Source organism: Leucoraja erinacea, chromosome 1 (assembly GCF_028641065.1).
Source record: "Leucoraja erinacea ecotype New England chromosome 1, Leri_hhj_1, whole genome shotgun sequence".
Classification (NCBI taxonomy): domain Eukaryota; kingdom Metazoa; phylum Chordata; class Chondrichthyes; order Rajiformes; family Rajidae; genus Leucoraja; species Leucoraja erinaceus.
Genome location: NC_073377.1, coordinates 16,402,808 through 16,474,896, shown reverse-complemented (window position 1 = coordinate 16,474,896; position 72,089 = coordinate 16,402,808).

The following is a 72,089-nucleotide window of genomic DNA, read 5'->3' as shown; positions in this document are numbered from 1 at the left end:
CCTCATCTCTTGCATCCGCTGCTCTAGATGTCAGCTGATCTTCATTGCTGAGACCATGTGGAGGCTGGGCGATCGCTTCGCCGAACACCTCTGCTCGGTCCGCAATAACCAACCTGACCTCCCGGCGGCTCAGCACTTCAACTCCCCCTCCCACTCCCCATCCGTCCTCTCTGTCCTGGGTCTCCTCCATGGCCGGAGCGAGCACCACCGGAAATTGGAGGTAAACAGCACCTCATATTTCGCTTGGGAAGCCTGCCTGCGGACATGAACATTGAATTCTCCCAATTTTGTTAGCCCTTGCTGTCTCCTCCCCTCCCTCAGCCCTCGGGCTGTCTCCTCCCATCCCTCAGCCCCCGGGCTCTTCCTCCTCCATTTCCTTTCTTCTCCCCACCACCCCCCATCAGTCTGAAGAAGGGTTTCGGCCCGAATCGTTGCCTATTTCCTTCGCTCCATAGATGCTTCTGCACCCGCTGAGTTTCTCCAGCATTTTTGTGTACCTTCGATTCTCCAGCATCTGCAGTTCCTTCTTAAACCCTTCTGAATTTTATATATTTCTATACGATCCCCTCTCATCCTAAATTCCAGTGAATATAAGCCCAGACGATTCATTCTTTCATCATATGTCAGTTCCGCCATCCCAAGAACAAACCTGGTGAACCTACGCTGCACTCCCTCAATAGGAAGAATGTCCTTTCCTCAAATTAGGAGACCAAAACTGCACAAAATACTCCAGGTGTGGTCTCACCAGGACCCTGTCCAACTGCAGTAGGACCTCCTTGTTCCCATACTCAAATCCTCTTGCTGTGAAGGCCAACATGCCATTTTCTTTCTTCACTGCTTGCTGTACCTGCATGCTTACCTTCATTAAGCTGGGGATGTTGGCCTGGGAGATGCCATTGACATTGGTTCAATTTTCCTGCTGGTGGATTTAATGTTGATAAGTTCTAGAAGCAGAATTAGGCCATTTGTTCCATCAACTCTACTCCATCATTGAATCATGGCTGATCTATCTTTCCCTCTCAACCCCACTCTCCTGCCTTCTCCCCATAACCTCTTGCACACTTACTAATCAAAACTCTGTCAATCTCCGCCTTAAAAATATCCATTGACTTGGCCTCCACAGCCTTCTGTGGTAATGAAATTCTCAGATACAGCACCCTCTGACCAAAACAATTCATTCTCATCTCCTTTCTAAAGATATGTCCTTTTATTTTGAGGTTTTGGCCTCTGGTTGTAGACCCTCCTACTAGTGGAAGCATTCTCTCCGCATACACTTTATCCAGGCCTTTCACTGTTCGGTATGTTTCAATGAGGTCCCTCCACATCCTTCTAAACTCCAGTGAGTTCAGGCCCAGTGGTGTCAAACGCTCATCATATGTTAACTCAATCATTCCTGGGATCGTCATCAGAAACCTCCTCTGGACTCTCTCCAAAGCTGCTATTGGAGAGGGTTCAGAGGGCCCAGGATTTGTAGGATTTTGCAGAGACATTTTCTGTAGGATTTTCTAGAGATTTTGCAGAGGTTACTACTATGTAGTACCTGCTGAAGATATCGCAACGCATAGAGGAGAGCAGGGATCACTGATGACTGGTAGACCATGAGCTGCAAGCTGGCATTGTTCTCAATCTTCAAACACTCTTTACCTCAGACACAAAGGACAAAGGGCAAAGGACATTTATTGTCACATACACCAACTTGTGCAGTGAAAATTGAGTTGCCTTTGCAGCACACAAATAAAATAAACATAACATTATGGAATTTAACATTAAACATAAAAAACATCCCCCCCCACAGCGGGATCAACGTTTTGTGCTGTGAGGGAAGGCAGCAAAGTTCAGTCCACTTCCTCCATGTACACCCGTGCTCGGAACCCATTTGAGGCCTCTGCAGTCGCCGCTACGGCAGCCCGATGTAATCAGGCCCTCTCGCCGGAATGATGGAACTCCGGCATCGGAAGAACACTCTTAGCGGCTTGGAGTTCCGAAAAGGCCACTTCCTCCCGGAGACCACGGCTCCCAAAGTCCACAGGCCGAGCTGGGCGGAGCTCCAACACTGGCAACCACGGCGAAAGATCCCAGGGCCCCGCGTTGTTAAAGTCAGCATCACCCACGGTTGGAAGCTCCGCAGATCACAGCTCCACGGTGTTGAAGTCGGCAGTCCCAGCACTCCGGAGCTCCACACGGCGACCCGGGTAAGGCATCGCCAGCTCCGCGATGGTACCTAAGTGCTGCACCGCCGCTGAAGCTGAAGCTGCAGGTCGAAGATCTGGCCGGACTCCGACGGGAAAGGCCGCGCCAATCCAGGTGGTAGGCCGCGACGAGGGGGCGAAGAAGCGGCTCGGAGGAACGACGCATTCTCGACCCAGGTAGTGACTGGAAAAAAATGGTTTCCTCTTCCCCCCATCCCCCACATAAAAAAGACTAAAAGGCCTGCAAAACAAAACTTTTTGACAAACTAAAAAAATTTTAAATGGTGAAGGACGAACAGCTGCAGGCGAGGCTGCCACACTCAATGGCGCCACCACTAAAATAAAAGCACCCAAAATCTTTGCAGAAGCGCAGAGAGTACAAATACGTGCTGCTAAAGGTGCCGGAGAACTAAAATCAGTGTTGCTTCACTCGTCACCTACTCCTTTTTCTCCGGAGATGCTGCCTGTCCCGCGGAGTTACTCCAGATTTTTGCGTCTATCTTCGGTGTAAAGCAGCATCTGCAGTTCCTTCCTACACCACTCCTTTTTGTTGCTGTCAGTCCTCCTGTATGAAGACCGTCCCGAGTTGAGGTAGCGCAGAGTGACTATTTTTTTTTTTTGCATCAGTAATAACCACCACGGAGGGCAACTTTGTATAATTCCATTTTCCCGTAGCGTTGAGTGGATCTGGCACTAGCTAAACTGCTAGCGTAATCACAAGCATTCGTTGTGTGAGTGTATGTTTGTGTGGTGAGAGAAGCTTAATGAAACAATGTAATTAGCCTGTTACAATTAAAGTGACTCAACTGGATAAATTGTAATCACCCAGTATGTATCTCATCTTCCCTGCAGGTGTCGCCGAGGCGAATGAGGAGCTGCATTTGCATAATTAAAATATACAAATGATAATGGATTTTGTAGTCAATTTCCAGAGGGTGTCAATTTGGAAATATGAAATACAATAAAGTTTAGCCTGCCTTGAGGTAATGAAGATGACATTTTGATGTGAGGGGTGTTTATGCCACATATTCTGGCTGAAGCTAAAAAAAAATAAAAGATTAAAAAGTGAGATTAGTTAATAGTTCCACAGGCGGAAAACGATAGACCAATTACTTTTGTAATTGTAAGACGGCTGTTCTACAAGCTCCCATAACCTGAGGGAAACCTTTTCTTATTACATGAAATGGGAAACGAATTAAATGTGTGATGGTGGTGGTCTCACCGAAGACAAACTGAGACTAAAATAAAAAATTAACATGTCAGTCCAGCTTGTACCCTTCCAGCGTCGCCAGCTCTCACTGAAGGAATCTGACATCTGAGCAGAACACCGGGGCACCGAGAACGATATTCTTTCTTTTGTTGTAACTGATGAAGAATTAATTGCCCGTACCTAATCAAGACCAGGTGGCGGCTACAATGTTACGACAGAGATTATGACACAACATCGCATCTACCGTGGAGGAATTGTAAACCAGTTCTCGAATGATGCAAGACAGGCACAAAAAAATCTGGGCCAGTTCAGCGGAACAGGCAGCATCTCTGGAGGGAAGGAATGGGTGATGTTTCGGGTCGTGACCCTTCTTCACACAAGAGATTAGTGTGCAAAATGAGAGCACATGGTATTGGGGGTAGGGTATTGACATGGATAGAGAATTGGTTGGCAGACTGGAAGCAAAGAGTAGGAATTAACGGGTCCTTTTCAGAATGGCAGGCAGTGACTAGTGGGGTGCCGCAAGGCTCAGTGCTGGGACCTCAGTTATTTACAATATATATTAACGATTTAGACAAAGCAATGAAATGTAACATCTACAAATTTGCAGATGACACAAAGATGGGTGGCAGTGTGAGCTGTGAGGAGGATGCTATGAGGCTGCAGGGTGAGGTTGGGTGGGTGGGCAGATGCATGGCAGATGCAGTATAATGTGGATAAATGTTAGGTTATCCATTTTTGGTGGCAAGAACAAGAAGGCAGATTATTATCTGAATGGTGTCAGATTAGGAAAAGGGTGGGTGCAATGAGACCTGGGTGTCCTTGTAGACAGAAATGCTGGAGAAACTCAGTGGGTGAGGCAGCATCTATTGAGCGAAGGAAATAGGTGACGTTTCGGTCGAGACCATTCTTCAGACTGATGTGGGGGTGGGGGCTGGAAGAAGAAAGAAGAAGAAACCTTTATTCTTCCCCCCCCCCCCCTCCTCCCCCACATCAGTCTAAAGAAGGGTCTCGACCCAAAATGTCACCTATTTCCTTCGCTCAATCGATGCTGCCTCACCCGCTGAGTTTCTCCGGCATTTTTGTCTACCTTTGATTATCCAACATCTGCAGTTCCTTCATGGGTGTCCTTGCACATCAGACACTGAAGGTAAGCATGCAGGTACAGCATGCAGTGAAGAAAGCAAATGTCATGTTGGCCTTCATAGTGAGAGAATTTGAGTATGGGAGCAAGGAGGTCCTACTGCAGTTGTGCAGGGCCCGGGTGAGACCACACCTGGATTATAGTGTGCAGTTTTGGTCTACTAATTTGAGGAAGGGCATTCTTGCTATTGAGGAAATGCAGCTTGGGTTCACCAGGTTAATTCCTGGGATGACGGGACTGACATACGATGAAAGGATGGATCGACTGGGCTTGTATTCACTGGAATTTAGGATGAGAGGGGATCTTATAGAAACATATAAAATTCTTATGGGATTGGACAGGCTAGTTATAGGAAAAATGTTCCCGTTGTTGGAGGAGTCCAGAACCAGGGGTCACAGTTTAAGAATGAGGGGTAGGCCATTTAGGACTGAAATGAGGGATAGCTTTTTCATACATAAAGTGGTGAAACTGTGGAATTATCTGCCACAGAAGACAGTGGAGTCCAATTCACTGGATGGTTTCAAGAGAGAGCCAATGTAGATATAGCTCTTAGGGCTAACAGAATCAAGGGGTATGAGGAGAAAGCAGGAATGGGATACTGAATTAGGATGATCAACCATGATCATATTGAATAGCGGTGCTGGCTCGAAGGGCCGAATGGCCTCCTCCTGCAACTATTTTCTCTGTTCTATAGAGCAAAAGAAGAGGGAGACCAGAGATATGGAAGGGTAAAACAACAGATCAAACCAGAAGATGAGCAAAGAAATGGAGGATGGCTCATTGTTGGGTGAGGGGAGGGTGCCCATGAGGCAAACAATCAGTAAAATTAATCAGGAGGACAGTGAAACTAGTCAGAGAACTAGGGTGGGGGAGGGATGGAGAGAGTGGGATAGCAAGGGTTATGATGTTAGAGAAATTAATATTCATATCCCTTGGTTGTAATCTGTTTAAGCGAAATATGAGGTGCTGTTCCTCGCTGGGTCCCACTCTGACAGTGGAGGAGGCCCAGGACAGAAAGGTTAGTGTGGGAATTGGAGGGGGTGTTAAAGTGTTTAGCAACCGGCAGATCAGGTAGACCTAGGCGGACTGAGCGAAACAATTGCCAAGCCTGCGCTTGGTCACACAGATATATAGGAGCCCACATCTGCAACAGCGGATACAGTAGATACGGTTGGAGAAGGTGCAAGCGATTGATTATTAAGGGCATCAAAAGTTACAGGGAGAAGGCAGGAGAATGGGGTTGAGAGGGAAAAATGAATCAGCTCTCTCTTGAAAGTATCCAGAGAACCAGCCTCCACCGCCCTCTGAGGCAGAGAATTCCACAGACTCACAACTCTCTGTGTGAAAAAGTGTTTCCTCATCTCCGTTCTAAATGGCTTACCCCTTGTTCTTAAACTGGTTCGAGACACCCCCAACATCGGGAACATGTTTCCTGCCACTAGCATGTCCAAACCCTTAATAATCTTATATGTTTCAATAAGATCTCCTCTCATCCTTCTAAACTGCAGAGCATGGACCAAACAGGGACTAGTATAGCTGGAATATGTTGTCCAATGTGGGCAAGTAGGACCAAAGGGCCTGTTTCCACACTGTATCAGTCTATGACTATTTGGTGCACTAAAAGATAATTGTATTTCTGCAATAATGTCAAATATGTTGCCAGCAAACAACTCTGAGTTTAGTAAAATGTGATTTGAGACATAATTTGTGTGTTTACAAGATACAATATACAAATAATTTATTAGCCAAGTATGTAAGAACATACAAGGAATTTGATTTGCCATACAGTCATCCCAAAAAAGCAGCAAGACGCACAACTACATAAAAATTAACATAAACATCCACCACAGGGCACTGATGGAAGGCAATAAAGTCTTGCACCATCATACATGTATTACAACAGACCAGTGCTATTCTCAGTGGGACCTCTCCCAGATTTGTGCATCTTCCATCACCTCACTGTGTAACAAACTATGTACACTGTGAACTGTCTTCACCCTGAGAGACACACTCCCCAACCACAACCACAACCACTCAGCAGCAACACATAAGCTTCTGTTAAAATAGACAGCAGTCAGAAACATGGGAGAAGAAGGCAGCCTCCATATTCACACCAAGCGACATGCAAAAGCTCTATTCAACAACAGGCGGTAGAGTTGCTGCCTCACAGCACCAGAGACCTGGGTTTGATCCTGACTATGGGTGCTGTCTGTACAGAGTTTGTACGTTCTTCCCGTGACCTACGTGGGTTTTCACAGGATGCTCCGATTTCCTCCCACACTCCAAAGACGTGCAGGTTTGTAGGTTAATTGGCTTCTGTAAATTTGTAAATTGTCCCCAGGGTATAGGATAGTGCGGGGGTACTATCACTGCACTATCGCACTTTAGTTTAACACTAAAAGGATCGAGAAATGAAACAATTGCAAGAAAGTGGAAGTTGGATTTACTGGCCCACTCTGCTTCATTAAATATTAATAACTTTTATAGAATTACAATTAAATAAATGATGAAAATTGGTTTCAAAATAACAAAGTTTCAGAGAAAAAAATCTCTGATAAATAAGCTTGCTTTACAATCAACTTGAATATTTAATGTTCATAGTTCAGATATCTATAGGGTTGTAAAGAGTGTAATAGATGGCATAAGGTCATAGGGAATAGGAGTTGAATTAGGCCATTCGGCCCTACTGGTCTACTCCGCCATTCAATCATGCCTGATCTATCTCATCATCCTAACCCCATTCTCCTGCCTTCTCCCCATTCTCTCTGACACCTGTACTAACCAAGAATCTATCTATCTCTGCCTTAAAAATATCCACTGACTTGGCCTCCACAACCTACTGTGGCAAAGAATTCCACAGATTCTCCACCATCTGACTAACAAAATTTCTCCTCATCTCCATCCTAGAAAACATAGAAACATAGAAATTAGGTGCAGGAGTAGGCCATTCGGCCCTTCGAGCCTGCACCGCCATTCAATATGATCATGGCTGATCATCCACTCAGTATCCCGTACCTGCCTTCTCTCCATACCCTCTGATCCCTTTAGCTACAAGGGCCACATCTAACTCCCTCTTAAATATAGTCAATGAACTGGCCTCAACTACCCTCTGTGGCAGAGAGTTCCAGAGATTCACCACTCTCTGTGTGAAAAAAGTTTTTCTCATCTCTGTTTTAAAGGATTTCCCCCCTTATCCTTAAGCTGTGATCCCTTGTCCTCAATGAACGTCCTTCAGCTCTGAGGCTATGACCTCTAGACCTAGACTCTCCTACTAGTAGAAATATCCTCTCCACATCCACTCTATCCGAGCCTTCATTATTCCAGTAGAGTGGAATAGAAGCAGTGATTTTTAAGGAACGTTTGGGAGCTCTTCCTGGTCTCTGGATTGAATTTTATTCCAGGGTCAACAACACTGCTGCAAATTAACCTATGAGCACAAAAAGATATCTGGACTTCCAACATTCTGACAGTCACTAGCTTTAACAAGTAGTTTGTTGGTTGCAGCGAGTTTGAAGAGTCTTCAAGATATGATTTTCGTTAATTATCTATATTACTAAAAGTCTGATCTTGACCACTTCCTGTTGATCTGTATATTGATTTTAGAAAAAACGCTGCCATTTATGGCTGTGATTTTTGGCCATCTTACTCAGAGTCCCCCTCCGCAGCGCAGGACAAGAGTATTTTTCCCATCGATGAAAAATAAAAGAGTTATTAGTGTTTTAAAAATGTTGAGAGTCTCTCTCCTGAAGGCCACGTCCCTTCGGAGGAACTATAAAACCAGGAAGTGTGGAGTGCCTCAGTCAGTCTCTTCAAGATGGGGGAGCGAGAGGGTCACGTCTCTCAGTCTGAGCTGTGAATAACACTGAACACATGTCTACCAAACTATGAGTGGTTTTACTGACCTGTCAGTGCCCTTAATGTGATTTGAAAATATAGTTTGGTAATGCTAAAACTGTGTTGCCTTTGGTTTGGAAATGCTAAAGCTGTGTTGCCTTTGGTTTGGAAATGCTAAAGCTGTGTTGCCTAATTAAAGTTGCCTTGCCTAATTAAAGCTGCCATGCCTAATTAAAGTTGCCTTGCCTAATTATAGTTGCCTTGCATAATTAAAGTTGCCTTGCCTTCTATATAATTAAAAGCCTAATCTTGACCACTTCCTGTTTGCGCTGTATATTGATTTTAGGAAAAAAGCTACCACGTACGGCTGTGATTTTTGGCCATCTTACTCAGAGTCCCCCTCAGCTCATCAGGTGCCGAGGACTTTTCACATCAATGAAAAATAAAAGAGTTATTAGAGTTTTAAAAATGTTGAGATTCTCTCTCCTGTCAATCACGCCATGAAGGCCATGCCCCTTCTGGTGGGAGGGGGGTGGAGGGTCTATAAATCCCAGAACTGTGGAAGTGGCTCAGGAGGAGGGAGAGGTCATGACTCGCTGTCTTTGGTGGCCTAGCACCCTACTTGAAATGGTATGAAACTGTACTTGAACTTGCACCCTGCTTGAAATGGAATTTCAAGGAATAGCCGTGAGTCAACTGCCAGCCCACCAGCCATGAGTGACTGAGCCGCCAGCCCAAGAATCCATTTGTTCCACAATGTCCATACTAGCCTTCTGGAAACCAGTCCCTTCAACCCACAACCACCCACACTAGCGCTCCAGAAAGTCCCCCCCCCCCCACCCCCGCCCCCCACCAATATTGGAAATGGTGGAGAGGTGGAATATTGCATTGGGGGACCAGCCTTCCCGTGTGATGCTGGGACCCAATGGGTCCCACTTATTCTAGTAAATTATATAAAGTTCCCTTTTTCATACAGAACAAAATTGGAACAATTAGCCATGTTCTAGAAACATAGAAACATAGAAAATAGGTGCTGGTGGAGGCCATTCAGCCCTTCGGGCCAGCACCACCATTCATTGTGATCATGGCTGATCGTCCCCTATCAATAACCCGTGCCTGCTTTCTCCCCATATCCCTTGACTCCACTAGCCCCTAGAGCTCTATCTAACTCTCTCTCTTAAATCCATCCAATGATTTGGCCCCCACTGCCCTCTGTGGCGGGGAATTCCATAAATTCACAACTCTCTGGGTGAAAAGGTTTTTTCTCACCTCAGTCTTAAATGACCTCCCTTTATTCTAAAACTGTGGCCCCTGGTTCTGGACTCACCCAACAATGGGGACATTTTTCCTGCATCTAGCCTGTCCTGTCCTTTTATAATGTTCTATGTTTCTATAAGATCCCCCTCATTCTTCTAAACTCCAGTGAATACAAGCCCAGTCTTTTCAATCTTTCCTCATATGACAGTCCCGCCATCCCAGGGATCAATCTCGTGAACCTACGCTGCACTGCCTCAATCACAAGGATGTCCTTCCTCAAATTAGTGGACCAAAACTGTACACAATACTCCAGATGTGGTCTCACCAGAGCCCTATACAACTGCAGAAGAACCTCTTTACTCCTATACTGAAATCCTCTTGTTATGAAGGCCAACATTCCATTAGCTTTCTTCACTGCCTGCTGTACCTGTAAGCCAACTTTCAGTGACCAGTGTACAAGGACGCCCAGGTCTCGCTGCACCTCCCCCTTACCTAACCTAACCCCATTGAGATAATAATTTCCCCCCTTGTTTTTACCGCCAAAGTGGATAACCTCACATTTATCTATATTATACTGCATCTGCCACGCATCTACCCACTCACTCAACCTGTCCAGGTCACCCTGCAACCTCCTAACATCCTCTTCACAGTTCACACTGCCACCCAGCTTTGTGTCATCCACAAACATGCTAGTGTTGCTCCTAATTCCCTCTTCGAAATCATTAATATATATGGTAAACAGTTGCGGCCCCAACACCGAGCCTTGCGGCACTCCACTCGCCACTGCCTGCCATTCTGAAAAGGACCAGTTCACTCCTACTCTTTGCTTCTGGTCTGCCAACCAATTTTCTATCCATGTCAACACCCTACCCCCAATACTATGTGCTCTAATTTTAGTCACCAGACTCCCGTGCGGGACCTTATCAAAGGCTTTCTGAAAGTCTAGATACACTACATCCACTGGCAACCCTTCATCCATTTTACTTGTCACATCCTCAAAAAATTCCAGAAGATTAGTCAAGCAGTTCTGGTTAGCTCTGTTACTATAGGATGCTTGAATACACATGTGAAATAACAAAATTATTCAAGATGTAATTCTCATCAAAGTTATTAGATTGTATTTGGCACAGTACAATCTGGACAACCTCATTTTATGTGAAGTTATCAGACAGTATTCAGCACACTACAATCTGGAAGGAAATCAGCCACGGGCCTTGCTGCTAATCAACTTCCACCAACCACAGGAACTGATAGGTATGTATGTGGACAAGGATGTTCATAAGTTCTAGGAGCAGAATTAGGTCATTCGGCCCATCAAGTCTACTCCGCAATTCAATCATGGTTGATCTATCTTTCCCTCTCAACCACATTCCCCATAACCCCTGACACCCGCACTAATCTAGAATCCACCAATCTCCACTTTAAAATTATCCACAGGTTTACCACCCTTTGACCGAATAAATTCCTCCTCCTCTCCTCTCTAAAGGTACGTCTTATTATTCTGAGTTTACGGGGATCGCTGGTCAACGCGGACTCGGTGGGCCGAAGGGCCTGTTTCCGTGCAGTCTCTCTAAACTACAAAACTATATATATGTGTGTGTGTGTGAGTGTGTGTAAAAAGTTTATTGTGTATAAAACGGGAGAGGCTGAGTACTCTCTAGCCACATAGTGCAGATTGACATGAATGCAGACAGAGTCTGGTTAATAATTAAATAGAATCATGTTGTAATGTGTTGCCCCTTATGAACTGCACACAGCTCAGTGATAAACAGCATATGTAACAGTCCATTAGATCTTGCTCACTTGCTCTGTACATTGAACACAACTGAGGCAAATTGGACAGAATAGTTTATGTTACCCCTTGGATTAACAGAATGTAATGTAGCTAAGGTCAGAAACAAACAGGTTTTAAATATCTCCATAATTTGCATGGCTTTTTGGAAATGTTTACTGAAATACTGATCCAGCAGTGTTAAAGACAATTTCATTTTTGCCAGTTAAGCAAATATACTAATCCAACATTTTTTGGGGGTAAACAAAAAACATAAATGTCCTTTTATTCAGCTTTGGAAATGTGAACAATACAAGTTTGGTATTCATTCCCTCAACGTCATCATTCATGTGATTGAGAACTGAAGAGCAAATTTTGTTGAAAAGATGATGGAAATCTGAAATAAAACAGAAAATGCTGGAAATATTTTGATGGCCAGGCCCAAGGTGTGGGGGGAGAAGCAAAGTCAACATTTCAGGTTAATGTCCTTTCATCAGATTAATTTTAGTGTTTGTCCATTGATGGAGACAATGCAGACTTAAGACTTCACCATTCATTCACTGCCTCTTTGCTGTCCACATCTGCTTGCCTGGGAGAGTCTAGGACCAGAGAGCTTCAGGATAAAAGTACACACCTATAGAATAGAGATGAGGAGGTATTTCTTTAGCCAGAGGGAATTCATTGCCACAGACGGCCGTGGGGGCCATCATTTGGGAATTTTTCAAGCAGAAATGATTAGGTTCTTGATTAGTAAGGTCGTTAGAGTTCACAGGTACACGTCAAAGGCGCAAAATTGGGCCATTCGGCCCATCACATCTACTCCGCCATTCGATCATGGCTGATCTATCATTCCCTCTTGTCTCCATTCTCCTGCCTTTTCCCAGTAACATTTGACGACCGCACTAATCAAGAACCTATTAATTTCTGCTTTAAAAATACCCAATGATGGCCTTTTTAGGGGCGGTATGGTGGCACAGTGGTAGAGTTGCTGCCTTACAGCGCTTACGGCGCCAGAGACAAGGGTTTGATCCTGACTATGGGTGCTGTCTGTACAGAGTTTGTATGTTCTCCCCGTGATCATGTGGGTTTTAGGTCATAAGGTCATAAACAATCGGGATAGAATTAGGCCATTCGGCCTATCAAGTCTACTCCGCCATTGAATCATGGCTTATCTATCTCTCCCTCCAAACCCCATTCTCCTGCCTTCTCCCCATAACCTCTGACACCAGTATCTATCTTTCCCTTAAAAATATCAACTACTTGGCCACTACTGCCTATTGTGGCAAAGATTTCCACAGATTCACCAACCTGTGACTAATCTCATCTCCTTCCTAAAAGAACATCCTTTAATTCAGAGTCTGTAATATCTAGTCCTAGACTCTCCCACCAGTGAAAACATCCTCTCCAAATCCACTCAATCCAAGCCTTTCACTATTCTTTATGTTTCAATGAGTTTCCCCCTCATTCTTCTAAACCCTTGAAAGGTTTGTGCTGGCCCACCTGAAAAATATCACAAACCCCCTGCTCGACCTCCTGCAGTTTGCACACCGGGCAAATAGATCAGCGAATGACGCAGTCAACCTAGGTCTGCATTTCATCATCCACCTAGACTGCCAGGGGACCTATGCAAGGATTTTGTTTGTGGATTTTAGCTCTGCATTCAACACCAGAGCTACTACACTCCAAACTCTCCCAGCTGACTGTGCCTGAACCCCTCTGTCAGTGGATCACCAACTTCCTGACAGACAGGAAGCTGCATGTGAAAGCACATCTAGGACCCGCAAACATTCAGCATAGGAGCACCACAAGGCTGCGTACTCTCTCCTCTCCTCTACTCTCTCTACACCAATGACTGCACCTCCACAGACACCTCTGTCAAGCTTCTCAAGTTTGCGGATGGCACAACCCTGATTGGACTGTTCCAGGATGGGGAGGAATCTGCCTACAGACAGGAAGTGTCACAGCTGGCATCCTGGTGTCATCGCAACAACCTGGAGCTCAATGCTCTTAAGACAGTGGAATTGATAGTATACTTCAGGAGAGCTCCCCATCCCCTCCTCTCCCCTCACCCACCATCAACAACACCACAGTCACATCTGTGGAGTAATTTAAGTTCCATGAAACCATCATCTCCAGGGACTTTAAGTGGGGGCTACCATCGACTCCACAGTCAAAAAGGCACAACAGAGGATGTTCTTCCTGCGGCAGCTCAGAAAGCACAATCTGCCACAGGCAATGATGGTCCAATTCTACACGGCCATCATAGAGTCTGCCTCACCTTCTCCATCATGGTCTGGTTTGGCTCAGCCACCAAGCTCGACACCTGGAGGCTGCAGCGAATCGTTCGATCAGCTGAGAAGGGTATTGGCTGCAACCTTCCCTCCATTGACGAACTGTACACTGCAAGGGCCAGGAAGCGAGCGGGTAAGATCACCTCTGACCCCTCTCACCCTGGCCACAAACTCTTTGAATCACTTCCCTCTGGAAGGCGACTCCGGACTGTCGAAGCCACCACAGCCAGACATAAAAACAGCTTTTTTTCCCCATGACGAATAGCTCTACTCAACAGTCAAAAGTCTGTAGCCTCCTTTTGCTGTGGTATGTTATTTAATTCTTCACATGTTTAAATTATAATCCTTCATTTTCATTTTTAATGGTCTACTGTAGATCGTGTTGTTATTTGCGAGCAAAGCACCAAGGCAAATTCCTTGAATGTATACATGCATGGCTAATAAAATGTATTCAATTCAATTCAATAAGTGTACATTGTCCCCGGTGTGCGTGTGGGGGTGACAGCGTTAATATGCGGGGTTCGTAGGTCGATATGGACTTGGTGGGCTGAAGGGCAAGTTTCCGCACTGTATCTCTAAAATAAACTCATCCAGAATCAATCAATCTCCGTTTTTATCGCCTTCACAGCCAACTATGGCAATGAATTCCACAGATTTATCACCCTCTGGCTAAATAAATTCCAAGAGGAAAAAATAGATCAGCTAGGATCAAATGGCGGAACAGACTCGATGCATGAATTGCCTAATTCAACTCCTATGTCTGATGGTTTTATGGCCTACACCATAGGTTGGATGTAGAAACTGCCAATCAATGTTCACGCCCCAATCTGCAGCAAGTTGCTTGCACAAGGTCGGTCAGGGGAGGTCAAGCAACTCAGGACATGGTTTATGGGTTGTTCCCAGGGACACATTCGGAGAGAGACATCAAGCATTGCTGGAAAACCATCAATTTGGTGAAAGACACTCTTTGGTTTGCCCAAAACTTGGTGATAGACAATAGACAATAGGTGCAAGAGGAGGCCATTCGGCCCTTCGAGCCCGCACCGCCATTCAATGTGATCATGGCTGATCATCTCCAACACTGTGATCCTCCAACACAGTCTCTGCCGTAAAAATATCCACAAATATCCAAGGCCTCCACAGCCTTCTGATAAGGAAATAATGTTTGTGCAAGGTAAAATGATTAAAGTGCGATCAAAGATAGTCCGAGAGTCACCAAAGAGCTAGATAGTAGTTCGGTATGGCTCTGGCTGTGGTAGGATGATTCAGTCGCCTGATAACAGCTGGGAAGAAACTGTCCCTGAATCTGGATGTGTGCATTTTCACACTTTTATACCTTTTGCCCGATGGGAGATATGAGAAGAGGGAGTGTCCAGGGAGCGACTCACCCTTGATTATGTTGCTGGCCTTGCCGAGACTGCGTGAGGTATAAATTGAGTCAATGGAAGGGAGGTTGGTTTGTGTGATGGTCTGGGCTGCGTCCACAATTCGCTGCAATTTCTTGCAGTCTTGGATGGAGCTGTTCCCAAACCAAGCGGTGATGAATCCCGATAAAATGCTCTCTGTGGCGTATCTGTAGAAGTTGGTGAAAGTTGTAGGGGACATGCCAAACTTCCTAAGCCTTCTAAGGAAGTAGAGGCGTTGGTGTGCTTTCTTGGTAATTGGTCCAGAAGAAGTTGGTGGTGATATTGACTCCTGGATTTTGAAGTTTTCAACCTTTCAACATTTGTGTAAGACATTGATGAGGCTGCATTTGGATTGTTGTGGTCAGTTTTGGTCACCCTACTCTAGAAGGAGATCATTAGGCTGGAAAGAGTGCATCGTAGTTTGATAAGGATGTTTCCAGATCTTGAGAGCCTGAGCTATAAGAAGAGGTTGAGCAGAGAAAACATAGAAAATAGGTGCAGGGGTATAGACCATTCGGCCCTTTGAGCCATTCAATATGATCATGGCTGATCATCCTAAATGTCCTAAATGGCCTACCCCTTATTCTTAAACTGTGACCACTTGTTTCTGGACCTTCAACATCAGGAACATTTTTCCTGCATCTAGCCTGTCCAATCCCTTAAGAATTTTATATATTTCTATAAGATAGCCTCTCATCCTTCTAAACTCCGCAACTCAATGACTATGTAAAAAATGGCAGCTTACTACCAGCTTTGCAGGGGCGATAGGGATGGGTATTAAATTCAGATATTGCTGCCATGCACAGCATAATCTCTGCTTCCACTAAATGATATATACTGACTGTCTTATGTGACACCTTATGCTGCCCCTTAGAAATATCATGAACCCATATAGCAAGCATTTCCATGTAGGCTGACAATGGTCAGCTCTCTGACCGCTGCCTTTCTTGTTGTCTCCATTACCTACGTGTCCCATCAGACTGTCGAACATAAATAGAAATTTCCTCCCACTAAATAGAAACATAGAAAATAGGTGTAGGAGTAGGCCATTCGGCCCTTCGAGCCTGCACCGCCATTCAATATGATCACGGCTGATCATCCAACTCAGTATCCTGTATCTGCCTTCTCTCCATACCCGCTGATCCCTTTAGCCACAAGGGCCACACCTAACTCCCTCTTAAATATAGCCAATAAACTGGCCTCAACTACCTTCTGTGGCAGAGAATTCCACATATTCACCACTCTCTGTGTGAAAAATGTTTTTCTCGTCTCAGTCCTAAAACTCTTTCCCCTTATCCTTAAACTGTGACCACTTGTTCTGGACTTCCCCAACATCGGGAACAATTTTCCTGCATCAAGCCTGTCCAACCCCTTAAGAATTTTGTATGTTTCTATAAGATCCCCCCTCAATCTTCTAAATTCTAGCGAGTACAAGCTGAGTCTATCCAGTCTTTCTTCATATGAAAATCCTGACATCCCAGGAATCAGTCTGGTGAACCTTCTCTGTACTCCCTCTATGGCAAGAATATCTTTCCTCAGATTAGGAGACCAAATGTGTACACAATACTCCAGGTGTGGTCTCACCAAGACCCTGTACAACTGCAGTAGAACCTCCCTGCTCCTATACTCAAATCCTTTGTTGGCAAGACAAACTCCATGGTCTTTGGATCTTGTCACTGACACTGGCAACTGATTCCATCACTCGTCTTGGCAAACGTTGGAAACCACATCAGTGTTCACAATCTCAATCCCATATTTGACCTCAGGAGGTCACTGGTTCTGAATCTTGGAATTCCCTCCCCAATATTCACCAGGGCAGCAGTGGTCTGAGATGGTGGTGCTAGGGTATGTGGGGAAGGGCAGTACATTCTAATCTTCCCTGTAATGCTATAATCCCCAAAAATGAATACCATTTAAAAAAAACAATCAACACTGTTTTTTTGTTTGTTTTTTTTAATCAAAAAATGTATTCAATTATTAAAAACTACTATTTACACTACAATAAAACAAGCCAGAACAGAAACATAGAAAATAGGGGCAGGAATAGGCCATTCGGCCCTTCGAGCCTGCACCGCCATTCAATATGATCATGGCTGATCATCCAACTCGGTATCCTGTACCTGCCTTCTCGCCATACCCCCTGATCCCTTTAGCCACAAGGGCCACATCTAACTCCCCCTTAAATATAGCCAATGAACTGGCCTCAACTACCTTCAGTGGCAGAGAGTTCCAGAGATTCACCACTCACTGTGTGAAAAAAGTTTTTTTTTGAAAAATGTTTGAAAAATGTTTTTGTGAAAAATGTTCCCCACCACCATAACACAATACAAACATGTATCCATAATAAACTACTATATACAACTATGATACAATCCTTATTGAGGATACATTCAACACCCTGCGGAGCCCAGCTGTCCCGGAACTCTCTCAGGGTGCCCGTGGACAGAGTGTATTCCCTTTCTAACCCCACCCGGGCACTGACGTAACCCCGCAAAAGGGGACAATCAACACTGTGGCGCAGCTGGGAGAGCTGCTGCCTCACAACGCCATAGACCCAGGTTCAATCCTGACCTCAGATGCTGTCTGTGTAGAGTTTGCACATTCTTCCTGTGATCATGTGGATTTCCTTTGGGAGCTCCGGTTTCCTCCCACATCCCAAAGACATGCAGGTTTGTAGGTTAATTGTCCTCTGTAAATTGCCCCAATGTGTAGTGGGATATCTAGTGTGAATGGATGATCAATGATTAGTGTGGGCTTAGTGAGCCAAAGGGCCCGTTTCAAGAGAGAACTAGATAGGGCTCTTCATGATAGCGGAGTCAGAGGATATGGGGAGAAGGCAGGAACGGGGTACTGATTGGGGATGATCAGCCATGATCACATTGAATGGTGGTGCTGGCTCGAAGGGCCGAATGGCCTACTCCTGCACCTATTGTCTATTGTTTCCATGCTGTATCCCTGAACTGTAAACTAAATGTTTAGTTAGCATTGAAATCACAGTGGAATGATTAAGTTTAAGAAGGAATTGCAGACGCTGGAAAATCAAAGGTAGACAAAAATGCTGGAGAAACTCAGCGGGTGAGGCAGCATCTCTGGAGCAAAGGAAATAGGTGACGTTTCAGGTCGAGACCCTTCTTCAGACTGATTCATCAGACACTGTGGAATGATTATGATTCTCAGACTTGCTTCTCACACATTGGTATTTAGTCTTTGGCTGATGCTCAGTTGTCATTCCAATGAAATTAAAATAACATCATTGTGGTCAACATTGTTGTTCTTAAATCACCCAATGCTGCCAGACTATAAATACAAAATTGTTGACAGTTTTTCAAACAATGAAGGCCTCAGCAATTAAGGTGGCGTAGCAGTAGAATGGCTGCCTCACAGAACCCGAGACCCGGGTTCCATCCTGACTCACGGTGCTGTCTGTACGGAGTTTGCACGTTCTCCCTGTGACCACGTGGGTTTTCTCCGGGTGTTCCGGTTCCCTCTCACAAAAGACGTGCGGGTGTGCAGGTTAATTGGCTGATGTCAAAATTGTCCCTAGTGTGCGGGATTGAGCTAGTGTACAGGTGATGGTTGATCGGCACGGACTCGGTGGGCCGAAGGGCCTGTTTCCACGCTGCATCTCTGAAACGAAACAATCCGGATGTCATTGAATTGCGTTCTCCAATGCTTGTCATTGGTTTTAGAGAAACAATCTCACTGCTTGTGCCGTGACACGCTGGGTCACAGTAAAGTCACCCACCCGTGGCTAAATTAAATCTAATAGAAACACAACTAATTGCATTATTTCATGTAGTGTAATGAAATTGCATTATGTAAAGTGGTAAAAAAGACAGTTAAGCTGTCCAGTGCCAGTTCTGGGGATTCAGAATTCATTGGCTGATGCAGTAATTGGATGCAGATGACCCTTAAGGGGCCAATGAGGAGCATTGCAGCCACTTAGAGAGGAAATAATAGCCATTTGAATGCTGAATATGGCACCAATCGTCCCATAAGTGATAAACATTTGCCAACAATTTACATAACTCTTCCTGCCTGCTGCTTCCTATAAGAAAGCAGTCAGTAGGTAATCAGGCTCTGGGAAGTACTGATCAGAACTAATTCTTTGAGCCACACCAATGTTCATTCTGCAAATTAAGGCAATGTTGATGGTTGTGCGAAATGGAACGGTGATTAAAAGTTAACAATCCCATAGGAGACTGAATCAAGCGGCATTGCTTTTCCCAACAAGAATTTGCCCCAAATTTCAACGGCATATTGCAACCACGCATTTCCAGCGTGGCTCTTGCTGTTTGGCAAACTGTGTGCTTGTTGAACACTTGCCAACAGAATCTGGAGTGGCTCCTAATTAGTTTGGTTGTAGTTTAGAGATGCAGCGCAGAAACAGGCCCTTCGGCTCATTGAGTCCACGCTGGTCAGCAATCCCAGTACACTAGTACAATCCGATGCACCAGGGACAATTTACAATTTTTACTAAAAGTCAATTAACCGACAAACCTGTACGTGTTTTGAATGTGGAAGGAAACCGGACACGGGGGGAAATTATCAAACTCCGTGCAGATTCCGGAAGTGGCAGCGCTGTGAAACGGCTGCGTCTCGCCTGCAGTCTGTCTGTTTTTACTTTTTTTGTGTTATTTTTTTTGTCTAGTTCAGTTAAACTTTTGGTTATTAGGTTGTGTTATGTGTGAGGGGGGGCTGAAACAGGGCTTTCTGTGTCTCCCTTCAGGGGAATGCGACTTTCTTGTCATATCCTCCTTCTCTTTCCCCGTCTGAACTGAGGCCTAATGGCAGAGCTGGCGGCCTCCAACCTGCGACCGACCTCGAGGCTCCGGAGGTAGAGCCAGCCAGGACTTACCAACACGAGGCTGGCCGTCTTCGAGCTGCGGCGGTGTTCGGGCAGCGGCACGGCTCGGCGCTCCAGTGAGGGCGGATGGTGCGGGGCTGAGACACTCCTGTGTGGGCGGCCTGGCTCCCGGCTGGAAGGCGCTCCCGTGTGGGCGGCCCGGCTCCCGGCTGGAAGGCACTCCCGTGGGGGCGGCCTGGTGCGGGGCTGAGACGCACTCGTGTGGAGCGGAGACGTTGCTCCGGTGGCTGAGGCGGCGTTCTGGCGGCGGCGACCTGAATCCGGGGCTCGGCCGCGGGCCAGTGGACGACATCATCGGGAGCTCGCGGGTCACAGGCTGGTGCCTATTTTCCGGAGCTCCCGTGGCAACAGCTGCGTCCGCTGGACTGGAGGGCGGCAACTTCGACCACCCCCGGGCCGCGGAGCTTGAACCGCGGGACTGACTTACCATCACCCGGTGGGGTATCGCCTCAGCGCAGAGTGGGAAGAGGAGGGAAGAGACAGTAACCTTAAGACTTTTGCCTCCATCACAGTGAGGAGATGCCTGGTGAACTCACTGTGGTGGATGTTAATTTGTGTTTATTGTGTGTTGTTTATTATTACATGTATGTCTGCAGGCAACGACATTTCGTTCAGACCGAAAGGTCTGAATGACAAATAAAGGATTCAATTCAATTCAATTCAGACACCACCAATAGTCAAGATGGAACCCTGGTCTTCCCGCTGTAAGACAGCAACTCTACCACTGTGCTACTGTGCTATCAGCTATTGAATTATCTAAAATTGTATATTAATAGAAAATACATAAAAAGCTGGAGTAACTCAGCGGGTCAGGCAGCATCTCTGCAGAACATGGATAGGTAACATTTCGGCTGAGTCTAAAGAAGAGTCACACCCCAAAATGCCTATCCATGTTCTCCAGAGATGCTGCCTGACCTGCTGAGTTACTTCAGCGTTTTGTGTGTTTTTTTCATAAACCAGCATTTGCAGTTCCTTGTTTTTACTACTTGTATTTTAATAACATTAATTTAGTTTCAGGAAGACTCTTCCTTGCCTGAACTGTGTGAGGGAACTCTTAGACATTTGTAGGATTGTTGGAGGCTGGATACAACTTTGGGATATTGGAGAGGACTGCACTGAGTGAATGGCTTCAGGAGGTAGACCCTGTGTCCACACATAGGACTTGGCCACAGCAATACCTTCTTCCGCTCACAAAACTGAGGCCTTGGTTGCCATCCCTCTCGTCTGATAAGGAGAAGAGGATCCAACCACAAGGACAAGCCACCAGGAGAGGCAGGAGAAGTATAGGGGCAGCACAGTGTTGCAGTGGTAGAGTTACTGCCATACAGTGCCAGAGACCCTAGTTCGATCCTGACTGTGGGTGCGGTCTATACTGAGTTTGCAAGTTCTCCCTGTGACCATGTGGGTTTTCTCCTGGTGCTCCAGTTTCTTCCCACCCTCCAAAGACGAACAGGTTTGTAGGTTAATTGGTCAAAATTGTAAATTGTACCTAGTGTGTAGGATAGTGCCTGTGTACGGGGTGGTCACTGGTTGGTGCGGACAAGGTGGGTCAAAGGGCCTGTTTCAATGCTGTATCTATAAAGTTTAAAGCAGGGCTACAATATATCTCCCTCTCTGTGGAGGGGAGCTAAGCAGTCGCAGTTTGATGGTATGTCGTGAGGGAATTTGCCACCACACGCCAGCTGCGTGACACCTGCAGCAGCGCCTGTTGCAGGGCTGCATTATATCTCCCTCTCTGGGGAGAGGAGCGTAGACAGTCAGTTTATGACTAACTAATTCAGAAGTATGTCCGTGAAACATACTGGAGTGCATGCGTGAGGTCAGAATTCCGTCATGACATTAGGGATTGCGATATCCACGCAAACGGAGGAGCCGCTGCAAGGAAAAGTTGGCTTCCAGCCTATGGCAGAAAACCTGGAGCTTGGTAAGCATCTATGACCTCACGTCACATCATTACAGAGTTGGGCATCTATGTCAGACAAGATTGCGACTTGTCGCAGACAAAGAACGCTCCATCTTAAAGCATGTCAGGCAGCAGCTCGGAGTGCTAGAGAGAGTACTACAGGAGTATGCACATGTGCCTGAAACAACACCTGGTTCAGGTTTGCCATTCCTCCCTCTCGGTTGAACGCAGTAATGGAAATGGTGCTAAAATACATGCACACTTGCCTGAGGCAGCTCCTGGTTCAGGTTGCATAAGTCTTCTCATTCGGATGTATAAAGGATGAAGATGGAGCCACATATATTATCAGACCATGGGAGATGGTGTCACAAAACATGCTTGGTACAAAGCATGCACAGACAAATTGAGGTATACGGATGGTGACACCAGGTTCAGGTGCAATTATGCCCACTCTAAAAAGAGTGTCTAAGGTTAGTATGGATTAACTCCAAACAGGAACCGGAATATGATTATGTGCCGTGGTCCCATGCTTAATGCATTATGCACGACAATCGCATGAGGGGAAGTGGTGTGCTTTGCCTCTAATATTGCTGCTCCGTCAGAGGCGGACTAGCCACTACAAGGAAAGTTGGTCAGCAGCATCAGCGATCTAATGGAAATTACAACATGAACAGAGTCTGCGAATAACATTTTGCTGGAACCTGGAGACCTGGAGTTAGAAACACCGGTAAGTAGGTCTCATTATTCACCTCCATGAAAGTTCACCATGATGGACGAATAGTATTCAGCATTGCTCCACTAACTTTCGTCAGAAAATCTTCGGTTACATTACAACTGATGTTAGTGCTCAAAGATGGGAAATTACTAATACCATCTCTAGTTACAGAGCTGATGGGATTTGCATGTTACCAATTCTTCAGTTATATGGTATCGACTACCTATAGATCACAAATTCGCGGATGACACAACAGTGGTGGGACTCATCAGCGGAGATGACGAATCAATGTACAGGGAGGAAGTGAAACAACTAGTGGACTGGTGCGGCAACAACAATCTAGCATTAAATGTCGACAAAACAAAGGAGATGATTGTCGACTTCAGGAGGGCGCAGCCAAAACACACACCCTTCAACATCAGTGACACCACAGTGGAGAGAATGGAGAGCATGAATTTCCTCGGAGTGCAAATTACAGACAGTCTCACCTGGTCCAGGAACACCACTGGGACCGTCAAACAGGCCCATCAGCGACTGCACTTCCTGAGGAAACTCAAACAGGCCTCACTCCCCACCAACATCCTCAGGACTTTCTACAGGGGTACGGTGGAGTCTGTACTCACGTACTGCATAAACACGTGGTACTCCAACTGCAACTGCTCGGACAGGAAGGCTCTGCAGAGGGTAGTGAGGGGAGCAGAGAGGATCATTGGCTTCTCCCTACCCTCGGTACAAGAACTGTTCCAGAGCCGCTGTCTGAAAAAAGCTCTGAGAATAGCTAAGGACAAACTGCACCCCCTCCACACCTAGATCTCCTGCCATCAGGCAAGAGATACCGTAGCATCAAAGCCCAGACTACAAGACTGCTAAACAGCTTCCTGCCACAGGCTGTGAGGCTGCTAAACAGTCACTCTGTACTCACAGTCACCTTATTCTGCGGCTTTGCACTGACATTTAAATAACTCTAGCACTGGCCACTCAAATCAGCTGCCCTGGGCATTTTAATGATTGTTTTTACTGTATTTTAATGGTTTACCTGCTTTTACCTATTTGTATTATTTCATCAGGGACTGGATTGTTTTTATTGTTATTATGTGTGAAATGTTTTAAGCTTCATGTGCGATGCTCCGGTATTCCCTGGGAAACGTCTTCTCATTTTGCACAGTACAACTGTTGCTTTGCAAGATGACAATAAAGGTTGATTGATTGTGTTTAGACACTAGGTGCATTCTATGGGTTAAATGTTTTGAGCGAAAATGCATAATCTGCATGCTGAAGTCCAAGTTGATACACTTGGTAGTGTCTATGTTAATCACATGGGTGCAATCAAGTCAAAGTATCCGGCGATAGTTTACCTAACCTCATTTGGCTCTGGTGTATCATCACATAAAATCAATGCCAAAACAGAATGGATGTTGGATCACTAAGTATTAATGACTTGGTGGCCCATGGAACACTAGATCAAGTGTTTGCATCCAGGCTCAATCACCAGTTGCAGTAAGAGAAAAATAAATAAATAAATAAATAAATAATAAATAAAATAAGTGGCATGGCAGTGGTGATAGATGCATTCTCGCCACACTGGGGAGGAATGCCTTGCTCCATTTTCCCTCATTAGTCGGGTTGCAAAATATTCAGCAATATCCCGCTTCAGTCATTTTTGTAGTGACTGCCCTATGCAGCCATGATTCCCGCTGATGTTGGGAATGATAATAGAACCGTATATGGTTATTTCTAACATAGAATTGCTGGTTCAGCCCGTGACTCGGGCAACCATCCAATGCATGATAAAATCAATTCATTGACTTACAGACCCTGAAAAGACTGTTTCCTGCGGCTCGGATTGTGAGGCCAAACCAGGGATGCGCTCACTGCAGATTGCAGGGAAGCTGTGACTAGACAGGATGGTTACATCTGCAGTAAAATTAACAATTTATGTTCATGGCTTAGTCAAGCGGAGCGGACCAGGGGCATCAGGTCTCAAACTAAAATTTGGACATGCCCCATGGACCTTCGGTTGTGTGTGGTCACATCTATTACAATACGTGAAGGTCACTAGACCCTTAGGGGCACTAATCTAGCAATGTTTGTTAGTTACAAAAACTTCATAAGAAGGTATCAGTACAGACCATCTCCAGGTGGTTAAACAAGTTCTGGCTTGTGCAGGAGTGAACACTAACATTTACAAATCTCACTCCACCAGGGCTGCAACAGTTTTCAGCAGCAAGGTTATGGACGTTCCACTGTACCACATCCTAGCAACTGCAGGATGGTCAAACAAACGATCTTTTCAAACATTTTATAACAAATCCATTGCCAGACCAGGGGTATTTACCCAACTGTATTTTTTAGTTCTGTTTATAGTTTCCTCCCAGATGAGAGGAGTTACTATTGTCATTTTGTTAATTAAAAAGCATCAGCATGTCTAAATCTATGTCATGTGTGATAGCATTATTAATGTTCACCTATCCTTGGTCAATTGGTGCAGTGAGTGATGCATGGACTCGTTCCACGGCATGAAATCACAGAGCTTTAAAATCTTCACGTAGTCACTCACGTGACTCTGAAGTAAAATAGTAAGATTAAACGAGAACTTACCAGTTTGTAGTTTGATCTTTATTTTATGAGGAGTAACGTTGAGGGATTACGTGCCCTCTGCTCCCAACCCTCTCTCATAAAGATCAGCTGGTAGTTCTAAGCTCTCGAATCTTACTGTATTCAGTTCATTAACTGTTATCTGTGATTTCACACCGCTGCTTTGAAGATTGACGCGCATGCGGGCTGACGGCCTTCTATTCACGTAATCCCTCAACGTAACTCCTCATAAAATAAAGATCAAACTTCAAACTGATAAGTTCTCATTTCATCTTACTATTAAATCGTTGTTTATTCACAATAAACTCAAAGTTGATCTAAAGATTCTTGAGGGTTCTTTCAATACAAGTGTCTCAAACTAACTCCTATGTTCAGTAGACATTTAAAAATATATATATATATATATATTATATGTCAAAGTTTATTAACTATAGCGATAGATGTGGCCCTCCAACCGCTCACAGACCCATGACTCGGCCCCTAGGCAGAACTGGGTTGCCGACCCCTACACTAAGCATTCATATAACCATATAACAATTACAGCACGGAAACAGGCCATCTCGGCCCTACAAGTCCGTGCCGAACAAATTTTTTTTCCCCTTAGTCCCACCTGCCTGCACTCATACCATAACCCTCCATTCCATTCTCATCCATATGCCTATCCAATTTTTTTTTAAATGATACAAATGAACCTGCCTCCACCACTTCCATTGGAAGCTCATTCCACACCGCTACCACTCTCTGAGTAAAGAAGTTCCCCCTCATATTACCCCTAAACTTCTGTCCCTTAATTCTCAAGTCATGTCCTCTTGTTTGAATCTTCCCTATTCTCAAAGGGAAAAGCTTGTCCACATCAACTCTGTCTATCCCTCTCATCATTTTAAAGACCTCTGTCAAGTCCCCCCTTAACCTTCTGCGCTCCAGAGAATAAAGACCTAACTTATTCAACCTTTCTCTGTAACTTAGTTGTTGAAACCCAGGCAACATTCTAGTAAATCTCCTCTGTACTCTCTCTATTTTGTTGACATCCTTCCTATAATTGGGCGACCAAAATTGTACCCCATACTCCAGATTTGGTCTCACCAATGCCTTGTACAATTTTAACATTACATCCCAGCTTCTATACTCAATGCTCTGATTTATAAAGGATAGCATACCAAAAGCTTTCTTTACCACCCTATCTATATGAGATTCCACCTTCAAGGAACTATGCACGGTTATACCCAGATCCCTCTGTTCACCTACATTCTTCAATTCCCTACCATTTACCATGTACGTCCTATTTTGATTTGTCCTGTCAAGGTGTAGCACCTCACATTTATCAGCTGGGCACCGTGTCATTCGTGTCACTGGAGCTCGAGCACAGATAAAAGGAGAAGCCTATGACATGCAAGGCAACTGAACCGTCCTCTCACCAACTAGAGAGCCGTCCTGCCCTCCCATCTACCCCACTGGAGGCTTTTGAATTATCTTTAATCGGACTTTACTGGACCTTATCTTGCACTAAATATTATACCTTTATCTGTGCATTATGGGCGGCTGTATTGTAAACATCCATAGTTTGTTCGCTGACGGGGTAAGACGCAACTAAGACACTTTTTCACTGTACCTTGGCACAGCAATAAATGAAACTAAACTAAATTAAACCCAACATGCCTCTTGCGGGTAGACAGTTATTGGACAGAATCAAGTTCAAGTCAAGTTGGTTTGGTGGTTGGATCCTGTCTGTGGTGGCAGAGATGTAGAAACAGCCCTGAAGCACTGGGAAAAGCTCGCTGGAAAAGTTGAGAATTGGGAAGAATCAACGTACAAAGCAAATAACATGTTCTCCAATATACCATGATAGACGCAAAAAGCTGGAGTAACTCAGCGGGATGTGGAGGAAGGAACTGCAGATGCTGGTTTAAACCGAAGATAGACACAAAACGCTGGGTTTTTTTGTGTGTTTTGGCAAAAAGCAATATGCTATCCCAGGAATCAGTCTGGTGACACATCATGGTGCTCTCAATGGTAAATATATCCTACCATAGTTCAAGAAACCAAGGCTGCAGCACTACATGGGTGTGGTCATAGCAATGCCCTGGATACTTGCAGTTGCTTGTTTCAACTACGTGCTTGCTAGCTATGACTGTTGTACAAAATTATCACAATCTTTAGTGCACCAATATTTTCCAATCGCTGCCTTTCTGTTTAGTCATCAATAACGTTAGGGCGGCACGGTAACACAGCAGTGGAGTTGCTGTCTTACGGCGCCAGAGATCTGAGTTCAATCCTGACTACGGGTGCTGTTTGTACGGAGTTTGGACATTCTCTCTGTGAGCACCTGGGTTTTCTCCGGGTACTCCTGTTTCCTTCCGCACTCCAAAGACAAACAGGTTTGTAAGTTAATTGGCTTTGGTAAAAATTGCAAAAATTGTCCCTAGTGTACAGGATAATGCCAGTGTACGGGGATCACTGGTCACCGTGGACTCGGTGAGCCAAAGGGCCTGTTTCCACATTGCATCTCAAAACTAAACTGGCCTAAACTAAACCATGTTCATCCACTTTGGACTACATTTATGAAAAAGCGAATCCTTAATTGTACAGCTTTGTCCCTGTAGAATCAGGTTCACCCTCTGACAGAAAATCTATGATTCCTTAGTAGATTCCTTAAAACGCAAGAAATCATGGGATTTTTCAAAGGTCACAAGCGATAAAAACTCTCGTCAGCCGTGTCACGTGCGGCATGCACACAGACCTGCGCCTCATCCGCAGCCAGGGCCGAACCTGGGTCTCTGGCGCTGCAATCGCTGCCGAACCGCCACTGGACCATCCCCATCCTCTCCCAAGTGCCCGTCCCCCGTCCCCCATCCCCGTCCGGGGTCGGCAAGAAACGTCGTGTCAGATATGAGCGGCGCCCCCAGGCCCACAGCCAGCGCGGAGAAGCAGCGCTAAATCCAGCTCAACTCTGCCTGTCTCACCGGGTTAACCTACAGCCCTGCCTGGACTGATGGGAACGACGGCCCGGAGCCGTGGAATTAGCACTGCTTCGCCGCGCTGGCTCTAAGCCTGGGCTGTTGAGCTGGATTTAGCGCTGCTTCTCCACGCTGGCTGGGGGCCTGAGGGCGCCGCTCCCCTCTGACTTCCGACGTCTCTGGCCGCCCCTGGACGGGAGGCAGGGGGGCATTCGGGAGGAGACAGGGATGGTCCAGTGGCGGTTCGGCAGCGATTGCGGCGCCGGAGATCCGGGATCGATCCTGGCTGCGGATGAGGCGCAGGTCTGTGTCCATGCCACGGCATGGCTGCCGAGAGTGTTTTTCGTTTGTGACCTATGACCTGGGCACGCGCAGTCAGAATACCGAACTCGCTTATAAGCCCACTGAGATGGAATTACAGCACAACCCTGCTGGGGGTTGTCAAGTTAACCACATTCATGAGCTTCAAACCTACTGGACCATCAATTTCTCAACGGAAGTAAGACTTCACATTTTTTTCACCTTCTGAGTATAGTATAGATGTTTCAACGCCCAAGTGAAATTAAGTTACTGCATATGGATTGCTCTTTCGGTTAGTTGTCGTAATGGATGCCAAACTGCAGAAACAAGTGAAAAAGTTGAGCATGTTACCTCCTCAACTGGCTTAAATTGTGTCTGAGCATTGTAAATTGTGAAGGGAGTTGTGAAGGGAAAAACAATCTGGGTCAGAATGATATTTAAACTCTTAAGTGGAACCACTAATCTTCATTAATCCCCCTTTAAAGATGAGACATAATGCTTAGTACATCAGTCAGAGAGTAGCTAATGCGTGGTCCTCAATAACATGCTGTAATGCCCAACCCTATCAGAAAGAATATATACTTCAGTATTAAATGTATCCTCTATAGATAGAAATTGCATTTCGATTCAGAATGTAAAGCCTTCTCTTGCTTATTACTTCTTGAAGCCTTTTACTTCTGCTCTCTCTGAATGAAACTATAATGGTGGACGCAATACTCTGCAATATTAGAAACAAATAATATACAAGGCAATTCACGTAATTTAATACATTCATCCAGAAAATCTGTGCGCCAAGAACTCAAATGGATAGAAGCTCCATGGATCACCACCTTTCCACTTCCATTTTCTGTTGCTCATCCTGAATGTCTTACTGCTCAGATCATAGTAAAGGGCCTGTCCCACTTGCCGATTTTATTTGGTGACTGCCGGCATCATTGACACTGAAAAAGTTGCGGCGTGACGGGGCGTTACGTGGCGCGATGACGTATTAACGCACGGTGTTTCCTCAAGTGTCGCAACATTTTTTTTGTCGCCGCTGGATTTTGAAATGTTCAAAATCTTTTGGCGAGACTGATATGGCGCCGGCAGTCGCCGAAAAATTCGCCAAGTGGGACAGACCCTTAACTGATGCTTCGTTCAATATAGAACACAGAACAATACAGCACAGGAATAGGCCCTTTGGTCCACAACTTCTGTGCCGAACATGATACCAAAATAAACTAATCTCCTCTGCATGTTCCATATTGTACCACTCGCAGCTTATCCATGTGTCTAAATAAAAGCCTCTTAAACACCACTATCGTATCTGCTTCCTCCACTGTCCCTTACAGGCACCCACCATCCTCCATGTGAAAAAACATGCTTGGCATGTCTCGTTTCAACTTTCACCTTGACGTTATCTCTAGTCTTTGACTTTTACACCCTGGGAGAAAGGTTGTGACAGTCTGCCATATCTATGCCTCTCATAATTTTCTATACTTTTACCAGGCTTCCTTCAACCTCTGCCATTTCATAGAAAACAATCCAATTCGGTCCAATCTTTCCTTATAACTCACACCCTCTAATCCAGGCAGCGTTCTGCTAAACCTCTTCTCCACCCTCTCCAGAGTCTACGCATCATTCCTGTAATGGAATGACCAGGACTGCATGCAATACTCCAAATGTGGCCTAATATCCTGTAGAGCTGCATCATCATGTTCTGGCTCTTATAGGCAATGCCCCGACCAATGAAGGTGAGCATACCTTATGCTTTCTTTACCACTCTGTCAACCTCTGTTGCCACTTTCAGGGTGCTATGAACTTGGATCCCAACATCCCTCAGAACATTAATGACTCACTTCTACCAGTACCGCTGGGAAACACAGATCCACATCCAATGTTTAGTTGAAACAAGCTGCAACGATGGATTCTGCCCTGCTCCTTTTTTGACTTTTCATTGATTGTGAAGATGGTAAATGTAAAATCAAAATTCTACCCAATCTCTGGCAGATTAGGTTTAAACCATTGCCCATGTGTTCCTGAGACTTTAACCATTTTAGAATTACATCTCTTTTGTGTCAAAGTTATTGATTTATTTTAATCACTTTGTCAAGAGCCGGTCATTTGAGCATTGCCTTGTGACTACAAAGTAATCCTATAGGGTATTACTGCTGAATCTTAATTCCCACAAATGTGATGGTTGGGTTTGTGACAAAAGTTAAAATTCAACATCTCTCCAACAGGCAGTGAAACATGTTCAAACCCACCAATTTCTGATTTTAGCAGGGGCAACCAAAATATCTGCTAACAAGGTTGACCTTTCAATGTTTCAATAAGGTTGCTTCCTTCATTTTAGTTTCACATGTTGACCAGCAACTTTCCAAAGCCTAAGCTGAGAGGAACCTACACGACTAAAGAAATTCCTTCTCATTTAAAGTTTAATTTAGTTTAATTTAGAGACCCTTTGGTCCACCGAATCCAAGCCAACCAGTGATCCCCGCGAACCAACACAATCCTGCACACAATGGCGACAATTTACAATTTAGCCGAGGTCAATTAACCCACAAACCTGCATGTCTTTGGAATGTGGGAGGAAAACGGAGCACCCGGGGAAAACCTACGCAGGTCACGGGGAGAACGTACAAACTCCGTACAGACAGCACCTGTAGTCAGGATCGAGCCCAGGACTCTGGAGCTGTAAGGCAGCAACTCTACCGCTGCGCCACCATGCTGCCCTAGAGGTATGTCCTTTTATTCTAAGGTTGTGCCCTTTAGGCCTAGACTCTCCCACTAGTGGAAACATCCTCTCCACCAATATCTTCTAAATGTTCAAACCAATAAGGAAAGCGTGAAGTTGGACATCAGAAGGGTAAGACAATAATTATGGGAGTAGGAACACATCATATTGGGATCATACAATAGAAGGTCTAGGTTCTAAGCAGCTTTGTAGGTTTTTTATTTAAATCATTGAAAAGAGGCAAAGAAGAGATATCAGGAGACCTGAGCAAACAACGTGCATTGAAAATCCCACACAGGGGAATGTTTAGAAATTGGAGGAAATCTAAATTTAAAGGATAATAGAATATTGTAGAAGCTGAGATTCTGCCTAGATCAGCCATGATCACATTGAATGGCAGTGCTGGCTCGAAGGTCAAAATGGCCTACTGCTGCACCTATTGTCTATTGTCTATTGTCTACCCCTAGTCTAGACCAGAACCATTGTCTGACCAAAGGCCATCACATACCACAACCTTCCTCTCATACCAGATGCAAACCAATTCACCCTTTAAATGCAGTATTTCCAAATGTGAGGACATGCCATGGATTTCTAAATTCGAGTCAATAGGCTGCAGTGTGCCCAATAGAAAATTTAAAAACACTTTAGTTTAGGTTAGTTTAGAGATACAGTGCATAAACAAGCCCTTCGGCCCATCGAGTCCGCACCGACTAGCAATCCCCGCACATTAACACTATCCTACACACACTCGGGACAATTTTACATTTATACATTTTTACCAAGTCAATTAACCTACAAACCTGTACATCTTTGGAGTGTGGGAGGAAACTGGAGACCTCGGAGAAAACCCATCCGGTCACGGGGAGAACGTACAAACTCCGTACAGACAGCACCCGTAGTCAGGATCGAACCCGGGACTATGGCGCTGTAAGGCAGTAACTCTACCGCTGCGCCACCGTGCCACATTTTAGATTGACCTGTTTTGCAGAGAGGTCAGTGGAAGTCCAGACCTCCCCTGCTTCCTACCTGACCACACTACATGATTATCTTCGACAGAAGCTCTGCCGATGTTCAAAAAGGCAGCTCTCAAGGTCTGAAGAAGGGATTCGGCCCGAAACGTTGCCTATTTCCTTCGCTCCATAGACGCTGCTGCACCCGCTGAGTTTCTCCAGCACTTTTGTCTACCTTCGATTTTCCAGCATCTGCAGTTCCTTCTTAAACACAACCTCTCAAGGAATGGACAATAAAATATCATGTCCCACAAATAAATAAAAGCACTGGAGGTACTCGGGACAAGGGATTCCATTAATGTAGGCAAATACAAGAGACAAGAAATCTTTTTTTAAAGAATATAGCGATTACCGCAGGAAATATTGTAGAGTTGGATTTTTAACCTTCTGTGTCAGCCAAGCATCATAGATCTCTTTCCTGGTCCTGTCCAAATCTCAGTTACTAAGTATTCCAATATTAAGTGTGACAGTTATTAATTTTTACACGGTGCAGTCAGCAACAGAAATTAATGTATGGCATCTTTCAGAGTTATTTTATATTGCATCATTCCAGATTAAAAAAATGAATTCAGAAACTCCAGATTGACAGGCCTGCATGCAACATTAAGTGACAGGAAAAATATAATTTGTAATTGGCCTAATGTGCGATGTGTGCGAATAATAGTAGCGAGCTTTGATTTGCCACATGCCCTTGAGCTTCCAGCTGCAGCAAAATGACACCAAAATTAACAAGCGTTCCGGCGATTAAACAAATTTAAGGACAGCATGATTTGCTGGGGTTGAGGTTGCTCTGAGATGAAGGTACTTTGCAGAGGTAGGTACCATCACAACCTTTGCAAACAGAAACAGATACAAACCGTTGACCATTTTAATTGGAGCAATGTTGCAGAGCCAGTCATCACTAAAGCAGGTTGGTAGAATGTGAATACCGGCAATGTAAGCTGCCATGAAGGACGGCCTTCACTTTCTGGACAGGGGGCGCCGTCCTGTGTGGTATGGCTGCCCAGCCTGCAGCTGTCTGTTTTTCATCTTTTTTCTTATTTTTAGTTAGTTGAGTGTTTTAATTTTAGTAGTTCTAGCCTTTTTATGTGGGGGGTGGGGGGGGGGGGGGGGGGGGGGGGGGGGGGGGGGGGGGGGGGGGGGGGGGGGGGGGGGGGGGGGGGGGGGGGGAAAGAAAGTATAGGGGGGGGAAACATAGAAAATAGGTGCAGGAGTAGGCCATTCGGGTCTCCTTCGAGCCTGCACCGCCATTCAATCCTCGATCCTACCAGCGTGGCCTGGAGCGGCGTTTCCTGTCGGGGACTGCCCAGTACCTGCCTTCTCTCCCGGCGGCACCCGCTGGAGCGCTATTGCGGAGCGGACACGATGCCACCCGGGTCTACCTCCCTCTCCGGTGAGCTGGGAGCCAATGAACTGGCGGAGCTGGGGGTCTCTGGAGAGGCCAGCCGCGGGCAGCGGCGCTGAACTTTACTCAGTGGGATCTCGCGAGATCGCAGTGGTGGAGCTTCCATCCACTCGCGGCCTGTTGTGAAAAATATTTTTCCAGTCGGGAAGCGGCCGTTCGGGTTCCTAGGCCTCTGAGAGATTCTCCCCTTTATCATCCCCCGCGAAACGGCCTGGAACCCCGGGTTCCTTAAAGGACTTGGAGGCCCAACATCGGGAACAATCCAACTTCTTTGACATGGGATGGGGATCTAGCCTTGTGCCTTCCCTCATAATGGGAACCATTGTGGGGGGATGTTTTTATGTTTATATTTCTTCATTACTGTTATGTCTGTAATCTTTCTTTATGTGCTGCATTGGCAAGAAACATTTCACTACACCTAGGTGTATGTGACCAATAAAATAACCTTTGAACCTTTGAACCATGTCACCATGTGTTCTTGACTGGATGAATTTTGAGCGAACCGCTTGTGCAAAAGCACAGGGAACTCTACGCAGAGGGAGAAAGAAAGTATAAGAACTATTGTCCCTCTGGACACATTGCCATGTTGCCTACACACATAAAGTGACACAGTATGGAAACAGGCCCTTCGGCCCAGCTTGCCCACACTGACCAACATGTCCCTTCTACGCTAGTCCCACCTGCCTGCGTTTGGCCTATATCCCTCTAAACCTATCCTATCCATGTACCTGTCTAATGGTTTCTCACACTTTGCAATAGTCCCTGCCCCAGCTACCTTCTCTGGCAGCTTGTTCCATACACCCACCGCCCTTTGTGTGAAAAAGTTACCCCTTAGAATCCTATTAAATCCCACCCATCCACATTGTTCCAAGATTTCTTGCAATCCTGGAAGCTGGGTTGGAGCATTGTTAATGAGAGGCCTTTGATCTCACCCTGTTCCCAGAATACGACTGATGCAAGATGCAGGTAGATGCAATCGGGGAAAGCTATGAGGGTAATTTATAAAGAGACAGTGTTACTCCCTGGGCACCTGATCGAAACAGTGGACCTTATTCAGGTAGCAATGAGTGTGAAGGTGTGTGCAGCAGGGGGTATATTAATATTTATGTAGCATTAAACAGAAAGAAATATTTGCATATATATAGCTCTGTAACATGTGTCGCAATGTCACAATGTACTTCCTCAAATTAATTACTATTTTTGGACCTCAGTGAATCATGCTGGTAAATGTAGAGCCATTCTACGTATAGTAAGATCCCACTGACAATTTAAAGATGCATGACCAAATTAATCTTTTTCAAGCATTGCCCCACTTGTGAATATTAATCCAACTGAATATTCCCAGGTGCATCTGCCAAGAAAGTCTTGAGCGGATTAAGTTTTCATCTGCGTTAATATATCCATCCATCCACAGTGCTCTATTCCCTGGTAAATCAACTGAGTTCTGAGCCATTGAGAGCTGGTAGGTCTATGGTTCAGGTCCCTGGTGGTGGTGAGTTGGGTAATCTCAACCTGAGCAGCAGGTAGGATCTTTACCACGAGTTTCAATACCTCCAGCCAAGGACTTCTATTCTTAATACACCCCATACACTTACGGCCAAACTCTGCTGTAACACGTTTGCATATAACACCGTTTTGGTAGGCCGGATCGCAAACAGTGAGACAGAGGACAGGAAGGAGATAGGAAGCTTAATGACATGGTGTCAGGACAACCATTTCTCCCTTATTGCCAAATGAAGGAGCTAGTTATTGACTTCAGGAAGCATGGTGGACTTCATGTCCCAATCAGCATCAGTGATGCCGAAGTGGAAATAGTTGAGAGCAGCAAATTCCAAGACGTAAATATTATGTACAATCTCTCCTTGAACAACTACTTTGAAGCTACAGCTAAAATAGAACACCCCAATGACACTACCTCCTCAGGATAAAGATGCATTATGGAAAGCACACTAAGACACAAAGTACTGGAGTAATTCAGCGGGTCAGGCAGCATCTGTGGAGAACATGGATAGGTGATGTTTCAGATTGACACGTTTTCCCGTGACCTGCGTGGGTTTTCTCCGAGATCTCCGGTTTCCTCCCTCACTCCAAAGACGTACAGGTTTGTAGGTTAATTGGTTTGGTAAATGTAAAAATTGCCCTGGTCTAGCACTTTGTGTCTATCTTCAATATAAACCAGCATCTACTGTTCCTTGTTTCTCCATAGAAAGCATATTGCCAGGTTGCATCACAGTTTTGTTGTGGATGTGGCCCAGTCCATCACACAGATCAGACACCTTCCCATTGACTCCATCTACACTTCACGCTGCCTCAAAAAAACAGTCAACATGACCAAGGTTCTTTTCCACCCTGCCCAGTCGGGCAGAAGATATAAAGAATTGAGAGCATATACCACCAGACTTAAGAATAGTGTCTTATCACACAGAGAGTGGTGAATCTCTGGAACTCTCTGTCACAGAAGGTAGTTGAGGCCAGTTCATTGGCTATATTTAAGAGGGAGTTAGATGTGGCCCTTGTGGCTAAAGGGATCAGGGGGTATGGAGAGAAGGCAGGTACAGGATACTGAGTTGGATGATCAGACATGATCACATTGAATGGCGGTGCAGGCTCGAAGGGCCAAATGGCCTACTCCTGCACCTCTTTTCTATGTTTCTATGTTTCTATGTTTCTATCCTCTGACAGCTGAATGGTCCTCCAATTAGGGTAGAGTCATGATTTTCCATCCTACCTCACTGCAAACATTGGACTGTTTTATCTGTAACGTTACAATGCTGAGAACTATATTCAGAATTCTGGTATTTTACTCGTTGCTCTATGTGTTGGACTTCTGTTTGGCTTGATGGTCTTTATGTACAGTATTATCTAATTTGGTTGGATAGAATTCACACAAAAGCTTTTCACAGTATCCCACAATCAGCATGGCCATAATAACCAAATACCAATACTAATAATTGCCATCCAATGATGAATCAGTGCGACCATAGCAACTTCCATTTGACATTTTAAACAAAAACATGCATTTGCTCCTACAAAATTTGAGGTCAAAGCACTTCAGGAGATACAGTACTAAAGAAGATAACCAAAATATTACAAAGGAAGTATATAGTGTTTAGAGGGATGTGGTTAGATGGACATCTTGGTCGTCATGGTAAATGGTAGGGAATTGAAAAATGCAGGCGAACAGAAGAGGGATCTGGGAATAACTGTGCACAGTTCCCTGAAAGTGGAATCTCATGTAGATAGGATGGTAACGAAAGCTTTTGGTGTGCTGGCCTTTATAAATCAGAGCATTGAGTATAGAAGTTGGGATGTAATGTTAAAATTGTACAAGGCATTGGTGAGGCCAATTCTGGAGTATGGTGTACAATTTTGGTCGCCTAATTATAGGAAGGATGTCAACAAAATAGAGAGAGAGTACAGAGGAGATTTACTAGAATGTTGCCTGGGTTTCAGCAACTAAGTTACAGAGAAAGGTTGAACAAGTTAGGGCTTTATTCTTTGGAGCGCAGAAGGTTAAGGGGGGACTTGATAGAGGTCTTTAAAATGATGAGAGGGATAGACAGAATTGACGTGGATAAGCTTTTCCCACTGAGAGTGGGGAAGATTCAAACAAGGGGACATGAGAATTAAGGGACAGAAGTTTAGGGGTAACATGAGGGGGAACTTCTTTACTCAGAGAGTGGTGGCTGTGTGGAATGAGCTTCCAGTGAAGGTGGTGGAGGCAGGTTCGTTTTTATCATTTAAAAATAAACTGGATAGTTATATGGACGGAAAAGGTATGGAGGGTTATGGTCTGAACGCAGGTGTATGGGACTAGGGGAGAATACGTGTTCGGCATGGACTAGAAGGGTCAAGATGGCCTGTTTCCGTGCTGTAATTGTTATATGGTTATATGGTCATGGGCGACTTGGGCCAAAGAGCCTGTTTACATGCTATATGCCTCCATGCCTCTATGTCTCTAAGTAAGCTTTAAGCAGTGATTTAGAGGTGCAGGTTAGGGATGGAATTTCATTAGCTTTTTGGGAAGTCTTAAGGGCCTGTCCCACGAGCATGCGACCTGCATGCGGCAAGCGCGACCAAACCGGAAGCGGGGGTCGCGCGGAGGTCGAGTGAGTGACGTGCGCAGGAAGTTCGCGCGTGACATACAGCGTCAAGACGCTGTGTACGGTGTCAAGACGCTGCTTGTGCCCAATGAGGTGGTGCGTACGGCATCGAGGCGGCTGCGGGCCGGCAGGCTGTTGCCGCACGGAATTTTTGAACACAGTCAGTTTTTCGGAGCCCCGTGCGATTTCGGGACCAGCCCCGCACAACTCCATACGGCTCCGGCGATCGAAGTGGGACCGGCCCCCCGAGGCTGTATGGCTCAAGCGACCATGTTAGGTCGCACTTGCCGCATGGAGTCGCATGCTCGTGGGACAGACCCTTAACATGGGCAGGACCCACACAGTGAATGGTAGGGTTCTGGGGAATATTGTAGAGCAGCAGGATCTCGGATTGCAGGTGCATGGTTCCTTGAAGGTGGAGTCGCAGGTAGATAGGGTGGTCAAAAAGGCTTTTGGCACATTGGCCTTCATTATTTAGAGTTTTGCGTTTAGAAGTTGTAAGGTCATGTTGCAGTTGGACAAGGCGTTGGTGAGATCGCATTTAGAGAATTGTGTTCTGTTCTGGGCACCATGTTATAGGAAAGATGTTTAGTTTTCAGTCTAGTTTAGAGATACAGTGTGGAAACAGGCCCTTCAGCCCACCAGGTCCACTCCGACCAGCGATCCCCGCACATTAACACCATCCTACATCCACTAGGGGCAATTTTTACATTTACCAAGCCAATCAACATACACACCTGTACGTCTTTGAAGTGTGGGAGGAAACGGAAGATCTCGGAGAAAACCTACGCAGGTCACGGGGAGAACGTACAAACAGACAGCACCCGTAGGTACACAAAAATGCTGGAGAAACTCAGCGGGTGCAGCAGCATCTATGGAGCGAAGGAAATAGGTGACGTTTCGGGCCGAACCCCTTCTTCAGACTCATCCTTCGCTCCATAGATGCTGCTGCACCCGCTGAGTTTCTCCAGCATTTTTGTGTATTTCGATTTTCCAGCATCTGCAGTTCCTTCTTAGACAGCACCCGTAGTCGGGATCAAACCCGGTTCTCCGGCGCTGTATTTGCTGTAAGGCAGCAACTCTGCCGCTGCGCCACCGTGATCACCGGGCCCGCTTGTTGTCAAGCTGGAAAGGGTACAGAGCAGAGAATAATGTTTAGTGCAAGGTAAAGCCAGTAAAATCCGATCAAAGATAGTCCGATAGTAATTCAGGGCCGTCTCTGGTTGAGGTAGGATGGGGGTTCAGTTGCCTGATAACAGCTTCTCCATGCTTGGTTGCCATCCAGTATTGAGTGCAGTTCTGGTCACCCCATTACAGGAAGGATGTAGAAGCTTTGGAAAGAGTGCAGAGGAGGTTTACCAGAATGATGCCTGGATCGGGGGGTATTAGCTAGGGAGAGATGGTACAGACGTGGATTATAACCATATAACCATATAACAATTACAGCACAGAAACAGGCCATCTCGGCCCTACAAGTCCGTGCCGAACAACTTTTTTTTCCCTTAGTCCCACCTGCACTCATACCATAACCCTCCATTAACTTCTCATCCATATGCCTATCCAATTTATTTTTAAATGATACCAATGAACCTGCCTCCACCACTTCCATTGGAAGCTCATTCCACACCGCCACCACTCTCTGAGTAAAGAAGTTCCCCCTCATGTTTACCCCTAAACTTCTGTCCCTTAATTCTGAAGTCATGTCCTCTTGTTTGAATCTTCCCTATTCTCAAAGGGAAAAGCTTGTCCACATCAACTCTGTCTATCCCTCTCATCATTTTAAAGACCTCTATCAAGTCCCCCCTTAACCTTCTGCGCTCCAGAGAATAAAGACCTAACTTATTCAACCTATCTCTGTAACTTAGTTGTTGAAACCCAGGCAACATTCTAGTAAATCTCCTCTGATTGGTTTCTCTGAAATCCAGAGATCTGATAGAAATATAAACATTATGTGAGGCATAGATATGGTAGACAGTCAGAAGCTTTTTTCCCAGGATGGAAACATCAAATTCCAGAGGGTATAGCTTTAAGATGTGCAGAGCCTGGGATGCACTACTGGGCTTTGTGTAATCGAGGCTGATATAATAGTGGCATTTGAGACTTTTGGATATGGAGGGATATAAATGATGTGCAGACAGATAAGAGATGTTCTTGGCATCATGTTCGGCACAGGCGTACTCTGCTGAAGGGCCTGTGCTATAATGTACTGTTCTATGTTCCATGGTCTATGTATCTCCACTTCAGCACCATTGATATTCACTCGGACGTGTGCATTATTGCATTTTCTGAAGTCAACATCTATATTGTTTGTTTTGCTGACATTGAGGGACGGCTTGTTGTCTTGACCCCACGTTACTAAGCTCTACCTTCTTCCTGTATTCCACCTCATCATTATTCGAGGGGCTACGGATTCTAGGTAAGGGTCTGTGTTGGAGGTGCACACATATGGACACATGTTTTCAATAGGATGAAACTTGTGGTGTGACAATGTGCTGCTTTTTGCTGTAGGGAGACAGAGATGAGGTGTTGAACAATGAAAGTGTTCTTCAGTAAGAGATTAGTTTAGTTTGGTTTAGAGGTACAGCATGGAAACAGGCCCTTCAGCCCACCAAGTCCAGCCAGCCAATTGTATATCTTTATTGTCATTTCCTGAGTATTCACATACCCAGAGGAAACAAAAAAACGTTGCTCAACCAGTGTCCATTCAGTGTGCATTAAAAATAAATAGAAATGAAAATACATGTATCATGAACAAATTTAACACTCTACTAAACATTCAACAGGCGTTCCGATCAGCAGCGGCACAACAGTGGCTCTGCTGCAGTGTGTCCAGGTTGGTGGTTGGTGCGCAATACTTGGCAGGGGCAAAGTCCATTTAGCAGTCTTATAGCCTGTGGGAAGAAGCTGAGGAGCATCCTGCTGGTTTTGCAGCTAATGCTCCTGTACCTCTTCCCAGATGGGAGGATGGAGAAAATAATCACCTGTTCATTCTGGTTCTATGTTATCCTACTTTCTCATCCATTCCTTACACCAGGGGCAATTTTCAGAGGCCAATTAACCTTTGCATGTATTTGGGATGTGGGAGGAAACCCATGCAGTCATAGGAGAATGTGCAAACTCCACACAGACAGCACCTGAGGTCAGGATTGAACCCGGGTCTTTTGTGCTGGGGAGCCACAGCTCTACCTGCTGGGCCACTGTGGGTCAATTGAGCCGAGTAAGGAGCAGGGAGCAGAATAAGGATTAACTCAAGAATGGTATTAGCTATTAATATATATTCCGGCCAAACGCAGGCAGGTGGGACTAGAGTAAATAAAAACATTGAAACATAGACAATAGGTGCAGGAGCAGGCCATTCAATATGATCATGGCTGATCATCCAGAATCAGTATCCCATTCCTGCTTTCTCCCTATATCCCTTGATTCCTTTAGCCCTAAGAGCCCTATCCAGCTCTCTCTTGAAAGCATCCAGAGAACCGGCCTCCACCGCCCTCTGAGGCAGAGAATTCCACAGACTCACAACTCTCTGTGAGAAAAAGTGTTTCCTCATCTCAGTCCTAAATGGCTTACCCCTCATTCTTAACTGTGACCCCTGGTTCTGGACTCCCCCAACATCGGGAACATTTTCCCTGCATCTAGCCTGTCCAATCCCTTAAGCATTTTTATAAGTTTCTATAAGATTCCCTCTCATCCTTCCAAATTCCAGTGAATGTAAGCCCAGTCGATCCATTTTTTCATCATACAGTATGTCAGTCCTGCCATTAACCTTGTGAACCCTACCCACACTCCCGCAATAGCAAGGATTGAGGGAATGGGGCATCTTGGTCGGCATGGGCTGGTTTCTGTGCTGCATGACTATGACTCAATAAATAGTGGTTCCTATTGAAATGAGCATTTGAACTATGAAGGGCTGGAATAGGGTGGGGGTACATTAGCTGTGACAGAGCTGGGAGAACTTTGGAAAATTGCATGGCATTTTACATTAAACCCAACAATACCACAGTAAATTTCATTGCATCATTTCCTGGAATGTAGGAGGTTAATGGGAGACTTGGTAGAAGTATATAAAAGTATGCGAGGCACATATAAGGTAGGCAGTCAGAACCTTTTGCCCAGAGAGGAAATGTCCCACTCTAAAGGGCATAGCTACACGGAGGGAGGGGAAGTTTAATGGAGATATGCGGGGCAAGTTATTTTACACAGGGTGGTGGGACTGAAATACATTGCTAGGGGTGGTGGTAGAGGCATTTAAGAGGCTTTTATGCAGGTACATGGAAGTGCAAGGAATAGAGGGATATGGATCATGTACAGGCAGATGAGACTAGTTTAATTTGGCATCAAGTTCAGCACAAACACTGTGAGCCGAAGGGCACGTTCCTGTGTAGTTCTACATAGGAATGAACTGCGGAGGCTGGTTTACAGATAGACACAAAATGCGAAAGTAACTCTGCAGGACAGGCAGCATCTCTGGAGAGAAGGAATGGATGATGTTTTGGGTCGAGACCCTTCCTCAGACTCAGTCCATTCCTCAGTACTGTTCTATGTTCTGTTCTGTCACTCATACATTAATATTATTAATTATACCGCCAGATTCTTTGGTTAGCAACAGTTAATTTACAATATCCAGTAAGGTGCTTAACGGTATTTTGTGTATTTAATCAGTTTGCTTTTTAGAGTACAATTCTAATTAGGTGCTGACATGGCTCTCCAGGAGTCGTGACTGCAGTCTCCCTCTGCTGACTGCTTGCACACATTGGCAGAGTTAAACCCCTGTCTCACGGTGCGAGTCCACCCACGGGTGATCCCGAGTTAAAAACAAATCAAACTCGCGGTAATCACGTAGAATTAATGTAGCGGGAACGTCGGAACTCGTAACTTAGTGACTCGTAACGACAACGGCAGGCACTCGGGAAACTTGTTAACTCGTGAAAAATTTTCAACATGTTGAAAGATTTCCATGAGTCAAGTTCACTCTTGAAGGAAAAATTTGAATCTTTTAAACTCGTTGTAATACCGTAGTAGCCCGTGAGTTTACCGTAGTGGCTCGCGAGTAACTCGTGGGTTTGGCCTGAGTGCCAGAAGGGAAATGTTGAAGATTAGTCAGATCTTAATGGAAATTTTTACAGTGATCTAACAATTCACTGTTAAGGAGCAAAAAACTCTCACCGGGGATCTGGGAAACGGTGGCAAAAAGAATGAACATTGCAGTGTGGGGAAAGTTGCATTGCGAGAATTCATTAGTTCCCTTCAAAACTTTAACTTTTCACATTGAAACGGTGCCATGAATCCTTGTTAGGTTAATGCACTGTTTTATGGAGAAGCAGATATATGGGACAGGTGTCCCGTCTCAGGATTTATATCTGACAAATTAACATCAGTTATTGAAGGCTGATGCGTTATACAGGGGATTTTCTCAGGCATCAGTTTCCACACAGACTGTCCACATTAGAAAGGAATTGGTCAAAACAATGTTGTAAATGGGACATTTTATTTTATATTTTTACAAATGGGAATTTTATAAATGTTATCTATATTACTAAAAGTCTGATCTTGACCGCTTTTGGCCCACTGTGCTGCGATTGTCGAGAGAACGCCGCCACCTACGGCCGTCATTTTTGGCCACCTCGATCAGAGCCCACGTCTGCCTTCCTGGACCAGAGTATTTTTCCCATCAATGAAAAATCAGAGAGAAATTAATGTTTAAAAAAAAATCACCATTCTCTCCGCTGCCCCTGCTGGAGGGAGGGGGAGGGACAATAAAACCAGGAAGTGGTGTGCCTCAATCAGTCTCTGCAAGATGGAGGTCACTCTGAGCTCTGAATGACACTGAACAAATGTCTACACAACTGTGAGTACCCTTAATGTGGTTTGAAAATGAAAATATGGTTATTTTGAAGTAAAAAAGCACTGCCTGCAAATGGTTGTTTTGGGGGTTTGGGTTGAAGTAAAAAGGCACTCTCACTCTCTCCCCCCCTCTCTCTCTCTCTCTCTCTCTCTTTCTCTCTCTCTCTCTCTCCCTGTCTCTCTCCCTTCTCTCTCTCTCTCTCCCTCCTCTCTCTCCCCACGAACTTTTTCTCCTCTTAAACTACACACGACCTTCCACTAAATATCCTCTCTCCCCTCTCTCCCTCTCTCTCTCTCTCTCTCTCTCTCTCCCTCTCCCCCTCTCTCTCCCCCCCCCTCTCCCTCTTCCCCCCCCTCTCCCCCCTCTACTCTCCCCCCCCTCTCCTCTCACCCCCCCCTCTCTCCTCCCACCCCCCTCTCCTCCTCTTCCCCTCCTCTCTCCTCTCCCTCCTCTCCTCTCTCCCCCCCTCCTCCTCTCCCCTCCTCTCCCCCCCCCTCCTCTCCCCCCTCCTCCTCTCCCCCCCCCTCCTCTCTCCCCCCTCCTCCCCCCTCTCCTCCCCCTCCTCCTCTCCTCTCCCCCCTCTCCTCTCCTCCCCCCCTCTCCTCCCCCTCCTCCTCCTCCTCTCCCCCCTTCCTCCTCCCCCTCTCTCCTCTCTCCCCCCCCTCTCTCCTCTCCCCTCTCTCCTCTCCTCCCTCCCCCTCCCCTGCTCCCCACCTCTCCCCCTCCCCTCCCCTCACCCCCCTCTCAGCACACCCTGAGCTTTGTCTTTCATTCAGAGGTTTGCGGGCGGGCTGGGGTGGCTGTAGGGCTCTGAAAACGTTGTTTCCCAGGGCTGGGGTGAATGTGAAACAGGTGGTTTCGGGGCAGATCTGCCCTATCAGCAATGTTTTGAGTCGCTAATTTTTATACAGTTTAAGTCGCAACGGTGGGACAGCTGCTCTGACAGACATACTGGGTGAGTAGAGAGACACACACTGCTATCCCTCTGCTCTACGGACCTTGCTGGCGTGGGAAAAATAAAGTTAATGTTCAATTTACCTAATCTTTTTGTTAGAAGTTAACCAACATTTTGATGAGAGATCATTTAAGGGGATAAAACAATCTTACTAGACACAAAAGGCTGGAGTAACTCAGCCAAGCCGGCAGCATCTCTGAGGAGAAGTGTCGAAACGTCTTTTCAGTCTGAAGAAGGCACTCGACCAGAAACGTCACCCATTCCTTCTCTCCAGAAATGCTGCACGTCCCGCTGAGTTACTCCAGCATTTAGTGTCTATCTTCAGTGTAAACCAGCATCTGCAGTTCCTCCCGACACAAAACAGCCCATGCCTTTCAATGATTGATGTCAGACCTTGAACAAATGCAGTTCAAATGGACTTTTGAATGCAATTTTGTAAGGATTGTTTCTTGAAACAAACTGCTCTAAAAGTTTGAAGAAAGGAATTGCAGATACTAGTTTAAACCAAAGATAGACACAAAATGACAGACTAGTTCAGCTGGTCAGGCAGCATCTCTGGAGAAAAGTAATAGGTGAAGTTTTGGGTCGAGATAGTTCTTCAGGCTGGGTCTTTTTATAGTGAAAGAAAAACTGCATGACATCATTTTTACCATGTGATGATTTTTCCACACATCGGTAGACATTGTTGGCTCATGAGTAACCCGGGAGTGGAACTTGGTACATCGCAGAAATTAGAAGTAAACGGCAAACTTAGACATACACGTGGGAACTTGTTTAACCTCGTAATAATAATAATAATAATATATTTTTATTGTCATTGCACGTCAGTGCAACGAGATTTAGTATGCAGCTCCAACCGATGAAAAAGAAAAGTAAAATAAATAAATAAGCTGTGTGTCGTGACCATCCAAGGGAGACAGTCCAGGGGGGGTGGGGGACACTCAGCAGGGCCGGTTCAGAGCCGCTATAGCTCTGGGAATGAAGCTGTTTCTGAGTCTGGAGGTTCAGGCGTAGAAGGCCTTGTAACGTCTGCCGGAGAGAAGTAGTTCAAACAGTCCGTTACAGGGATGTGATGAGTCTTTATGGATGCTGACGGCCTTCCTGAGGCACCGTGTGTTGTAGATGCCCTCCAAGGCTGGTAGCTGTATCCCAATGATCCTCTGCGCTCTGTGGACGACGCGCTGAAGAGCTCTCCTCTCCGCCTCCGTGCAGCTGAGATACCACACAGAGATGCCATACGTTAATATGCTCTCTGTGGTGCAGCGGTAGAACGTTGTCAGCAGCTGTTGGGGCAGACCAGTCTTTTTTAATGTCCTCAGGAAGAACAGTCGTTGCTGTGCCTTCTTGACCAGCGCAGCGGTGTTGGTGGACCATGTGAGGTCCTCTGAAATGTGAGTGCCCAGAAACTTAAAGCTGGACACTCTCTCCACACTTTCCCCGTAAATGGAGATTGGGGCGTATTCTCCATTATGGGACCTCCTGAAGTCAATAATCAGCTCCTTGGTCTTGGAGGTGTTTAGTGACAAGTTGTTACGTGTGCACCAGTCCGCCAGGTTCTGCACCTCCGCCCTGTATTTTGTTTCATCACCGTTGGTGATCAGCCCAATCACTGTTGTGTCATCTGCAAACTTCACGATGGTGTTGGTGTCGAATGCAGGAACACAGTCGTGAGTAAAGAGGGAGTAGAGCATGGGGCTTAGTACACAGCCCTGTGGTGTGCCGGTGCTCAGGGTGATAGTGGAGGACAGGTGCGGGCCCAGTCTCACTGCCTGTGGTCGCTCCGTCAGAAAGTTCAGGATCCAATCGCATATCAGCGAGTTGTGGCCTAGCTGGTGGAGTTTGGTGGTGAGCTTGGTGGGGATGACCGTATTGAATGCAGAGCTATAGGCTGCATATAGTGAACATAAACTTGGAATCTCGTAGACAACAGTTTGATTTTTTCTTTCACTCGGGATCACTCGTGGGTGGACTCGTACCGTGAGACAGGGCCATTGTTGCAGCTCCTGTTATGGATTCACATAGCAGACTGTCCAGACCTCTTTATTAATTTTATCAGATGGATCCACTGAGTTCAGTCTGGGTTGTATAACTCAAGCTCTTTTGTAGCAAAAGCTAAAAAAAGAAAACAAAAAAATGGTCTTTTGCTCCTATTGTTGTTCTCAAACAATTGCCTTAATTCTGTTTCTTTTCTTCTCCTGACAGTCTGAATCTGGGAGTGAACGGGGCTGATTCCAACATTGTCCTCTCACAAACAAACAAACAAACAATCAATCAATCTTTCTTCCTTCCTTCCTTCCTTCCTTCCTCCCTCCCTCCCTCCCTCCCTCCCTCCCTCCCTCCCTCCCTCCCTCCCTCCCTCCCTTCCTTCCTTCTTCCTTCCTTCCTTCCTTCCTTCCTTCCTTCCTTCCTTCCTTCCTTGCAAGCATGGTTTTAATTGTTCCTGTACACCACCATACCTGTGCATGTGACAATAAACTTGGCTTAACTTGACTTGACTTTTGTACCAATGGAACTGGGCTCTGTGCATTCGCAAAATCCTCCTTTATGTACAGAGACATAAGAGACTGCAGCTGCTGAAAACTGGAGTAACAAGTTAGCCGCTGGAGGAACACAGCATGTCGGGCAGCATCTTTTGATTTTAGACTTTAAACTTTAGAGATACAGCACGGAAACAGGCCCTTTGGCCCACCAAGCCTGTGCCGACCAGTGATCATCTCGTACATTAGCCCGACCCTACACACGAGGGACAATTTACAATTTTACCGAAGCCAATTAACCTGCAAACCTGTACATCTTTGGAGTTTGTGAGGAAATCGGAGCACCCGGAGAAACCCACACATTCACAGGGATAACGTACAAACTCCGTACAGACAGCACCCGTAGTCAGGATCAGACCTGGGTCTCTGCCGCTGTCAGGCAACAACTCTACCATTGCACCACTGTGCCGCCCAACAGTGGAAGCAAAGGAATGGTCAACGTTTCAGGTCAACAGTCCTCTGTTTAAACTGGCTAAAACTGAATCAGCTCCTGCTGACTGTAATTTCTTGATGAGCAGTTTTGGCTAGCCATATAATAAACTATATACTGTAACTCCCACAGTGGGACGTTGTTTTATCACTGACTAACAATGCAAAGGAAACTACAATTTAATGTCAAAAAATGTTAAATGCAAAATCCTAACAGCTAAAGTTAAACAAAGTTTAAAAAGAGATGAACCATAAAGCCCTCAATACTGTATCCTTCCCCCCCCCCCCCCCCCCCCCCCCCCCCCCCCCCCCCCACCCCCCCCCCCCCCCCCCCCCCCCCTTGTTTTTTTTACCCCCGTTGCCAGGTCCTGGCACCATTTATTTATTTATTTATTTATTTATTTGTGTGATTATTGCACCTTATGCTTGTAATAGTTCCAAAAACGTAGACCACGTCTTTCGGAAGTGGTCTGCTTTGCCTGCTAAGAGGAATCTCATCTCTTCCAGATGTAGTGTTTCAAACATATTTGATATCCACATTTTTATTGTTGGTGTAGGCGTATTTTTCCAAAATTTAAGTATGAGCTTTTTTCCCATTATTAGCCCGTAATTGAGTAAATTCTTCTGAAACACGTTTAATTCAGGGTTACCTTCCGATATTCCAAAAATAATCCATTCTGGTTTTGGTACCCGTTTTATTTTAATTAATTTTGTAAAGTTGTCAAATATTTCATTCCAGAATTTTTGTATTTTTGTACAAAAAATAAAAGAATGCGCTATGGTAGCTTCTTGACACAGACATTTATCACAGATGGGTGAGACATTAGGGAAGAGTTTATTTATTTTAGTTTTTGAATAATATAGTCTATGTAATGTTTTGAATTGGATGAGAGTATGTCGACATTGATTGAACATTTATGCACCTGTAATAAGTGATTATCCCAGCTCTCTTTTGAAATTTTTATAGCTAATTCTTGTTCCCAGTCTCTTCTAATTCCATCAGCAGTGGGTATTTCTATATTTAAGATGATGTTATATAAGTACGATATTAGATTCGCTGATTCTGCCTTTGGCTTCATTGCTTCATCCAGTAAGTCTGTAGGCATACTATGATAGTCTTTTGTGTATTTTTTCAGATAATCACGAATTTGAAGATATTTAAAATATTGATTATTTTTCAAATTATATTTCAATTGTAGTTGTTGAAATGATAGTAATTTTCCCAATTTATACAGATCTCCGAGCGTTTTAATTCCCATTCTTTCCCATTGTATAAATGATTTGTCTATAATTGATGGTTTAAACGATGGATTATTAACTATTGTTATTAAAAGAGATAGGTTTCTTAACTTTAAATTCTGTTTTATTTGTTTCCATGTTCTAATTGTGCTATGTATAATTGGATTTTTATTATAATTTTCGTTATTCAGATGTATTGGTGAGAGGAGAGTCGCTCCTATATTACTCGGGGAGCAGTTTCCTCTTTCCATTACAATCCAGTCCACCTGCTGTGCAGAATTGTCCAGCAGGTTAATCATATTTTTAATATTTACCGCCTAATTATAATACATAAAGTTAGGGAGCGCTAGAACACCCAACTCTTTTCGTTTATTAAGGTGTGCTCTTTGTATTCTATGGGATTTATAATCCCATATAAAATTTGTAATGTCTGAGTCCAATTTTTTGAAAAACTTTTTTGGAAGATATATAGGTATTGATTGAAATTGGTATAGGATTTGTGGTAAACCGATCATTTTCATAGCGTTTATTCTGCCTATTAGGGACATCGGAAGTGTTTTCCAGAATGTAATCAAATTATTTAGTTTCTTAAGAACGCCTTCTTCTGAATGCTCAGCTGCTCATGTGTTGATGATGCTGCAGAGACCAAATAAAATAACTGAACTCAAATAAAACCAAGGCAAAGATCTAATCCCCACCTTTCTAGATGTACAGTTTCTTGGCCAGAGTAGGGAACCAGAGGACAGAGGTTCAAGGTGAAGGGGAAAAGATTTAATAGGAATCCGAGGAGTAACTTATTCACACAAAGGGTGGTGGATGTATGGAATAAGCTGCCAGAGGAGGGATATGGACCAAGAGCAGGCAGGTGGGTCTCGTGTAGCTGGGATATGTTGGTGGGTGTGGGCAAGTTGGCCCGTAGGGCCTGTTTCCACACTGTATCTCTCTATGACTATGACCATGACTCTTTCCTGTCAAGTACCCCTAACCAAGTGGGTAACTTTTCTTTTCAGGAGCTAATGCATGTTGCAGCACAACCCAAACTCAATAAAGCAATCAAAATCAAATCAAAAGGCTTCTGCATTTCAACTCAATGCCAGAGAGTTAGTGAGACTGGACAAACCCGCAATAGTTTCTCCATCATTTTATCAACACCAACTATCTACAGACACATCAGAATGAGACACTAAATGGAAAAATCCATTGATTTCCATTGATAATGTTCCTGGATTTCTAATAAATTGAGTGACGATTTAGAAGTTGTGCTTTCCATTAAATAGAATAGATTTGAATGCCTTTTATTGTCATTCAAACAAACGTTCGAACAAAATGTTGTTCCCTGCTGTCATAACAGCAACAAAAAAACCCAAACAACACACAATTAACACAGTTTCACACAAACATCCATCACAGTGAATCTCCAAACACCTCCTCACTGTGATGGAAGGCAAAAGTCTTACCTCTTCCCTGTTCTTCTCCTGCGGTCAGGCAGTCAAACTGCTGCATCAAGGTGATCGAGGCTCTTGATGTTAAAGCCCCCGGCGGGCGATGGTAAGTCCCGCGGCCAATTAAGCCGCGCCGGGCGATGAAAGGCCCTGAGACGGGCCGCTTCAAACCCCGCGATTCGGGGCGGGTGAAGTTGCCGTTGTGGGAGCTCCCGGATATCGGTCTCCTACCAGCTCCGTGACGGTAAGTCCACAGGCTCTGCGACCAGAGCCATCAGATTGATTCCAGTCGGAGGCCGCCAGCTCCACTATGTGAGGCCCCAGCGAAACGGAGACACGACAAGGAAAAGGTTGCGTCCCCGTTCAAGGAAGAGATTTTAAAAGGTTTCCCCCATCTGGTGAAGAAAGGAATGAATGCAAGGTTGTGTGATAAGGCTTTACATCCCCGGGTTCACCAGATCTCAGCTAGTGGATATGATATATATGTCCAAGAATATATCACTAGAGCCAGCAACTATGCACCCTGTTGGCAGATGTCACCGCATGCCCTCCCACTCATCCAAACCCCACCGCCACACCCCAGCCCCAGCAGACCACATGTCCTGCTTCGACAGAGGCAGAATGCACAGTGGCAAACATGGTGAGAGCAGGGCGGCACGGTGGCGCAGCGGTAGAGTTGCTACCTCACAGAGCCAGAGACCCGGGTTCGATCCTGACTACTGGTGCTGTCTGTACGGAGTTTGTATGTTCTCCCTGCGTCCACATGGGTTTTCTCCGGGAGCTCAGGTTTCCTCCCACTCTCCAAAGACAAGGTTAATTGTCTTTGGTAAAATTGTAAATTGTCCCTAATGTGTGGGATAATGTTAGTGTATGGGGATCGCTGGTCAGAGCAGACCAGGTGGGTCAAAGGGCCCATTTCCATGTTGTATCTTTAAACTAAACTCAGCATTGTAAACCCATGCTGCCAGTTCTAGATTTATTGACTTCAATAGCCAGGCATCTAAGTGGTTTCAGATAACATGATTTTCTACGCTCAAATACTACAGAACAAATCTGTCATATGATCTGATCACATAACAACACCAATAGTGTCATTAACGGGGTAAAAAAAATCAAACTGCAATTGCTGGGATTCTGAAATTGAAACTGAAAATCTGGACACCCTCATCAGGTCAACATCCACATAGAATGTAGAACATAGGAAAGTACAGCACAGGTACATGGCCCTTCGGCCCGCAATCCCTGCTGACCATGATGCCAAATTAAACCAACCTCTGCTGCCTACACTTAAGCCATTATCATAATTCCTTGTTCATGTCCCTGTCCTAGTATCTCTTAAATCTCACCATCATGGCTGCCTCACAAACCCCCCCCCCCCCCCCCCCCCCCAACCCCTCCCCTCCCCTCCCTTCCCTTCCCTTCCCTCCACTCCACCCAGCCAGCACGTTCAGCGTGCCCACCATTATCTGCAGATACCATTGGTCACAGACCTCCAGTCAGAGTAACATCTCTCCACCACTATCCTCTGGTGTGGGAGGCACAGTGGTGCAGCGGTAGAGTTGCTGCCTTATAGCACCAGGGATTACTGATTGTGACCCTGACTATGGGTGCTGCCTGTACGGAGTTTGTACATTCTCCCTGTGATCTGCTTGGGTTTTCTCCGGATCATAAGGTCATAAGGAATAGGAGTAGAATTAGGCCATTCGGCCTATCACGTCTACTCCGCCATTCAATCGTCTACCTCTCCCTCCTAACCCCATTCTCCTGCCTCCTCCCCATAACCTCTGAGACCTGTACTAACCTGTTGACTCATAACATGAGTGACACTGATCTACATCCTCCCTCGTAAAGAATTAAATGTCAGTACAAAACCATTGTCTAAATAAGGCATGTATAGCAGTTCATAATTAGCTGGAGGAAAGTCAAACACAGCCCGGGTACTTCACGATGGGCTTGCAAACACGACCATGTGCCATAAAGACCATCTCCGTTTTTCCCCACTGGGGACAGAGCCGGTGGCTTCACAGGTGACGGAGACTGAACCAGCATTCCCGGTGATGAAACAGGGGACAGTGGCACAGGTGGAGGGGGCGTCGCCACTGGCAAAGCAGCTGTTGCTGAAGTGGTTGTTGTGCTGGTGTAGGCGGATCAATGCCACTGGGCACTGGCGGAAGTACACTTGTACGGTCTGGATAATACAGAGGTGGAGCTGGCTCATTCACAGGCAGGATAGTTGTCTGTTACGCCTGTATTTGCCGCCATCAGCACTGACCAGATATGAGCGCGGCTCAGAAGCAGTTCCAGAAATAACACCGATACGGTCAAGGCCTTTGTCAGTTTGCAAACGAACTTGGTTAATGGTGGCAGCGGCCTACTTGTTTTGTCATACCACTGTTTATGAATGTCACGCTTTTGTTGTAACCTGGACTAAACTACTGATGGTGGAACCACCTGTGGGATCAATGCCTGATCCACCACAGGCACCGTGGCTCGGGTCTGCCTCGACAATAAACGCTGAGCAGGTGAACCCAAAATGGGATCGCAGGAGATGTTGCGTAAGTTGAGTAGATCCAGGAACACGTCGGAATTAGCTCTGTAGGAATGTTCCATGAGCTGTTTGGCACTCTTGACAGCCCGCTCAGCTAGCCCATTCGACTGTGGATATTCAGGGCTGCTGATGATGTGGCAAAAACCGCAGGGTGCAGCAAATTCCTTGACGTGTTGGCTGGTAAATTGACTGCTGTTATCAGATAACAGTATGCACGGAGCTCCGTGTACCGCGAAATGGCGAGCAAGCTTCGAAACTACCCCCCGAGAAGTGGGGCTCCTAATAAAATCAATGCCAAACCATCCTGAATACGAATCGACAAGTACCAGGTAATGCTTGCATGCCATTCAAATATGTCAGTTGCCACTGTAGACCACGGGAGGGCAGGAGCCTGATGTGAAACAAGTTGTCGTTTTTGTTGGTGAGGTGCCCAGCTGTTGCACACTACACAGGACGCCACAGTCTCGGTGATGTATTCGGCCATTCTAGGCCAGTAGAACATGTTTCTTGCCCGTAGGACAGTGGCTTCAGCGCCCGGGTGCCCTGCGTGGACAGAGTTAAAATACTTGCTGTGCAGCGAAGCAGGGACCACAGCTTTATGTTATTTTACAATCATGCCATCCTGCAGCACTAGCTCATCGCGGATGGCAAAGAAAGGCCGAACGGGCAGCGGAACGCTCTAGTGCTTGTCTGGCCTTCATGACGGAGGCGAGCGACCATAGGGCACTGTCAGCAGCAGTGTGGGCAACCAAGTCCACACTGGACGAGGGAATAAAAAACACAGTCATTACGATAAAGTCATCATCCGGCGAGGACGGACCCTCGCTGGTCTTCCGGGGTGCAAGCGAGAGAATGTCAACCAGGTGCATATCCTTACCACGTTTGTAGATCAGAACAATGTCATATTTTTGAAGCTGCAGCAACATCCGCTGTAGGCCCCCTGGTGAGGCATAAATCGGTTTGTTAAAGACACTGATCAGAGGTTGATGGTCATTTTCAATTGTTATCGTATGTCTGAAGATAAAGTCGTTAAATTTCTTACAGGCAAAAACAACAGCCAGCAGCTCTTTCTCAATTTGGGCATATCGTTGTTCTGTGTCAGTCATAGTGCGCGAGGCATAGACAACAGGCTTATTGCCGCTACCGTCATTTTGAAGACATGCTGCACCCAGTCCGTGTTGTGAAGCGTCACAAGTCAGTGTGACGGGTCGTTTAGGATCAAAGTAAACAAGAGTAGGAGCACGACATCTGCTGCTTAAGAGTGTCGAACGCCCTCTGCTGTTGCTCGTGCCCGGTCCAAGCAGTGTATTTGTGTGTAAGCTGGTGCAATGGGACTGATATTTCACTGAAGTCTGGAATAAATTTGCTCAAGTAGTTAACCATGCCAAGGAATCTCTGCAGACCGAGCATGTCTGTGGGTGCTGGGAGCTCGTTGATGGCACTGGTTTTCGCTGGATCCGTTTTTAGGCCATCCTTAGTGAACACATGGCCTATGTATTTCACCTCACTGACCCTGAATTTGCATTTTTGAGGGTTTAGCTTGATGTTAATGGCCTTGGCGCGATCCAGGACCTTTGTCAGATTAGCATTGTGTTCTTCGACAGTTCGTCCAGCAACGAGGATGGGTAACCTGCAAACAACTGCTCCATAGCTTCACTAACAGAGCTTATGCCAAAAGGCATGCAAAGAAATCTGTAACGCCCGAACGGTGTGCTGAAGGTGGTTAACTTGGGGGTGTTGTGTTCCAGCGAAATCTGCCAGAATTAACTCTTGGCATCAAGAACAGTGAATACAATTGCCTCAGCCATCTGTGCTGCAATCTCGTCCACAGTGCGCATGGGATAGTGAGGTCATTTAATGGCTGTGTTTATGTCCTTAGGATTGATAAAAATCCGTATTTTGTACTTATTCTTCTTTGTTGCCACAACCATGGTGGAAACCCAATCCGAGGGGTCAACGACGGGAGCAATCACACCAAGAGACACCATTCTGTTGAGTTCACTTTGATCACGGTCCCACATAGCATGGGGAATCTTGTGAGCTGGACGGACAACTGGAATTACCTCAGGGTTAATGATAATTGTGTACTGAACAGGCAACCTGCCCAGCTTGTCGTCAAACAAAGTTTTGTATTGTGTCAGGATTTGTTGGGTAAAGTCACAGGTTGTAATCAGAGGACAAACAGAAGGTCTGAAAGAGACAAGTCCCATGTCGTGACATGCATTGTCACCCAGCAGAGATGGACATCCTCACAAACAACATAGAAACTGAGGTTGTGGATACGTGAGTTAAGACAGCAGCGTAGCTCAACTTAACCGATAGGGTGCACTTGACCTCCTGCAAATGGGAGAAGGGAAGCAGATGTAGGAGTGACAGTCTCTGTTTTTCGTAACATTTTCAACACAGTGCAGCAGACCATGTTACACCTGGCCCCTGTGTCAACTTTCAGATAAAAGTTCTTGCCATTAACGAGCAAAGCGACCTTGGGATCCAGTTGTTTGTGTATTGAGTTAGACAGGGAATGCACATCCAAGTCAAACCATCGCTAGCAGCCTGCAAATCCGTGGGAGCTGGTTGAGAGCATTCCGAGAGCAAGTTCTCATGGCCAAGTGAATTTACAGATTGCATTTGTTTGAAATCTACACGAACGACAGCATCTGAAGAAGTGATTCCATTTGTTACAAAATCAACATAATTTTCCATACACAGGGCAACGGTCACGAGCAGCAGCATGTGAACCCCCACAGTTAAGACAATTGTCTATTAGTCTCACGATAGAGTTGTCGGGCACTTGAGGTTGACGGCAAGAGATTTGATAAGACATGCTGGCAACATTAATTTCACGACCAGCAGAGTGCCCCAAAACTGTTGTATGAGCGGCAGCCATTTCAGCAATGCCACAGCAGTTTTCAGCAGTCTCTAGAGTAAGCTCAGCATCCCGCAGTAACTCGTCACATAATTTATCATTGCAGACACCATAGACCAAACGGTCACGGACTAGGCTATCACATATATCCCGGAAATTGCATCGATTGGCAATGTGTTTCAATGTACTGACATACATCTCCACAGGTTCACCCTGTCTCTGGCTTCAGGAAAAGAACAAATGCCTCTCCATGACCAAGTTAGTATGCAACTCAAATAACTGTCGGAATTTGCGTAGTAGGCAGTCAGGGTCTCTGATAGATTCAGCAGGAGCAATCTGGACACCAGCCAGGTCAAATCTAGCCAGTTCCTAATAGAAACATAGAAACATAGAAACATAGAAATTAGGTGCAGGAGTAGGCCATTCGGTCGTTCGAGCCTGCACCGCCATTCAATATGATCATGGGTGATCATCCAACTCAGTATCCCATACCTGCCTTCTCTCCATACCCTCTGATCCCCTTGGCCACAAGGGCCACATCTAACTCCCTCCCTCTAATGAAATCTTCTGTCACGTCGAGCAGCTTCTGTGCCTGCCATCTTAAGACGAATTGACACTCGAACACCGGGAGCAACAGCAGGGTGAGCTGCTCTAATGTAAATTGAGAAATCCTCGTCAAATACGCACCACCGTTCTGCGAGGTCCTCGTCAAACACCAGGATCTCTGGTTTTCTGAAAGCAGAAGCCATAGCAATATATACCGGAGAAAACAACAAACTAACATATAAGCAATATAATTAAGCATGGAGTTAGTCCGCACACTCTGACACCACGTTGAGCTTCTGCTGCAAGAGTAACTTAAGTCACGCACAGTGATTAAGGTCCACAGACTTTATTAACGTTACTGTATAGGTATTTACATGTTAGCATGTAACTCCAAAATGAGAGAGAAAGGGCAGAGAAGCTTTCTGTTAAACTTGTGGGCATAACTACAAAGTGTGACTCATAACATGAGTTACTGATCTACAATTGGCTTTGTATAAATGTAAATTGCCCCTCATGTGTAGGATAGTGTTTATGTGCGGGGATCGCTGGTCCGTGTGGACTCTGTGGGCCGAAGGGCCTCTTTCCACGATGTATCTCTTAACCTAACTAAACTAAACTCTGTCTTCTATGACAAAGTCAACTTTGATTTTATATAATGAAAAAAAAACATTGCTTCAGGGCAAAGACCCTTAACATTTCAGTCAAAAATGCCTTAATCAAATATGATGAACTCTGATTCTCTCTACAAAGATGCTGCCTGACTTGCTGGGTGTTTCCAGTATGTTTTAATTACATAATATTGATTGTAAAATCTAACAGTTTCAGTCACCCATGACTATCGTTTTAGATCAAAGCAGTTGAAAGTCCCACTAATGACTGCTGTTGAACCTTGCATGACTGTTCGAGAGAGTTAGATTTAGCTCTTAGGGCTAAAGGAATCAAGGGTTATGGGGAAAATGCAGGAACTGGATGAACAGCCATGATAATATTGAATGACCTACTCCTGCACCTATTTTCTATGTTTCTATGTTTTGAATACTGAATGTCATGGAAGCAATGCTGGTGAACATACAACACTCATCCAGATATGAGCCACTGTTAGTCACTGGCACAAAGACATTCAAACATGAACACAAAATCACTTTGCTCCACATTAATACAATGCTGTTTTACAAATTCAAAATTCAAGATTCAAGAGAGTTTATTGTCATGTGTCCCTGATAGGACAATGAAATTCTTGCTTTGCTTCAGCACAAAAGCACATAGTAGGCATGAGATTCACGTCCTGTCCACTCTTATATCCAGTAGGTATAATCTGTCTGAAGGGGTACAAAATTTAGTTCAGTTCAGTTTAGTTTAATGTCACGTGTACCGAGGTACAGTGAACAGCTTTGTTGCGTGCTAACCAGTCAGCAGAAAGACGATACATGATTACAATCGCGCAATTTACAATGTATAGATACATGATAAGGGAATAACACTTAGTGCAAGGTAAAGCCAGCAAAGTCCAATCAAGGGTAGTCCAAGGGTGACCAAAGAGGTCGGTAGTAGTTCAGGACTGCTCTCTAGTTGTGGTAGGATAATTCAGTTGCCTGATAACAGCTGGGAAGAATCTGTTGCTGAATCTGGTGGTGTTCGTTTTCACACTTCTATACCTTTTGCCTGATGGGAGAGGGGAGAAGGAGGAATGGCCAGGGAGCGGCTCGTTCTTGACTTTGCTGCTGGTTTTGCGTAGGCAGTGGGAGGTATAAATGGAGTCAATACAAGGGAGGTCCGTTTGCATGATGGTCAATATACAGTGTACATTGTGTCCAGAGAGGTTAATTAAGAAGATGAGATAGTCACTGAGTGATGTTCATCTTGAAGGACTTACTATTAAATAAAAATAATCTTAGATTACATTTCCATTAGCTCAAACCTGTCAATTGCAATTGGAAAAGGCTTCTCTGGGAAAGAGCCAGTGACTGACTAATCTAATGCACTTCAATAAACACAGGGGATTCTCCTCTGGCACGGACAGTAACTTTCCATCTGACCCAGAAAACTGTAAGAAAAAGTCCCTCACTTTTTGTTGGGGAAAGTCAGCAGGTTGCAGAGGTAAATGGAAAATAAATGAGTAAATGTAGGAAAGAGAATTACATCCTGTACCATGTGTCAGGCAGTGAGAGTGCTTGGTAGCCATGCCAAAATTCCTAAAAGCTGCTAATAGAGAAAAGAGGATGCGTTCCAAGAACTTTGAGGAGACCATTCAGATTCAGGTTCAAATGCTTATTGTCATACACATCAAGGTGCAATGGAATTCCTTGTTCGCATGAAAACTGCATACATTGTATGAGGATGTTGCCAGGACTCAAGAGCCTTAGCTATAGATAGAGGTTGAGCATGCTAGGACTCTATTCCTTGGAGTGGAGGAGGATGAGAGGTGATCATTTAGAGGTATACAAAATCACGAGAGAAATAAGTCGGGTAGACACACATAGTATCTTGCCACGAGTAGGGGAAGCAAGAACCAGAAGAAATAGGTTTAAGGTGAGGGGGGGGAGGGGGGGTGAAGATTTAAGGGCTAATCAAATCTGAGGGCTAATCTTTTCATGCAAAGTGTGGTGGGTGTGTGGAACGAGCTGCCAGAGGAGGTAGTTGTGGTAGGTACTATCACAACATTTAAGAAACATTTAGACAGGTACGTGGATAGGACAGGTTTCGAGGGATATGGGCCAAATGCAGGTAGGTAGGACTAGGGCAGATGGGACATGTTGGCCGGAGTGGGCAAGTTGGACCGAAGTGCCTGTTTTCATGCTATGACACTATATAGTACAGACAAATACAATGATAAATCTGGCAAGTGCAGAATTGTGCAAGATTCATGTATTGATCCACTTTCTCATCCAATCTCTACATTCTGGGGGGCAATTCTCTGAGGCCAATTAACCTGAAATCCTGCATGTCTTTGGGATGTGGAAAGAAACCAGATGAACCCAGAGGAATCACATGTGGTCACATGGAGAACGTGCAAACTTCATGCAGGCAGCGCCCGAGGTCAGGATTGAAGTGGGACTCTAGCGTTGTGCAGCAGTTTCTCTGTCAGCAGTGTCTTAAGTCTGGGCATTGAATCTCCTCCATATTCTCCCAGACGGGAGAAGAGAGAAAAGGGAAAGGCATCCTTGATGATATTTCCAGCCTTCCGACTACAATTCATTATAAAGATGGATTGAACGGAAGGAAGTGACGAACCTGTGATGGACTGGGCTGTGATCATCACTCTCTGCACATTCAGGTGGTCAAGTGGTCAAGACCAGAGCAGCTGCCAAACAAGACAGAGATGGATCCCATCAGAAAGCTTTCCACATACGTATCTGTAGAAGTTTGAGAGAATCCTCGTGGACATGCTAAATCCTCTTAGACACCTGGTCAAGCAAATATGCTGACATGACATGCTGACTGTTCCAGCTGCTACAGTCAGGCAAACGCCTCCGTTGCCATGCGGTGAGAACGGAGAGGTTGAGAAGGAGTTTCTTCCCAGAGGCAATTCGGACTGTAAACGCCTATCTCACCAGGGACTAACTCTACTGAACGTTTTTCCTTCCATTATTTATTATGTAAAAGAATATGTGTGTTATGATTGTGTTTATAATTTGTTTGGTTGTTTTGTTGTTTGTCTTTTGCACAAAAGTCCGCGAGCATTGCCACTTTCATTTCACTGCACATCTCGTATGTGTATGTGACAAATAAACTTGACTTGACTTGACTTGACTTGACTTGACCTCTGCAGCAGTGTAAAGGACCAGTTGCGTTGCAGGTGATAAGAACCCCTAGGAACTTGATGGTGTTGATCATCTCTGCAGCAATTCAGATGATGTGGGCAGGGTTGTGTTCACCCCCCTCATTTCCTTAAGTGAACAACTATGTCCTGATGACATTAAGGGTTACAGTAGGTTGTTGGCCTGACACCTATGAGGCAAGGCTCTTAATTCCTGAACACAAGCCAAGAAAAGTTCACCAAGATCTTCTGATAGTTAAAACACATGTATCATAGGGCATTCAGATTCATTTCTGGCTAGGGGAATTGGTAATAAGGCATCACCAATTTTAAAACTGACACATAATGTTATCGATGCTGAGTAGATGAGATTACTTTACAAAGAAATTCATTCAGCATAGAAGCCGTTCCATTCCCTGTGGAGGTTCTGTGGTGTCAATGTAGCTGTGGTTGGTTGAAAATCTTTAAATGCCTAAAAATGCACATTTAACTTTAATTTATAATTGTCACGTGTACCAAGGTACAGTGAAAAGCTTTTGTTGCATGTTGTCCAGTCAAACAAAAGACGACACATGATTACAATCAGCTGTCCACTGTGTACAGATAAAGGATGAAGAGTGCAATTGTTAGTGCAAGATAAAGTCCGATAAAAATAGTTCGAAATAGATGGAATGTCAGGACTGCTCTCTAGCTGGTGAGAGGATGGTTCAGTTGCCTGATAACAGCTGGGAAGAAACTGTCCCTAAATCTCAACAAATGGATTTTCACACTTCTGTACCACTTGCCTGGTGGGAGATTGGAGAAGAGAGAGTGATCGGGATGCAGCTGGTCCTAGATTTTGCTGGTGGTCTTGCCAAGACTGCATGAAGAGTATTTAAGAAGGAACTGCAGATGCTGGAAAATCGAAGGTAGACAAAAATGCTGGAGAAACTCAGCGGGTGCAGCAGCATCTATGGAGTGAAGCATCTCCTTCGCTCCATAGATGCTGCTGCACCCGCTGAGTTTCTCCAGCATTTTAGTGTACGTGCATGAAGAGTAGATGGAATCCATGGAAGGGAGGTTGGTTTGCATGATCGCCGTGACGGATGGTTCGACTCCCCCGACCGCGGGAGAATAAAGAGGAAGAAGATGGGGAATGTGGGGAATCCGCTGTGGTGGATGTTTATGTTAACTTTTATGTAGTTGTGTGTCTTGTTGCTTTTTTTTCGTATGGCTGTATGGTAATTCACTTATCACTGTACCTTAATTGGTGCATGTGACAATAAAAGACCTTTGAAACCTTTGAAACCTATTTTCCTGCTTGATCCTTGTATCTATGGGTTTCCTTGACTCATGTTTACGTCCATCGAATAACCGTCCCACAGCTCCTTGGGCGGAGCATCCCAAAATTTCACAACATTCTGGGAGAACAATTCCTCCCAAGAATAAAGTGATGGGCCCCTTATCCTATGATTATGTTCTCCAGCTCAAGACCCACCCTTCATCTCACTCACTCTATGAGCCCCCTCAAAATCTCACACATTTCACTCAGATTATCTCTGATTTTAAAATCGGGGCAGTAGAACCATTCAGCAGCAAATCACCTTCCAAACCCGGCATCATCCAAATCCTGAACAATTCTAACTTCCACCAGTATAATAATTTACATAACATTTATGCGATGACAAGGCAATCCGGTCCTGCAATAAAGTACAACACTAATCATGGCTTACGTTAAAATCCATGATTATTCATTGCAATGTGCCACTTTTTAGAGCATCAGGTAAACCTTTGGGCAGATTAGTGCACTCATTTTAGGTGATCTAAGGTGCATTAGTTCTAACAAAATAGACCTATTAAAAAAACCTTGGTAATGTTAGAGGAGCCTTCCAGTTATCCTGTGAAAATGATAAACCAAATGGAACAAATCATTCATATGCAATTGGGTTTTGAAGATCAATAGGTAATATATTGGTCTGTTTGGAATGGCACCAAATAGTGGTAATAATATTCACAGAAACTTGAAGATGTTTGGGTAATTCCGTTGCCAATCAAGACCAACTCTTCAGTGTCTTTGGAGCAAACAGGAAAAATGCTGGAAGCACTCAGCAGTTCGGTGGAGAGAGAAACAGAGTTAGTGTTTCGGGTTAAAGACCCTTCTGAAAAAGTGTTGTATTAAAAAGAAGCGGTAAGAAAAAAAGCAGAAATTAAGTGTTACACAAACAGCAGACTTCCCTCAGTGACATCACTTTACTCAACAAGACTCACCAGAAAGGCCAAAAAAATCATAGCAGATCACTTTCACCCGGCACATTACCTCTTTAATCTCCTCCCATCAGGAAGGAGATATAGAAGCATTAAAAGTAAAACATCTCGCTTCAGAGACAGCACCTACCTCCAAGCCATCAGATATTTGAATTTGCACTAATCACTTTGCACTTTCTTTTGCACTTGCACTTACGCTTAATATGACGCTGCTGGGTACTGTCCTTCCTGTATACATTGTCCTTCGTACGGTATTGTTTGTATTATTTATTATGGTGTATGTGGTGGTTGTATTGTACTGTATTGTATCTGTCTGAGAGTGAACCAAGACACGTTCCTATCAACTTGTTGACATGGCAATACATTTCTTGAATCTTGAATCTTGAAACCGGTACATTAATGGTGCGGAAGTAGAGTTGATTGAAAGCTTCTCGTTCTTAAAAGTAAATATTACCAGCAATTTGTCCTGGACCCCCCACATTGAAACAATGGCCAAGAATGCACATCAACGCCTCTATTTCCTTAGAAGGTTTAGGAAGTTCAGCATATCCTCAACAACTCTTGCCAGCCTCTACAGATGCGCCGTAGAAAATGCTTCATCAGGATGCATCACAGCATGGTTTGGGAACAGCTCCATCCAAGACCATGAAGAATTACAGACAATTGTGGACGCAGCCCAAGCCATCACACAAACCAACCTCCCTTCTATTGATTCCATCTGCACTTCACACTGCCTTGGCATGGCCACCAGCATAATCAAGGACAAGTCTCACCCTGGTCACTCCCTCTAACTTTTATCTCCTGTTCTGTATTATGTTTACATATTCTGTTGTGTTACAGCAAGCAAGAATGGCATTGTCCTATCTGGGACACATGACAATAAAACTCTCTTGACTCTTGACTCTCCCCTCAGGCAAGAGGTATAGAAGTGTGAAAATGCATACCTCCAGATTCAGAGATGGTTTCTTCCCAGTGATTATCAGGCAACTGAACCATCCTGCCAATAACCAGAGTGCGGTCCTGAGGTACTATCCACTTCATTGAAGACCCTCAGACTGCCTTTAACTGGACTTTACTGGACTTTACCTTGCACTAAACATTACTCCTTTTATCATGTACCCATACACATTATACTGCTCAATTGTAATCATGTATAGTTTCTGTTGACTGGTTAGCATGCAACAAAAAAAGAACTTGACACTGTACCTCGGTACACGTGACAATAAACTAAACTAAACTAAATGACAAACTGACATGTCTTTTCCCTTGTGGTCAAGAAGGAACTGCAGATGCTGGAAGATCGAAGGTACACAAAATTGCTGGAGAAACTCAGCGGGTGCAGCAGCATCTATGGAGCGAAGGAAATAGGCGACTTTTCGGGCCGAAACCCTTCTTCAGACTGGCCACAATCTCTTTTCCCTTTCTTGATGTCTCTGTCTTCATCACAGTTGACAAACTATCAACTGATGTCTATTATAAATCCACCACCTCCCGCAGTTATCTGGACTGCACCTCCTCCCATCCTGCCTCTTGTGAATACACTGTCTCTTGTGTCTCCATGCCTAAGTCTGGCCTGCCTTCTCCTTATTATGTTCACTGGGTTTTAAACTAGAGCCCAAAGGGCTTGATGCCTGCAACAAAAAACCTCTCATTTTCACTTTCTGCAAGGGCCATAGAAAACTGTTTGCAAACCAGAAACCATTCCTATCATTATGGTGGAATGCACATTAAGATGGAGATCATATTGAGGATGACTGTGTGAATAGTTTAAAACTATATTGAAAATTCAATTGTATTACAATGTGGAAGTGCTCCAATATGCTAATGCCCAAGTAAGCTAATTAATCAGAGTACTTAAGTACTCAAACCCACCCCTAATTATGATCTAATTAAGCACATTTAAAATAAATTGTGCTTTTCATAACTGTCCCTTGGAAGTGGTTTGGATTGTAAATCTGGCCCTTTCAGCGAAACACATGGTGCACCCCTGCTAAGGAAATGGTGAAGAGATTTTTGAGTTCATTTTTTTAGATTTGCATATTTCTGGCAAAGCCAAAATTCATTGATCATCTTAACTGCCTCTGCATAGCTGATGAGACACCTTGTTGAACCATTGCAGTTCTTCTAGTGAAAGTATGTCCACAATGCTGTTGAATGGGGAATCTCATTGTTTAAACCCGATGACAATGAAGAAGCAGGGCCATTTCACCAACTCAGGACTGTGTGTAGTCTGAGAGTAAAGGGCCTGTCCCACCAGCATGCGATTGCATGCATCTAGCGCGACCAAACGTGGTGGCTTGAGGCGTACGGCCTCGCGGGGCCGGTCCCACTTCCAACCGCGGAGCCATCTGGAGTTGTGCGGGTCTGGTCCTGACATCATACTCACCAATCAGCTGGGCAGGAGGCGGGACGATTGAATTTGGACGTTGCACGGTATCTGGCGGTGATGTCATCGCGCAACGCCACGCACTAGGCTACGCCGTCAAGACGCTGCCTACGCCGTCAAGACGCTTGATTTGATTTGATTTGATTTGATTCCTTTATTGTCATTCAGACCTTTCGGTCTGAACGAAATTACGTTGCCTGCAGTCATACACAGTAACAATAAATAACAAAACATACAATAAACACAAATTAACATCCACCACAGTGAGTTCACCAAGCACCTCCTCACTGTGGTGGAAGCAAAAGTCTTAGGCTCTGTCTCTTCCCTCCTTGTCCTCCCTCTGCGTAGAGGCGATCGATCCAGGCCGGAGATGCCGCTCTCCAGTCCAGCGGATCTCCGTGGTGATGTTGCCGCTGCCGAAAGCCGGAACGCCGTCTCCGCTCCGCTCCAAGTCGGCCCGCCACAGCCTCAGCTCTGAGTCCCGCTGCAACAGTTCCGAGTCCCACTGCATCAGCTCCGAGCCCCGCTGCAACAGCTCCGAATCCCGCTGCAACAGCTCCGAGTCCCGCAGCCCCAGCCCCGGGCCGCTGCATCAGCTCCGAGTTCCGCAGTCTCAGATCCGGGCTGCTGCCGAAAGCTGGAACGCCGCATCAGCGAGTCGGGCCACCGCTGCCTCGGCCCCGAAGATGGCCAGCCTCGCGTTGGTAAGTCCTGGCTGGCTCTGCCTCCGGAGCCTCGAGGTCGGTCGCAGGTTGGAGACCGCCAGCTCTGCCATTAGGCCTCAGCGCAGACGGAGGCAGAGAAGAAGGATACGACAAGAAAAAGTCGCATTCCCCCGAAGGAAGAGACAAAAAAAATGTTTTACCCCCCCATAACACAACCCAACAAACTAAAACTTAGCCAAAACAAGACAAAAAAAACAACAAAAAGTAAAGACAGACGGACTGCAGGCGAGCCGCAGCTGTTAACAGCGCCGCCACTTCCGGAATGCCACATACGCCCGTCGAGGCACTGCGGTGCAGAGGTGCTCTCATCAACCTGCCATCCTCTACTTCCTGCTGGCAGATGGTGCAGGATTTTATTTTGGGGGGGGGGGATGATGGGCGAGTCTATCAAAGCGACCTTGTCAAGTAACTTCTAAGCATTTTGCATAATGCAGCCAGTGTGCACCTATGATGGAAAGAATGAATATTTAGAGTGGAGATGTGGTCTCAATCAAGGTTGCTAATCTGGCTTGGATAGGAAAAAAATCAGTTTCAGTTTTGTTTATTTGCACATGTACCGAGGTACAGTGAAAAGCTTTTGTTGCATGCTATTCAGTCAGCAGAAAGACAATACATCATTACAATTGAGCCACTTGCAGTGTATGGATGCATGATATGGGAATAACGTTTAGTGCAAGGTTAAGCCAGCAAAGTACGATCAAGGTTTGAGCTTCTTGAGATTATAAATGATATGTAAGATTGCAACTGGGCAAGGTGTAAGTAAGTGAAGTGCCTGAACAAACTTCCAGAAACAGGTAGGCGTCTTCACTGTTATTAGCATCAAATTTCCTCGATTGCTTAACAACCTTCTGCATCTGAACTGGAGCACATCGTTGCCCCCAAAGCTTTCCAAATCATCCACACATCCTGGGCAATGACCTTCTGAGAAGACTACATCTCCAAACAGAGGTGCCGTACCCATGGTCTGATGAAGGGCCTTGACCTGAAACATCACCTATTCCTTCTCTCCAGAGATGCTGCCTGACCCTCTGAGTTACTCCAGCATTTTGTGTCTATCTTCAAAACCAGCATCTGCAGTTCCTTCTTTGCCACAATGTTATACCCATTATGTTTCACACCTGGTGTCAATATTTCTGCACAAAGAATAATTCTCTTGATATCCTGGACTTATTCATTGGAAGGGGTAGACCCTGCGCTAAGTTCCTTACTGATCACTAAGTTAACTCCAACCAACTCCCTTGACTCGTATCCACTGTCCCTATCTCAAGGACATAGTCATGGTTCATAGATACAAAATTATTAATAAAGTGAGCATCTATTGTTTTTTGTGGGGCGAGATAAAGACATTCATATCAACTACTGCCTTAAAAGATGTTTCCTATCTTCTCTTCTGAATAATCTACAGTATTTTCAATCTTCTTCTTCTTGCGTATGGCGTGCACAGCCTAAAGTTGTAGGACAACTTGTTCTATTTGATCTTTTGCGGTTGATTGCATTAGTCGAAACAGGATAGACCACGTGAAGGTTGCAATCTCCCACCCAAGTATTATCAATTTTATACCTCTTTATCCTCTTCGCCTCCATCAGAGGGAATATTTCCATTTCACCTATAGGTTCTTTAAATTGTAAAACCTCACAACTTGTCGTGGTTTCTAATCCAGAAAATACAAACCTGATGGATGTACATGTACATTCAGACACGGCCCTGCCGAACACAATGGCAGGTGATTCATAGGATTCTCATGGGAGTTGGAAGTGAGGCCATTGTAAACTGAGAGCAATGGGTGTACCCAGCTTTATTCTTACAGCTATATCCAGCTACAAACAGTTATAATGGGCATCCAGATAGTGGGGCAGCCATAGACTCAGTGCAGGTCTTTTACCTTCGACAGAGAATATGAGAGGCCCAACAGTAAATTAAAAGGGACTAAAAATGGCAAATTTGTAGCTTTCAGGCAAAACTGCAAAATTTGTCGTTTTTCCCAACCCCAGTTTCCTTTGTGACAAGAAAATCAGTTATTATCTGGTGCCAGAAGAGCATAAATCAAGAGAAAATATGCCATTAAGCTGGAAGGAATGCAGAGTGAAGGATGTTACCAGGATTCAAGGGCCTCAACTATAGGGGGATGTTGGGTGGGCTCGGACATTATTCCTTGAAGTGCAGTAGGCTGAGGGATGAATTTATAGAGATGTATAAAATTAGATTAGATAGCCTTTATTGTCATTCAGACTGAAGTCTGAATGAAATTGCAGCAGTCATACATATAATACAATAAAACAACAATAAACACATATTAACATCCACCACAGTGAGTCCACCCAGCATCTCCTCACTGTGATGGAGGCAAAAGTCTTAGGTCTGCAGTTTCTTCCCTCCTCTTCTCCCTCTGCGCTGAGGCGATACCCCCCGGGCGATGTTATAAATCAGTCCCGCGGCTCAAACACCGCGGCCCGGGGTGGTCGAAGCTGCCGCCCACCAGTCCTGCAGACGCAGCCGCTGGCCCGCGGCCGAACCCCGGACTCAGGCCACCACCGCCAGAACACCGTCCCAGCCACCCTCACGGGAGTACCGCACCGTCTTCAGCCTCGGGCTGGGCCGCCCCGACTTGGGCGCCGAACCTCCCCCGGACTGGGCTGCCCCGACTTGGGCATCGCTTCTTCCCCGGGCCGAGCCGCCCCGACTTGTGCGTCGCTTCTCCCCCGGACCGGGCCGCCCTGACATGGGCGCCGAACCTCCCTCGGGCTGTGAGTGCTGCACCTCCCCGAGCTCGGCCGCTCCGACGGGAGCCTCGTTCCACCCTCGGGCTGCCCGCCCTCACGGGAGCGTCCCAACTACTTCCAGCCCTGAGCCGGACCACCCTCACGGGAGCGAGCTCAGGGCGAGTCCTGACAGGCTCTGCCTCTGGAGCTCGAGGTCGTCAGCTCCATTAGGCCTCAGCGCAGACGGAAGCAGAGAAGGGGAATACGACAAAAAGGTCGCATTCCCCCGCAGGGAGAGACTGCAAACCCCGTTTCAACCCCCCCCCCCCCCCAAACACAAACTAAAAACCAAAAACTAGACTAACCAAAACAAAATAAACAACACAAAAAACACAAACAAACGGGACTGCCGGTGAGCCGCTGCAGCCAGAGCCGCGCCGCCACTCCGAAATCATGAGGAGACTATATAAAGTGTGTATAAAATCATGAGAGGAATAGATTGGATAGATGCACAGAATCTCTTGCCAGAATAGGGGAATCAAGAACTATTTCAAGGTGAAGGGGAAAAATGTAATAGGAATCTAAGGGGTAATTTTTTCACACAAAGGGTGATGGGTGTATGGAACAAGCTGCCAGAGGAGGTAGATGAGGTTGGGACTATCCTGAGATTGAAGAAACAGTTAGACAGGTAGCATAGGTCAAGTTTGGAGGGGTATGGACAAAGCGCAAGCAAGTGGGACTAGTGTAGTTGGACCATGTGTGCCACTGTGGGCAAGTTGGGCCTAAGGGCCTGTTTCCACACTGATTTACTTTATCACTCTTTGACTCTACGACTAGATCAGGTGCATGCACAGGTTCAAACATGAAAGAGGCTTGGACAGGGACATTGATAGGAAAGGTTTAGAGAGATTCGGGCCAAAGACAGGCAAAAAAGACTAGGCTTAGATAGAACATCTACAGTAGGTCAGCATGGACGAGTTGAACTGAGGAGCCTGTTTCAGTGTTGTATAATTCGATAAGACTTGTGCAGGTCAAAATAAGGAAGAACAAGAAAGAATAAGCAAATTGCAAATATTGGAGATCTGAAATAATAACAGAAAATGACCCGATGACTACAACCATTAGGCTATTAAACATCACAACCTCCAAATAAGCTCAGAACTACATAGACCTGGGGGGCACTGTACAATCAAGAGAAATGCACAAATCCAATTATCGCTTTGTGTAGCAAAATAAAAAACATACCTTCCCAAACTCGACAGGTGGAGGTTATCCTCATCCTCTGAAGGGTCTCGACCCAAAACGTCACCTATTCCTTTCCTCCGGAGATGCTGCCTGACCCGCTGAGTTATTGTGTTGTATTGTATTCAAATTTATTGTCATTGTCTCAATTTGAGACAACGAAATGAATTTCCCTTACAGGCAGTATCATAAAAAAAATCATTTAAAAATAAATAAATAATAAATAAATAAAAAAACATATTAAAAATAAAATTGAAATTGAATTTTTTTAAAAAGCACAAACACAGAAAGTCCACGACACAACATAACATAAATGGCACCAAGGTGAGGATGGCACCATAGTCCAGCCAGCCTCCCCTCCGTGTTCATCCGAGTTACTCCAGCATTTTGTGTCTATCTTCGGTGTAAACATGCATCTGCAATTCCTTCCCACACATTAGTTTTAACAACATGGTTAAACAGCATACGTATTATTTCTATGCAGATTATATGTTGTGGATTAATGAGAACATTGATACAGAAAGTATGACAATTACATCCAAAGTATAAATCAATGTCATTAAAAAGTGCTGAAATTTCTCTTCCACTAGATTGCAAAGTCATGTCTGCAATCTTTAACACCCTTAACTTCGGGAAAATGTGAAAGAAGGATGAAAATAAAATACTTCAAAGCAAAATATTGGCATCTTGTACTTGTGTAAGGTAATCTTGATTTGGAGACTTACTTTAAGAGAGTTAGTTCATTTGGCTGCCATTAATCACGGACTTAAAAAGAGTTTATTAGTGCCCTGTCCGTCAGTAATAGAAAATAAATGCTGTCAGCTATCCTCTCACAGTATATGTGCAAAGAATGGTGATTAAGCAACAGATTAAACATTTTCATGAATATTTTAAGGATGCTTTTGAATGTTTCCTGTTCTTTTACACTAATAGCCCCATTAAAACCTGTTTGGAGGCTAGTGCTAGTAGTTACAATGTGCACTTAAAACAGCAACAGCATCCCCAGGAGAAGCATGGACCACATGACCCTTCCCTCCCCACCACTAGATCAATGCGGCTTTTAGAGTGAGAGTATTCACAGATGAGTCATTAGAAATTGTATATTTTGACTTTATGCAGAGGGTATGCAGAAGAGCTGGCAATTACTCACAAAAGCTGAAATGACCACCTCAGCGAGAGATGCTGACTGTATCCATTGTGCACAGCAAGAGCATAAGTGAGTTATAACCAGACTTGTACCCGTAAATGTTACGATAGCTCACTGCCCACCATAACACATTCTGTTTGTAATACACTCACAATTGTACATTCACAGACAACAATATATCTGGTATTGATATATCAACAGATATCAACAAATAGAGAGCAGTCCTGAGCAACTATATACAAGAATGAAGACCATCAGACTATCTTTAATCGGACTTTGCTGGACTTTCATCATGCTAGATGCAGGAAGATTCTTCCCGATATTGGGGAAGTCCAGATTAAGGGTAAGGGGGAAGTTTTTTAGGACCGAGATGAGAAAAACATTTTTCACACAGAGAGTGGTGAATCTCTGGAATTCTCTGCCACAGAAGGTAGTTGAGGCCAGTTAATTGGCTATATTTAAGAGGGAGTTAGATGTGGCCCTTGTGGATAAAGGGATCAGGGGGTATGGAGAGAAGGTAGGTACGGTATACTGAGTTGGATGATCAGCCATGATCATATTGAATGGCGGTGCAGGCTCGCAGGGTCGACTGGCCTACTCCTGCACCTATTTTCTATGTTTCTATGTTTATCTTGCACTAAACTTTATTCCCTTTATCTGTACACTGTGGATGACGCAATTGTAATCATGTATAGTCTTTCCATTGACTGGTTAGCATGCAACAAAGGCTTTTTACCGCACCTTGGTATACGTGACAACAAGCTAGAGACAGCAAGCATAAAAATCATATTTCAATTATATCGCACTTCATCTTATCTTTAATGCTTCAAGATGTTCTGTGGAGATGAAGAAAGAAAGTAGGAACAAGGAATCCAAGTGATTGCAGTGACTTGGTTGCTGGAGCTCTCCATGCTGTGACTCGAGAACCATTTTGCCAGTGCACCTCCTTCATGAAATCAAAGACCCGGGTTCGATCCTGACTGTCTGCATGGAGTTTGTACGTTCTCCCGGTGACCACGTGGGTTTTCTCCGGGTGTTCCGGTTTCCTCCCACATCCCACAGAAGTGCAGGTTTGGAGGTTAATTGTCTTCAGTTAGAATTGCAAGGTTCCCGCCTGTGTAGGATAGTGCTTGTGTATGGGGACCGCTGGTCGACGCAGACTCGGTGGCCCATAGGCCAAGTTTCCGCGCTGTATATCTAAACTAAACTAATCGCAGCAGGAAGGCGAAGGGGATTGTCTGCTCAGCATTTTTAGCTGAAAGGAATTACAAAATCATTGTTCCTTTCATTGTTGCCCTACTAGCAGCCTTGACAGAGCTCCTTCACCACAGAAACTGAAGTAGAAATACCATCGCCATCTTCTCAAAGGGGAGTAGTGTACGACTCGGTTGCTGCTTTTCTTACAACTCTTCAAATAAGAATATACTTGATTGGTTTTAAATGCACTGAGGTCATGATTTGCTGGTAATGTCATGTCAAATGGTAAGCAGGTGTAACGTATGTGATCAGGAATGTGAAGTCATTTGCCTTGTTGTCTAATTGAGATACAAGAGACTGAAGATCTGGAATCAGGAGAAAAAATCAAGCTGCTGGAGGAATTCAGTGGGTGGAGCAGCATCTGTGCGGGAAAAGGAATCGTTGACATTTCAGGTCGAGATCCTGCATCAGGACTCATAGAATTAAAATGGGATTAGTGCTTGGACCTAATGGACCAAATGGTTTGTTGCCTTTCTGCGTGACTCCACTGCCATTGGAACAAAGACATTTGGACAGGTACATGGGCAGGAAAGATTTACAGTGATACAGTACGT